This window comes from Arachis hypogaea, chromosome 19 (genome assembly GCF_003086295.3).
Source record: "Arachis hypogaea cultivar Tifrunner chromosome 19, arahy.Tifrunner.gnm2.J5K5, whole genome shotgun sequence".
Lineage (NCBI taxonomy): Eukaryota > Viridiplantae > Streptophyta > Magnoliopsida > Fabales > Fabaceae > Arachis > Arachis hypogaea.
The window spans coordinates 128,589,427-128,661,515 of record NC_092054.1 but is presented as its reverse complement, the minus strand read 5'-3'; the positions used below and the strand labels follow the sequence as shown (position 1 = coordinate 128,661,515).

Here is a 72,089-nt window from a genome sequence, read left to right as displayed (position 1 = left end):
TAGTATATTTTGTACCCTCGCCTTTATCTTGATATGTTCTGTAAGAGGGATAGGAATTGTTTTGGATAATGCTTGTAATATTATCTATGTATATAAGTGTATATATGTATGTACTCTTTATGAGTTTTTGTAAGTTGTATGGTATTTATGGATGTATGATATCGGATGAAAGTATCTTTTGGATTGGTATTGCGGTTTAAAGTTTTAAACAGGCTCATATTTTAGTATTAAATAGTATAAAAGTCGTCGTAATGTCCGAGCTATCAGAGTCGCGCAGCCGAAAGTGTGAACTTTGGTAGTTAGGGTGTTACAGCTCGCGTCGTCCTTTCTCCCACCGACGCTCAGTCTCAGCCTTCCTCTCCGACGCGACGCGGCGGCGACCGGCGCAGCTCGTGGCTCCACAGTGACTCCCTCTCTCTCCCAACATCGCTCACTCACGGCGAACCAGGGAAGCAGAAACGGTGCCCCATCGTGCTTCTCGTTCGGAGCTGGCACGGACGACTACGCGATGACCCCGACGGCGACAGATCGGCGAGGACGAGCTCCTCTGGCTCGCACGCGACAGCTGCTCCCTCTCAAACCCTCTTCTGCGCGAACAGTGGCGTCGCAGGAAACTTCGACAGTGGCAAATCGGTGGCAACGTGGTGGTGCGAAGGTGACCCTAGCAGCATGGACTGCTGCGGCAATAGCGGCTCCTCGCCGGCGCCGTTCCTCCCCTCTCCCCTCTCTTCTTTCCCATTTTCTTCCTACCCTTTTCTTTCATCTGCATCGTTTTGCAGCTGTTGCTGCTGTGTGTGTTGCGTTACTGAGAGAAGGAGGGGAAACAGATAGGATGCGGCGGCTGGGTTGGGGATTAGGGTTTTCATTATTTTGAAAATTAGGGTTAAAGACATTTTGGTAATTTCAAATAAAGTTGGGAATAATATGGTAATTAAAACCCAAATTAAATCCAACACTAGAGGTATATAGAAAATACTACTTGCTCATCAATTTTTTACAAATTACTTTTAATAAAATGTCCAAATCAAATAATTAGAAATAATATACTTAGTTTCTTCATTTTTCCAAAATAGCAATAGTAATATTTAAAATATTACTTATCTAATCCAAATCATATAAAATCCTTATTATTTCATAACTATCAACTTTATAATTCAAATATAGAAAATAATCCAATAATTATAAAATTGGATAATAATCATAACTTATCTCAAATTCAATAAATCGAAACTTGCCTTAATTACCTTTAATAAAATAATTTCTGAAATTAAGGCTATAAATAACCATATGATTTGAGACTTGATCATAAAAAGTCTTTTCAAAGGTTCTGGGTCTTACAAACTATATGTGGTAGATATTTGGTAATTTGTAACAGGCCTCTTCCCACATTGTTTTTGCTCTTTCCCCATGAGTATTTGGTTACTTGTGATATCTTCCTAAATGATTTGTGTAGGGATATCAATCTATATATGCCTATTAGTCTATCTCTGTCCCATATGTGAAGCTTTCATTGTAAGCTTTAGTGTTTGTTAACTTTGGGAGTTTATAACTCCAACTCATCTGTTTATCTTCTCATCTTAATTCTGAAATTTTCTCTATATATTTTCTCCTTTTGGTGTTCTTATCCTATATATGTTGGGAATGAATAACCGTGTTGATCTGGTGGAGAAAATCACTCCCTGGAGAGAATCATGAAAAGTGCATGTTAAAGTTGTGAAATTGTAGTACCACAAGAATCCTGCTTTGGATGCTTCTCAAAATCTGTTGCATATGGTATTAATGGATGAGAAGGTCAGTTTTATTTTATGTTAGTATTTCCTTAAGTTGTTGCCACTTTTCTTTTTTCTTTTTTTTTAAGTATGCAGAAGGGAATTTTTATTCTTGGTTGCAAAGTGATGTGTTTTTGTTGTTTTAATTTTTTAATCAATTATTTTTATGCTGTTTGGATACCTAAATTTCTTAATAAATTCAAAATATGAACCATTTTTTTTCAATTGCAGTTACACAAGATCCAAGCAACGATTGGAGTTTGATGTGTCTCTAAAGGAAGGGGATCTGTATTTGATGACCCATTTTACAGTTGTACCAAACACTGGTTTGAACAGAGTGACCAAACATTGGTTCGGACTTTTGTTCCAATACAAGACTTCTGTTGTTTCTATGATATCTCCAAGGATACCTCATTCCGGTTTGTGTTTTACATCAATAGATGAAATTGATCAAATGACAAAGGACCATAATTTTCTCATTGGTTTGTACAAGTTTCTTGTTGTACCCTTTTAGGATCATAATATTATGTTTTAACAAGTGTGGTTTCTAATTCAAATTTCTATATGTTTCAATCTAATTATTAGACTTTGTTGGGATCATTACTGGTGTTCGAAAAGAAAGAGATGTAGCATCATATGGGAAGCTGATCAAAGCAGTTGTACTAGAAGTTTTTACTCATGGGTAATATGTCTCTGACTTTCTCCCATATCAGTAGTTATCTTCTATTCATTCAATTTTTTTTGTTCCAGCCTTTTTGTTTATAACAATAAATATATAGTTAGATCCTTTTGATCTTTTGAAACTTATTTCTCCAGCAAAAAGGTCCAATGCAATGTGTTTGGAAATGCTTGTGATTTATTGGAATATGATAACTTACAAAAATATCCAAGATCTCCGCTGATTGTCCTCGAGTCTTTTAAAATCAAAGCAATTGAAGGTTAGTTTCAGTCATATTCAGTGAATTTTTACTCTAATATTTACTTTTCTGATTTTTGACCTTTTAATTTAAATATGGTTTGAGGCTAATAGAGTAGGATTCTTGCATGCAGGTGGAGTAATTCTACAGAATGTGATAAATGTCTCTAGGTTATTCATTAATCCCGACATTCCTGAGTCTGTTGAGTTCCTAAGTAGGTTAGTTGTGATAAGAATATTGTAGAGCTACAAGCTGCTTTGGTTATTCATGTATATGTTTTGTGTTATGAAGATTAGTTATTATGTCTTCTATGTAGATTTAGTGTAGCCAGTTATGGATTCTCAAGACTTGTGACCAATGACCTTGGATACTTAATTTCTAAAGTTGATGGTGATTATTTCAATCCCAAAGAGATCAGTAATATTCAAGATCTTGATGTAGATAACAGGGTACTATTTTAGATTGGAAAACTCTCCATTTAATACTTAAACTTCAATTTCTTAAACATGTTTGTTGGGTTTATATCATTATTTTTAAAATTTTATAGGATGCTCATTACTTTGTTATTGGGACAATTAAGGAAGTTATGGATGAACCAGATTGGTGGTACTACTCATGTGTATGTGGTCATGCCGTTGTTGACCATGAGGATCTCTACCTTTGTGATGCTTGTGGTTCATGTGTTGAACATGTTATGGTCAAGTAAGGCTCATATGTAACTCTACTATGTAATAGATTAATTCTCAATCTTTTGGATTTTTGGTTGGTTCTTTGTTATGCGTCACTCTATGTGTTGTTAAGCAGATTTGATTTCTTGGTTTTAGTTATCATTCTTGGTTGTTAATTGTGTTAGATATAGGATTCGGGTAAAGATTCACCATGCTGGGTGTGATGTTTTGTTTGTTCTGCTTGATAATGCGGCAACAAAACTATTTGGAAAAACCTGTTCTGAAGCATTTCTCAGGATAGACGAAGAATTCCCTGTTGATCCTAGTGTGCTTGCAGTATGAACTCTTTCATATTGAACCTCATTTAATCTTTATTTTTTTTTTGTGTTCAAGTTTATTGATTCTTTTATATTAAACTCCCAAGGTTTGTCGGTCATATTCTCCACAAATGTTTGGTGATGTTGTTGGAGAGGATAAAGTTTTCAAGGTTGAAATCCTTTCTGCAGTTGGTCCAGATTACTCCGGGTCCTTTAAAATTGTAAATGTCTTTAGTGATAATCCGGGACCAGCTACAACCGATGATTATATGAATGTATGATTTCTCACCCTATGTTACAACATGTTCATGCATTTTTCTTTTTTCTGAATCAATGCATTCAATACTTATTCTAATAAAATTATCCCAGGCAAGGCTTCACGATCCGATTTTTCCACTAATTTATGATGCCTATTTGCAGTATTCAAGTGGGGAAGATTACAAGACTCAAGTAGTGTGTGATAATTCTATTCAATCAGAAACTATTGAAGATATTATTACTGATCTTATTTCACCCAATCGCTGCTATTCTGATATTGAGAATGTATATTTTTTTTCTCATTTGTGATAAAATCTCTTAGTTCTTTCTTTTTTGTTATTCTTGTTATATGATATGCTGAAAAGTCAGTAATTAATAGTTTTGTAAATTATTTGAAATTTAAAATGCTGTATTAATTTTTTCTTTGCTGGCAGGGTGGTTTCGTTTTTATTTTGGGAACTATATCATCTGTTTTCAAGAATCATAAGTGGTAGTTCTCAACTTGTTTATGTGGTTCTCTTGTATCAGCTAATAAACAAATTTTATCATGTGATCTATGTCAGCTTCAATGCATTGATGCTGTCCCAAGGTGTTTTATTCTTTAGTTTTATTCTATTTTCGTAACTGATTATTATTTCATGTTAACTCAAAATTTCCTTGTTTTCTCCTGGTTTTCAAGATTCTGCTTGAAGATTGTAGTGTCTCATGCAAATGGCAACAATATATTTGTTCTGAAAGATCGTGAGGTTGTGCAACTAATAAAGACAAGATGCTCGAGCTTTTTAGATAATCACCCAGAGTTGAATCAGGTTGTCATCCAGCTGTGGTTTTAATTAGTATATAGATATAGATATAGTCAGTTTATATCTATTGACATTCCTAAGGATAACCTAAATTATTATTATGCTATTTTTTAACTATTTTTTTCGTTTTTAGGGATCTTATTGCAAAGTTGTTCCATTGAAACTCATTTCAAGTCTTTTGCACAAAAAAGTTGTATTGATGGTTGATGTTAGGCCTGTGGGTTATGAGATGAATCTATCTGTGTATATTGTTCAACAAATTTGGGATGATGCCTCCGTTATTAATGTTTTTGAGGCTGCTGCTGAGATGAATGAGCATAAGGTTTGGTTGCATAGTTTTTATAATTTGTTCAATTATTAGTATTTAAAAATATCAATAACTGAGAGGATTTCAATTTTCTTCAGATTCATGTTCTGGTTGATTCTATGCCTGAAGTTGAAGATATTTTTAGCCAATGTGAAAGTGATCATGAGGCTGTGGAAGATCTAGATGCTTTTTAGTTTAATATGTTAAGATACTACTTTAAGTTGTTGTTGTGGATGATCTTCATGCTTTTTAGTTTAATATGCTCAGATACTACTTTAAATTATTGTTTGATTTGTAATATAATGTTAGTCTCTTCTCAATTCTAATGTGGATATAACTATAATATTTATATATTTAATGAAATTCCTTTTTTAATTACAACAAATAAAATATGTGTTTATTTTACCAGTTTCAAATAAACTGGTGCAATAATTATTCAATTATTAATCAGTATTAAAAAAGAAATGATAATTGTGGAAAAAAATATAAATACTTTTTAATAAAATGGTTTTCATTACGATTTTTAAATGTATTCAAGCTAAGGTTAAATTTAATTGTTATTAAAAAATATATATCTCTTTATTTTTTTTATGTATTTAATCAAATCCCTTTTTAATTACAAAAAAAGAATATGCGTTTATTTTACCAGTTTCAAATAAACCCATGAAATAATTAATTTATTATTAATCAGTATTAAAAAAATGATAAATGAAAAAAAAATATAAATACTGGTTAATAAAATGGTTTTCATTACTATTTTTAAATATATTCAACCTAACATTAAATTTAATTGTTATTAAAAGATATATATCTTATTAGTTTTTTTAATTTTCTTTTTTGGAAAAAAATGTCAATTCAAGGGTGCCATACTCCCATTAACACATAAGTCATGTTGTTCCTTTTCTTCATTTTCTTCATTTACGGGTCCCTTCCTCTGTTTTTCTTTCTCACTTTGAAACCCGAATTCGTTTCCGTCAGCTCAACGATCACTCCCTCGCACTCGTCCTCTCCAGAATTAGAAGGCCAAGTACCCAGAGCTGGGAACCGTTCTCTTAAGGTCATCGATTTTGTTTGTTAGTTGTATGATTCAATGAGAGTCGCGATGGATGCTGTTCATCAATCAAGGGCCTTCTGTCTCTTCCAATTATCCCAAAAACAGGTTTTTATACTTGTCACAAGGCTTGAAGCACGTTACCTAACATTTATCATGGGTTATTATTTCCCAAACTGATTAATGGGTTTTCCGCAGAATCTAACGTTTATCATGGGTTCTCCAAAAATGAAAAAAATTTGCTCCTTTGCAAAGGTGAGGCTTCTTCTTCTGTTGCTGATGGGTTTGCCAAAGGCTTGATGAGTCTTATTGTATCTACTATTTGAAGACTGGATTCTGTGGCTATGGTTCTCGCTGCCGTTTCAATCATCCGCATGACCGTGCGGCGGTAAAAATTTTTGTTTGTTTCATTTTTAAGTTTGGAGAGGGTTTTTTGTTGTGTTATTTTTGTGCTTGATGTCATAAATTATTCATGGTTGTACTTTGGATCTGTTAGTTAGTTTTGTAGATCTTCTAATTCAGTGCTAATTTGGTTTCATTTTGTAGGTTTAATTGATTGGTTTGGATAAAATATTTTTGCTGTTCTTTATCTGAGTTAATCTTCTTGGTTTCTTATTGTCTTCTTCTTGATTTAATGATTGGGCTCAAGAGTTGATTATCAATTTTTAGTTTCAATAATGGAATCTATGTTTCTGATGGGCAATAAGTTGACATGTCTTCTATTTCACCAGTCATACTTATTGGGAATAGTATTATTATATAGTTAAAGATAGGATCAATCACTAGGTATGGTTTCTTTATAGATTTATAGATAGATAGATAGATGTATATAGATTCATAGATAGGTTGATATGACATATCTATATTATATAGAGGTATGAGTAAATCTAATTTAATTACCTATGGACACATTGAATGTCATATGTCAATCAATCAATCAATCAATCTAGCCAAGAAGTCTAAGAGAAACGTATTCTACAAGCTTTGCCTTACAAACTTGCTCATTCCTCTGGTATAAGTAGTAATGAGGTGATAGAGTATTGTGGAGATTTTTCAAGAGCTATCACTTGTTCCTTACTTGTCTTTTTTCCCTTGCATTCCTTTCTGTTGAGATAAATCTCGGATCCCACACAGTTTTCTGTTGCCGATATTTTGTTCTTTAATTTGTTTTTTTCATCTACATTCTTTGATCATTACCATTTATTTATTGATAAGATGAGTCTTACTATTGATCCTCTTCAGAAAATCTCTCCATGGAAGGAAACTTGGAGTATTGAGGCTAAGATCTTGACCATTTGGGAAGATGCTAGCATTGTTAATGAAAATATGCAAAAACTCTTACATGTGGTGTTGATGGATAAGCAGGTGAGTATGTGTATTTTAAAAACTCTCTGTGTGTGTGTGTGCGCGCGTGTGCTATCAAAAACTCAGTTTTTACTTAACTAAATTACGTATTTTAAAATTGTGTATGTGATCAGTTTTGGCATGTAATATGTCATGGTATGATATTTAGAAGTGGTCATATGATTTTTTTCCTCTTTTTTAATTTCCAGCACGACAAGGTCCAAGCAACTGTTGACGATGATTTGATCACAACTTTTATTCATCAGTTAAAAGAAGGACATGTATTCATTATTTCCGACTTCAAAGTGATACCTAATGGTGGATTGGTTAGGGTTACAAGACATCGATTCCGCATCCTTTTCAAGTGTAGTACCTCTGTTGTTGCAGCTGCAAATAGAGACATACCTAATCCTGGTTTAAGTTTAACCTCTATGGACGAGATTCTTCAAAAGCGCACTGATTATGAGTACTTAATAGGTAAGTTTCCCTTCTTCAAAATTGACCCGGAATAAAGGTGTTTTAAAGTGAGATTAATAACAGCTTAATGAAATGTCTTGTGGTATTGTATCCCGAGGTTTAATCTTTTCTGTTATAATATGACTAAACAGATTTTGTTGGGGTCCTGTGCGGATTAAAAAGGAAAGCTGATGTTGAGTGTAATGGAAAGATATTGAATGTAACAGCCCAGACCACCCGCTAGCACAATATTGTCCGCTTTGGCACACAAGGCCTCACGGTTTTGCCTTTGACAATAGGGATGCTAGCCGAAGCCCCCCACACTCATTCGTCAAAACGCGTCATGCTAGAGAGAGGTATCCACAACCCTTATAAGGCATGCTTCGTTCCCCTCCCCAACCGATGTGGGCCTTACAATCCACCCCCTAAGGGAGTCCAGCGTCCTCGCTGGCACATCGATCCGGGTTCTGGCTCTGATACCATCTGTAACAGCCCAGACCACCCGCTAGCACGATATTGTCCGCTTTGGCACACAAGGCCTCATGGTTTTGCCTTTGACGATAGGGATGATGGCCAAAACCCCTCACACTCACTCGTCAAAATGCGTCATGCTAGGGAGAGGTATCCACACCCTTATAAGGCATGCTTCGTTCCCCTCCCCAACCGATGTGGGCCTTACATTGAAAGTTATTGTCCTTGAAGTTTTTGCTGATGGGTATCTGTTGCCTTTCTATTTTTCATTCTATTTTTAAATTATGTTATGCCTATTTTTCATTTTTTTTATTATTGTTGAATTATTCTATTGTTGTCGCTCATTTATTATAATGATTACCCAAGAAGAAAATCCCCTGTAATCTTGTTGGTGACTGTTCTGCTCTTATGGACATCAATAGTTTGAAAAGGTATCAGAGACCACCAGTTCTTATTTTGCAATCTTTCAAGATCAAAGTCAATGGAGGTGAAAAGTTGTCCATGTTGCACACATGTCTGAGTTTGATTTGTTTATATATTTTTGTTTACCAATGAATTGTTTCTTTGTGACTTACTTTCTTCTTATTGTGTTTCGTGATTTGTAGATAAAGTTAGTCTCCAAAATGTGATCAATGTTTCTCGGGTTTCAATCAACCCTGATATGTAGGAAACCGTGAATTTTTTGAATGAGTTAGTTCGATTCAATTCTTCTCAAATTTTGTCCCACTGAACTGAAAATTTCTGCCTTTCTCTCCATCCCTCACTTGCTCACTCTCTCTCTATTGCTCAGTTTCTCACTCTCTCTCTCTCTCTCTATTGCTCACTCACTCACTCTCTTCCTCTCACTCTCTCTCTCTCTCTCTCTCTAGCTGTTTTCCTGAAATTGTTTTACTCTAATATTATTTTTTTTCATAGATACCATATCGCAAGCCACCATTTCAGTAGACTGCATAGTAATGAGATTGGGGATTTAGTATGTGTAATCGATGATGAATCTTTTGACTAGAAGCTAATACGGACTATTGCTAATCTTAAGGGAAACAATGAGGTGTGTACTATTAGGTTTTTTAACATGTTTTAGTGGTATGTAAGAAGTACTCATGTTAATTGATTTTTCCATATTTTAGACATGCTTTGTCCATTCAATTCATAAATTTTTTGTTTTAATAGGATGGACAATTCTTTGTGGTTGGAAAAATTAAAGAGATTGTTGAAGATCCAGAGTGGTGGTTATTTTCTTGTGTTTGTGGCCATCCAATTGTAGGTGATGATAATGTGTTTCATTGTCAGCTGTGCGGCAGAGAGGTCCAGCATTTTATGACCAGGTAAATCCAGGTTATGATTTAGAAAATTTCTTTCATCTATTCTGATTCAATAATATAAGTAAGCTTCACGTATCACCTTCTTGTGAGACTCACAAATAGATTAATCTTATGTTTACTTTCTTGGTTATAGTTACAGGATTAAGATACTTGTTGAAGATGGTACTTCTTGTGGAATGTTTGTCTTGTTAGACAGTGCAGTCACTAAGCTATTAGGGAGAACCTGCTCTGATGTGTTTTTGTTGTTAGAAGATGAAATGGAGGTATGGTTAATGTTCTTAAGTTTTATTTCTGTATACTGTATCAATAATTATTTCTTATTCTTAAATTTCCTCCATTAATTAGTGATTATTTTTCAATATTTATGACAGAAAATTGAGCACCCATACTGTCCACAGTTTTTTCATCAACTCATTGGGAAAGAGATTGTTTTCAAAGTTCAAGCAAAGCGGATTAATAGTCCCGGTTATTGCGGTACCTTTAAAATCATCAATGTCATTAGTGATGCACATTTTTTCAACAAACTTCAGTCTGATCAGTGCATCAAGGTTAGTACTCTCTCTTTATGTTAGATATTAATGAATTAGAGGAATCATTTTTAGATATAGTTTGTTGATCCCCAGTTTCTAATTCTTTGGCTGTTCTTTTGAATGGTATCCTTTACATGCCAACATGATTTTGTCTCATACTTTACAAAGTTGGCTTTGTTTTGTAATTCATGTTTTGCTTCCAAATTTTAAGGATGTTAGTTCTGATTCGGCCTTTAGCCCAATACTTGAAGACTTCTCTCAGTGTGGACAGCTTAGAAGTTATGACAACCAAGTCATATCTGGTGTTCCAATACAACTGCATAGCATTAAAGAGATGCTTGCTGACATTCTTTGTGCTAAAATATATTCTTCTGCATCAAGAAATGTTAGTATTTATGTTTATGTTCTCAACCGTCTGAACTGTGTTTCAGCATGTGTAGTATGATAAAACATGTATCATAATATACCAATTACTGTTCCTCTACAGGATCAGATTTGTTTCTTGATCAGTAAGATTATTGATGTGCTGAAACATCAGAAGTGGTGGTGCTACTACTGTTTGTGTAATGCACCTGTTTCTCATGTTGGGAATTTATTTTATTGTTATTTGTGTAGATTTGAGTGTGTTGATGCCATAAGAAGGTATCTATTTTATCTCTGAGTTTTTGGTACCAGTTTTCTTTTTGCTTTATTGCATCTTCCACATCTGTTTTTCAGTGTATATTTTGATTTTGTTTATATTATTTAGGTATCGCATCAAAATTATTGTTTCCCATTCAAATGGCAGCAATATTTTCATACTTGAGGATGATGAGGTGATGCAAATACTCAAAAAGAGTTGATCAGAATTTTTGATAGACAAAGGAAATTCCTCCTAAGTAATCATTTTGGTTTTAATTTAGTTTAATTGTCCTTATTTTCAGTTTAGTGTTTATGATTCAGGTATGTGAATTTTGCTAATGTACCTATTCTTTTTTTTCCCTTAGTCAAAGGATGATTTCACTGTTTCGAATAGCATGATTTCTCAGTTGATGAACAAGAAAATTGTCTTCATAGTGGATCCTAGACCCATTGGATATGAATTGAATACATCTCTTCATGTTGTTCGTGCAATATGTGATGATATTGATATTGTGAGGTTTTTGGAGGACTCCATCCATGATAATCAACAGCAGGTGATAACATTACTATGTAAATCTGATGTTGAGTTATCCCACTTTGTTTCTGATCAAGTTAACCTCAATTGGGTATATTGATTGTGTTTTTTCATGCATGGTGTGTTAAGTGTTACTGATGTTATTCCTCTCTTGTTCCATTTAGAAATTTCATCTGGATCCTTTTGTTCCTCATTTTCCTTTCGAATTTAAGAATCCAGTTGAGTTTCACTCCAATGCAAGCATTCAATGTTCGTCGAGCTCAAGTGCTCCAGTGCGTCAGGCTTCACCGATTTCTGTTCTGAACTGGAATTGTTGGGTATTTCTTGAGCTAATGAACTTTTATTCTTTATCTCTTAGTAAACTATGTTTGTAAGATCCAGAACCTTTGAAAAGTCTTATTATGATCAAGTCTCAAATCATATTGTTATTTATAGCCTTAATTTCAGAGATTATTTTATTAAGGATAATTAAGGCAAGTTTGGATTTATTGAACTTGAGATAAGTTATGATTATTATCTAATATGATAATTATTGGATTATTTTCTATAATTATATTATAAAGTTGGTAGTTATGAAATAATAAGGATTTTTATATGATTTGGATTAAATAAGTAATATTTTAAATATTAATATTGTTACTTTGGAAAATAAAGGGTTTAATTATATTATTTCTAATTATTTTGATTTGGGCATTTTATGGAAAATAATTTGTAGAATTGATGAGCAAATGGTATTTTCTATATACAATTAGTGTTGGATTTAATTGGGTTTCAATTACTATATTTTTCCCAATTTCATTTGAAATTACAAAAGCATCCCTAACCCTAAGTTTTAAAAATGAAACCCTAATCCTGAAACCCTAACCCATGACCCGGTTCCCTTCAGCCACACCCCCAAAACTTCCTTTGCTCTCAGCTGCGGCAACATACACAGAATTTCCTATGTTCCCTAAAAAAAAAAATGAAATGAAGCCGAAGGAGGAGTGGGGTGAGGAATCCATGGAGAAGGAAGGAGAGGGGGAGAAGAGGGAGGCGGCGCGGTGGGTGCCACTGCCACCGTCGTCGCCGTTGCTAGCCGAGGGGAAGGGAGATCTGGGCGAGCACGAAGAGAGAGAGAGAGCTCACGAAACAGGGAGAGGAAGGATCTGGTCGCGCCGTCACCACGCGGTTGCTGAGCCATGCCATCGCCGCCATCGCCGCCCTGTCCCTGAAGACCTGAGTCGCGCTTCTGTCACCGAGCCAGAGGAGCTCATCCTTGCTGAGTCGCCGCCACAACTGCTGGGGTTGTCGCCGCCATCTTGCCTCTGCCGGCGAGCACGAAGAGAGAGGGAGAGTGCGACAGGGGAGAGCATGGCCGCCTGGGTCACCGTTTCCAAATCCATCCTTCCCGTCGCCACTGTCGTCCAGGGAAGACCGCCGCTGCTTCTGTGTCCTCCAACGGCGCCGCTACACGAGTCGGAGGAACTCGTCCCTGTTGAGCCGCCGCCGCCACTGCTAGGGTTTGCCGCCTCCGTGCCGTTGGGAGGAAAGCCGTCCAGTCACACCGAGCAAGAGAGACAGAGAGAGCTGAGGCCGAGCTGGAGGTCCAACCACCGCAACCAGCCGTTGTTCACGTCGCCGGCGTCGCCTCCATCGGAACCGCCGCCGTCAGTACCAGCTTTACCTTTGACGTGGCTGATTATGGGTGAAAAAGGGGGCGGAGCTGCCTCTGCCGTCGGAGAACCTTGTTGCCATCGCCGGAGAACTCTGCCGGTAAGGGTTTTAATTTGCGGTTTTGGTCATTTTGGATCTTGAGAAGGTTTTAATGCTGCGCGATTTTTTATAGTTGATCCACCGGAGCTTCTGGCCACCGCTGGAGCTGTTGTCGGGGCCGGTTCGAAATCGCAACTGCTTCGTGTTGTTATTCCGGTAAGAAATCATGTTTCGAAAAGCCTCGCGTTAGTATTCTGTTGTGTTCGGTTAATGAATATGAGTTTTGGTAACGTGGGGTCGAGTCCTAATCATTATATGTTGCGATTAGTGTTGCTATGGTTATTGAGAACATGGTTGGGAGCTGAGGTTTTAGTTGCCGTCAGTTCGGGTTGAGGCGGAAAGGACTTGATGCAGCGTTTGGGTTATGGAATTGCGTTTTGAGGTAGGGGCGCTTTTCAAAAACTATGTTTTATGTATTGGAATTATTACATATGGATACTGATGTGAGATATTGAGTATTTGGTGATTGTATCTGCCTTATGTATTATTTGGTTGACTCGAAATGATTATGGATGTTGGTTTGGCTGAATTGTTGTGCGGCTTTGTGAATTGTAATGTTTGAAGTTGATTCTTTAAAGATTTGAAATCTAAGTTTAATCCGTTGAGGATTGATTTGATTTGAGTTAATTATTTTGATGATTGGAGAAGTTGAATGCACTTTTAAATTCAGCCTGGTTTACTTTAATCGACTCGGTTTTGGACAAATGATTTGTTAGTGAGCCGTTTCTTTAAAGCTTTGGAAATGAGTTAAATCAGTTGATATTGAGCTGATTTTTGAAATGGTTTCCTTGAGATATGCCACTGAGGCGACTGTTGGATTTAGCTTGCTTTGAATTGATTTCTGGTTTTGAGCTGTTGAAAAGAAATGAGAAACGGTTTAGTGGGGACCAGAACCGGGTGGCAAAAGTCCGAGTTTTAGGGGAGATGTTGTCGAAATTTGTATAAAATCTGAGTCTTTATTGAAATATTGTCTGAAATAATGATGAGTTAAAGACTTCTACTATTCTATTTGAATTATCAAGAAAAGGATGATTCATGCCTTTGAAATGAGTTATTAAAAAGGAAACTGTGATTTAGTCTTGTTTCTCAAGAAAGGTATTACATTTCCTTTGTGAACAATTTATTTAAATGAAACTTATGCCTTAAGGCCGTTGGAATGTGAAAAAGGTTTATGCCTTCGAATTTGACTTGGGGTTTTCAATTAAAGAAGTTTCAATGGTTTTGAAAGGACCCGAGTGTCTATTGACAAGTCTCATTTTAAAGTGTTTTCGGAAAGGTTTAAGTACTCCTCGAGTTCTGAATTTTAGCAAGACTAAAACAGTTTCTGAGCAGTTGAAATGCTTTAGAATCCCTCATGGGGTTGAAGCTGGTTTTTGTTTAAGTAAAAGGAAAAGCCTTTGAAAGAAGTAAATGATTATGTGACTCGGTTTGGCTTAGATTCTATTTTATTACTCAAATCAGGAAGCCAAGGTTTTTAATGAATTTAAATGAATTTGGCAAAATGAGTTATGTTATTCTCCCCTAAAGACTTGGGACTCTGCCGAGAAACTTTTGTTATGAAATCCCATTGTTGTATGGGTGATTTTGAATACTTTGAAATAAATCTTTAACTTTCCATGGTTTTGGAAGTTTTGGAAAGAGGAAGCCGAGAGTGGCTTATTTCAAAAAGGGAATTTTCCTTGAGTAAAATTGGCTTATGAGCCTGAGATAATTTGAGAAATGAGATCTTTAAAGCCAAGGCTGAAAAGAGTTGAAACTTGATTTCAAAGTGAAATGAATTGAGAAAATGATTTATGACTTAAATGCCGATTTCATGAATTTGATGATTTTAAATGTGGAAGTGCTGTTTTATTATGAGCCGGAATGGCTATGTATGATTATGAATATTGACTGGTTCTGGATTGAACCGTGAGCCGGAATGGCTGTGTGTGATTATCAATATTGGCTGGTTCTGGACTGAACCGTAAGCCGGATGGCTGAGATGGATGTTGATCCATGGATGAAAATGAATGCATGTATATGCTGAATTATTGATAATTGTGATTTTTGCACTTCTACTATTGGAGATGAGGGTTTCCCTGGGTAGTAGCAATGGCTAGCCACCATGTGCTCCAGGTTGAGACTCGAAGCTCTGTTAACCCAATGTCGTAAGTGTGGCCGGGCACTGTGAAAGGCCCGGATGAGCTCGCCCCCATAAATATTCACCAGTGATGGTGATGGATAAATATTCACCAGTGAGGGTGATGGATATGGATCATGATTATGATCAAGTTTATGATGAGTATAACTCGAGTTGGGGATGCACGACAGAGGGACAGTCCAATGGTTAGCTACCAGGACTTGTCGGGTTGGCTCTATAACCGACAGATGATATCATCAGCCACTAGGGACAGGCATGCATCATATGCATTTGTGTGACATTGGTTGGGTGTGCATATTGTACTTGGTCTGCCTATGTGATTAATTGCTAACTGTTCTACTTGTAATAACTGTTTGTTTGTGCTTGAACTTCCTTCCTGTGTTTGCATCTGGGACTCTGTTGGATTTGTGGTGACTGGTTGTTGGTTGGATTGTTTGGGCCTAGGGCCGTGGTTGGAAAGAGATGAACTGATGGTTGATTTCGGTTTTGTGTTTCTGGTTTGGAATAAAATTATGAAAGGCTATTTTGGTTCCGCATAGATAAACCGTTTTGAAAGGCTTTTGAGTTTTGAGAATTGAATGGTTCCTCTTTCAGTAAGGATTTTTTACTTTACTTTTATTGAAAACCGTGTTTTTGAAAAGAGGCATAAGAAGGTTATTAATCACTGGTACGGTTTATCTTCATGTATCCTATTACAGTAATTCCCAAAAACCCTCTACTGAGAACCCTTTCGAGGATGATGTTCTCACCCCCCTACACTTTTCCCCTTTCAGGATATGGGCGCAGAAGTTACGAAGAGTTCTTTTAGTTGTGGTTGAAATGCTTTGTATTGCTTTAGACTATTATTTGTACCCTCGCCTTTATCTTGAGATATTCTGTAAGAGGGATAGGAATCGTATTGGATTATGTTTGTAATATTACTTATATATATGTATGTATATATATGGATGTGCTCTTTATGAGTTTTGTAAGTTGTATGGTATTTATGGATGTACGTTATCGAACGAAAGTATCTTTGGGAGCGCTACTGCGGTTTAAAGTTTTAAACAGGCTCATATTTTAGTATAAAAATAATATAAGTGTCGTCATAATGTCCGAGCTATCAGAGTCGCGCAGCCGGAAGTGTGAGCTTTGGTAGTTAGGGTGTTACATTATGGTATCAGAGCAGTTCTTCCTGTAGAGCCTGAGGAATGGACTGACTATGCTTCAATTGCATGCTCTGAGCGTTTGTCATGGAATAGGTCTTGTCAAATGACGAGAATTAGAGCTTTATGCACATGACGATCTATTGATTAACGCTATTAGTCTTGCATTGCATAATTTCTGATATTAAGTTTGGCCGGCTTAATACCAGTGAATCTTGTATATAAAAGCACTAATGGGTTATCATAGATGATATTCGAGTTTTGAGTAAAGCGAATCGCGAATTTTGGGGACGTTAGAAACTATTTCTCGAGGCTATTCAGTTGTGTGTCTTGAAATTCTATTCGAGTCGACCTATTCTTTCATATCCTAACTTGAAGTTCTTGTTTGCTACTCCTTTCGAAAAGTAATCTGATGTTTTCACCCTATTTCTCTGTTCATATGCATTCTTGTTTGATCTTAATTGCATATGCTTATTTGCGGTCCTTGTACATCTATCTTCCTCTGTTTGAGTTCTTCTTGATCCCTGTATTCTTTGACATGGCTTTGAACTGGTCCTAATGCACTGTGCATTTTAACTCCTGATTTTGAGTACCTTCTTAGAGAAATTGTTGATTCAATTTTTCTTTTATTTGACAATAATTACAGTCAACTTTGAGATTTTTATAAAAAAATTGTTGTTGATTGGATATATACTTATATGTATATAAAACTGTGAAGATTACTTATACAGTTTAGCAACTATTTATTTCTAATACCTCACCTGTACTTTTACTGGTTTGCAGAATTGCATTTACTTTAAAAGTAAATTGACTTTCTAGTAATTTTACTATAGTTCCAATGTGCATCTTCAATTGATTATGTATTTGGGGTATTTTTTTAAAATTCTAGAAAAAAAGGGGATTCCTTGCTTTTATCCCGGTTGAGTTTCGTTTGGTAAACTTCACTTAATTTATTTTGATTTGAGTTTGATTTAGCATACTACATGGTTTATGCTATTGTTGTTCTTTTGAAAATGTTGGACTCATAGCTTTCTCCTTATGATCAGACTCGCTCCTTCTTAAGCTTTTCACCTCTATGAATGTCATACATGATTCTGTTTTTAACTAATCTGTTACATCTTGTGAACATTACCATTGATCTTGGTTTGTCCCCTCTTGTGAATCTCATCCTTATGTGGGTCAGTTTGATTCGTTTCAAGTTAGTGCATTGTTTATTCTCCCATTATCTCTACAAGAGTTTTTAGTCAAAGATTTATCATAGAGAAATTACAAATGATTGAGTTGTCTTTTTCTGTAACTTTTGTATTCTTTTGGATCAATTTAAAACTTGTTTGATGTTTCATGTCTAGTGAATCTTGTTTGAACTACTTTAAATTAAGATCCTTTCTTGCAAGGCTTGATTCCTTTTTAGTACATCTTGAACTTCTTGAATGTTCTTTTGAGATGGTGATTTTAAGGACGCTTTTGGAATCTTGTTTTGAATTTTATAAAGCAGGTTGAATTCTCTTTGAAGAAGTTCCAAATCGAACTTATTTTTCAGTTGCTTGGTTATAATTGAAACCATTGTTCAATTTTTGACAAAATTGTTTTAAAGTTGACATGCGCTATTTTAAATGAGGTTTTGGAAAGTTTCCTTGTTTAGTGGAAATTGGTTCGTTTGTAATGCACCACTTATTTCCTTTACCAAATTGTAAGCAAATTTTTGTCTCGGAGTTTCCTTTTCTGAAAAGAGTTTAGCTTCCTCTTTTGTACTTACTATAAATGTTATACACGCTTGTTTGAATACGAACTTTGGGAATTTCTGAACAAGCATTTGATCACTTCCGAGTTTTTATGAACTGCTTTTGGTTACGTTGTGCACCTAACTATCCTTCTAAAATATTTGAGGAAATACTTTAGCTTTTAGCCAAACTTGTGTGCATTTCGTTTTTAAAATTCTGCATGATCTGTTTCAACATGAAAGTGTATTACAGCAAAGCCACGTTTATGCTTTTGTTACTCTCTTGAAGAATGTTTATTACTTAACTTTCTTCTAAACTGCGAAGTGATATTTCCACGAGTTTTCGATTCTTTTAAGAACAAAGTATTCGTAAGTATTTTAATTATGCTCTTGAGTTCTATGAGCTTGACTTGGGTCTGAGATATTCTTTTCTGTAACCTCTTACTTCTTCGACTCATCTTGAAATTGTTTCAAACTAAGGCGCTGATTCTCCTTCCTATTGATCCTATTGAATTTCTTTGATCCAAGGGTTATCCTTGAAGTTGTCAATTGATTTATTTCTAGCAAACTTCATTGCTTGAACGTCCTTGTTTATCTGGAAATTGGATACATTCCCTTAAATCTATGAGTATTGTCCTTGACAATTGTCTCTCCGTTCTAAATCTTGTATCCCTCGGAGTAGACTCGAAAATGGTTTGATATCACGTGCGACCTGTAGACGTAGTAACGCGATGCATTAGTTCTTTAAGACGTGATACGTGTATACGGAAGTTGAAGCGGTAGGTGTGCAACATTATGAGTTGGGGGTGTTTTGTTCCTTGCGAATGAATTTGCGGTTGTCAGGCTTATGATCGAATATGAGGGTTGTAAAGTGCTTGATGGAGTTGGAAAGTTGAGGCTTTGAAGTTGATGAGTTTAGTGTGCGGATGTTGAGCACGTCGTTTTAACCCCATCATGTTTTATAGCCTTCAATACCTTGCCTTACCATCACATGTTTGACCCATTTCATCTTTTGCATTGAGCCTACCTTGTAACGTTTGCTTTGCAATCACACTCCTACCTTTGCACCCTTATGCATATGACAATCAAAGTATTTGAAAACCGTATATATGTTTATATTTTGAGACATTTTTGCTTCTTCCTTAAATGTGTTCAAGGGTGAACTGTTATGAAATTTCTTTCGTTTTGTATCAATTTTCGAGGGCGAAAATTTTTATAAGGTGGGTAGAATGTAAGACCCAGAATCTTTGAAAAGTCTTATTATGATCAAGTCTCAAATCATATTGTTATTTATAGCCTTAATTTCAGAGATTATTTTATTAAGGATAATTAAGGCAAGTTTGGATTTATTGAACTTGAGATAAGTTATGATTATTAGCTAATATGATAATTATTGGATTATTTTCTATAATTATATTATAAAGTTGGTAGTTATGAAATAATAAGGATTTTTATATGATTTGGATTAAATAAGTAATATTTTAAATATTAATATTGTTACTTTGGAAAATAAAGGGTTTAATTATATTATTTCTAATTATTTTGATTTGGGCATTTTATGGAAAATAATTTGTAGAATTGATGAGCAAATGGTATTTTCTATATACAATTAGTGTTGGATTTAATTGGGTTTCAATTACTATATTTTTCCCAATTTCATTTGAAATTACAAAAGCATCCCTAACCCTAAGTTTTAAAAATGAAACCCTAACCCTGAAACCCTAACCCATGACCCGGTTCCCTTCAGCCACACCCCCAAAACTTCCTTTGCTCTCAGCTACGGCAACATACACAGAATTTCCTATGTTCCCTAAAAAAAAAAAAAAGAAATGAAGCCGAAGGAGGAGTGGGGTGAGGAATCCACGGAGAAGGAAGGAGAGGGGGAGAAGAGGGAGGCGGCGCGGTGGGTGCCACTGCCACCGTCGTCGCTGTTGCTAGCCGAGGGGAAGGGAGATCTGGGCGAGCACGAAGAGAGAGAGAGAGAGAGCTCGCGAAACAGGGAGAGGAAGGATCTGGTCGCGCCGTCACCACGCGGTTGCTGAGCCATGCCATCGCCGCCATCGCCGCCCTGTCCCTGAAGCCCTGAGTCGCGCTTATGTCACCAAGCCAGAGGAGCTCATCCTTGCTGAGTCGCCGCCACAACTGCTGGGGTTGTCGCCGCCATCTTGCCTCTGCCGGCGAGCACGAAGAGAGAGGGAGAGTGCGACAAGGGAGAGCATGGCCGCCTGGGTCACCGTTTCCAAATCCATCCTTCCCGTCGCCACTGTCGTCCAGGGAAGACCGCCGCTGCTTCTGTGTCCTCCAACGGCGCCGCTACACGAGTCGGAGGAACTCGTCCCTGTTGAGCCGCCGCCGCCACTGCTAGGGTTTGCCGCCTCCGTGCAGTTGGGAGGAAGGCCGTCCAGTCACACCGAGCAAGAAAGACAGAGAGAGCTGAGGCCGAGCTGGAGGTCCAACCACCGCAACCAGCCGCCGTTCACGTCGCCAGCGTCGCCTCCATCGGAACCGCCGCCGTCAGTACTAGCTTTACCTCCGACGTGGCTGATTATGGGTGAAAAAGGGGGCGGAGCTGCCTCTGCCCTCGGAGAACCTTGTTGCCATCACCGGAGAACTCTGCCGGTAAGGGTTTTAATTTGCGGTTTTGGTCATTTTGGATCTTGAGAAGGTTTTAATGCTGCGCGATTTTTTATAGTTGATCCACCGGAGCTTCTGGCCACCGCTGGAGCTGTTGTCGGGGCCAGTTCGAAATCGCAACTGCTTCGTGTTGTTATTCCGGTAAGAAATCATGTTTCGAAAAGCCTCGCGTTAGTATTCTGTTGTGTTCGGTTAATGAGTATGAGTTTTGGTAACGTGGGGTCGAGTCCTAATCATTATATGTTGCGATTAGTGATGCTATGGTTATTGCGAACGTGGTTGGGAGCTGAGGTTTTAGTTGCCGTCAGTTCGGGTTGAGGCGGAAAGGACTTGATGCAGCGTTTGGGTTATGGAATTGCGTTTTGAGGTAGGGGCGCTTTTCGAAAACTATGTTTTATGTATTGGAATTATTACATATGGATACTGATGTGAGATATTGAGTATTTGGTGATTGTATCTGCCTTATGTATTATTTGGTTGACTCGAATGATTATGGATGTTGGTTTGGCTGAATTGTTGTGCGGCTTTGTGAATTGTAATGTTTGAAGTTGATTCTTTAAAGATTTGAAATCTAAGTTTAATCCGTTGAGGATTGATTTGATTTGAGTTAATTATTTTGATGATTGGAGAAGTCGAATGCACTTTTGAATTCAGCCTGGTTTACTTTAATCGACTCGGTTTTGGACAAATGATTTGTTAGTGAGCCGTTTCTTTAAAGCTTTGGAAATGAGTTAAATCAGTTGATATTGAGCTGATTTTTGAAATGGTTTCCTTGAGATATGCCACTGAGGCGACTGTTGGATTTAGCTTGCTTTGAATTGATTTCTGGTTTTGAGCTGTTGAAAAGAAATGAGAAACGGTTTAGTGGGGACCCGAACCGGGTGGCAAAAGTCCGAGTTTTAGGGGAGATGCTGTCGAAATTTTTATAAAATCTGAGTCTTTATTGAAATATTGTCTGAAATAATGATGAGTTAAAGACTTCTACTATTCTATTTGAATTATCAAGAAAAGGATGATTCATGCCTTTGAAATGAATTATTAAAAAGGAAACTGTGATTTAGTGTTGTTTCTCAAGAAAGGTATTACATTTCCTTTGTGAACAATTTATTTAAATGAAACTTATGCCTTAAGGCCGTTGGAATGTGAAAAAGGTTTATGCCTTCGAATTTGACTTGGGGTTTTCAATTAAAGAAGTTTCAATGGTTTTGAAAGGACCCGAGTGTCTATTGACAAGTCTCATTTTAAAGTGTTTTCGGAAAGGTTTAAGTACTCCTCGAGTTCTGAATTTTAGCAAGACTAAAATAGTTTCTGAGCAGTTGAAATGCTTTAGAATCCCTCATGGGGTTGAAGCTGGTTTTTGTTTAAGTAAAAGGAAAAGCCTTTGAAAGAAGTAAATGATTATGTGACTCGGTTTGGCTTAGATTCTATTTTATTACTCAAATCAGGAAGCCAAGGTTTTTAATGAATTTAAATGAATTTGGCAAAATGAGTTATGTTATTCTCCCCTAAAGACTTGGGACTCTGCCGAGAAACTTTTGTTATGAAATCCCATTGTTGTATGGGTGATTTTGAATACTTTGAAATAAATCTTTAACTTTCCATGGTTTTGGAAGTTTTGGAAAGAGGAAGCCGAGAGTGGCTTATTTCAAAAAGGGAATTTTCCTTGAGTAAAATTGGCTTATGAGCCTGAGATAATTTGAGAAATGAGATCTTTAAAGCCAAGGCTGAAAAGAGTTGAAACTTGATTTCAAAGTGAAATGAATTGAGAAAATGATTTATGACTTAAATGCCGATTTCATGAATTTGATGATTTTAAATGTGGAAGTGCTGTTTTATTATGAGCCGGAATGGCTATGTATGATTATGAATATTGACTGGTTCTGGATTGAACCGTGAGCCGGAATGGCTGTGTGTGATTATCAATATTGGCTGGTTCTGGACTGAACCGTAAGCCGGATGGCTGAGATGGATGTTGATCCATGGATGAAAATGAATGCATGTATATGCTGAATTATTGATAATTGTGATTTTTGTACTTCTACTATTGGAGATGAGGGTTTCCCTGGGTAGTAGCAATGGCTAGCCACCATGTGCTCCAGGTTGAGACTCGAAGCTCTGTTAACCCAATGTCGTAAGTGTGGCCGGGCACTGTGAAAGGCCCGGATGAGCTCGCCCCCATAAATATTCACCAGTGATGGTGATGGATAAATATTCACCAGTGAGGGTGATGGATATGGATCATGATTATGATCAAGTTTATGATGAGTATAACTCGAGTTGGGGATGCACGACAGAGGGACAGTCCAATGGTTAGCTACCAGGACTTGTCGGGTTGGCTCTATAACCGACAGATGATTTCATCAGCCACTAGGGACAGGCATGCATCATATGCATTTGTGTGACATTGGTTGGGTGTGCATATTGTACTTGGTCTGCCTATGTGATTAATTGCTAACTGTTCTACTTGTAATAACTGTTTGTTTGTGCTTGAACTTCCTTCCTGTGTTTGCATCTGGGACTCTGTTGGATTTGTGGTGACTGGTTGTTGGTTGGATTGTTTGGGCCTAGGGCCGTGGTTGGAAAGAGATGAACTGATGGTTGATTTCGGTTTTGTGTTTCTGGTTTGGAATAAAATTATGAAAGGCTATTTTGGTTCCGCATAGATAAACCGTTTTGAAAGGCTTTTGAGTTTTGAGAATTGAATGGTTCCTCTTTCAGTAAGGATTTTTGACTTTACTTTTATTGAAAACCGTGTTTTTGAAAAGAGGCATAAGAAGGTTATTAATCACTGGTACGGTTTATCTTCATGTATCCTATTACAGTAATTCCCAAAAATCCTCTACTGAGAACCCTTTCGAGGATGATGTTCTCACCCCCTACACTTTTCCCCTTTCAGGATATGGGCGCAGAAGTTACGAAGAGTTCTTTTAGTTGTGGTTGAAATGCTTTGTATTGCTTTAGACTATTATTTGTACCCTCGCCTTTATCTTGAGATATTCTGTAAGAGGGATAGTAATTGTATTGGATTATGTTTGTAATATTACTTATATATATGTATGTATATATATGGATGTGCTCTTTATGAGTTTTGTAAGTTGTATGGTATTTATGGATGTACGTTATCGAACGAAAGTATCTTTGGGAGCGCTACTGTGGTTTAAAGTTTTAAAAAGGCTCATATTTTAGTATAAAAATAATATAAGTGTCGTCGTAATGTCTGTGCTATCAGAGTCGCGCAGCCGGAAGTGTGAGCTTTGGTAGTTAGGGTGTTACAATGTTTACAGTAATATGTATATGCATACATGTATATCGCTTAAATTTTGTTTCTTTATTCGTTTAATATTTCTTTTATTAGTCTTCGAATTTTTATCACAACTGATTTCTTTCTCATCTGAATTTGTTTTTTTTTTTTTATTTTGCATTCCTCCTTCTTATATTTTGCTGTGTTCTTTGTAGACTGTTAACCATGATTTTCATGCAAGAATCTTGTCCTCACAAGGTTCCAATTTAGTTGGGAATCATCAGCCTCTCACTATTAGGGAAGAGCTTCGGAGTGCCTTTGGACAATGTGAAAATACTGGCGACACTGTTGAAAGGATGGATGAGTGTAGTGGCTAATCATTTGTTACATTACAATATATATATATATATATATATATATATATATATATATATATATATATATATATATAATATAATTCCAAGCCTCTAAAGAATTGTTAGAATTTTGCTTACTTGTGTTAAGTAGTTGGAAAATTGGTAAAGTATGTTGTCAACAGATCTATTTTGGTATGTAGTTATCAACTCATTTTTTGGAGTTGTGATCTTTGTGAAACTTATTGTTCTCTTTCTTATGCTTAAGTTTGTATGTGTGAGTATGTTTCTCTGTGTTTTTGAATAAAGCATGGTTATTATATATAGAACTGGGCTTTGTTTGGTATATATATATATATATATATTTGTTTTCTTATAAGTTATTAAAATGTATGGAATAATTTAAATAATGAACCCCAAAATCATTTAAAAAAATGTCTTTTTTTTCAATCGTGTTATGATTTTATATTTAGATATCTCATATAAAAAGATATTTTTAAGTAAAATTGGTTAACGGTATTTTTTTTTATCATGTGAAAATATATATTTAAAAAAAATAAAAAATATAAATTTGAACTTCTCTTATACATCTTCATCTACGAACACATTACAGTATAAAAATTAGTAAATTAGCATTTATTTGAAACAAAATTAAGTAAATCATAGAAAACACGATGATGATACCAATACTGTTCTGACGGGTCGTTCGAGACAGAAAACGTCGATCGAAGTTGGACACCTTGATTCACAATGTACCCAGATGGAGAAAACTGGGATAATCCAAGAAAGGATCTAGAAACACGAACTGGATGGGGATAAAGAAAAATGGGTTGAAGATCAGGATTTCAGAGTGACACCAACACCGTGCAGAGAGAAACCGAGAAAAAGGACAGAAAGACAAGTCACACGGTGGAGATGGAAGAATCGGGATCACAACACCCACAGAGAAGATCGAGGCAGGAAGGCGAGAGTGGCAACAGCTAGCAAAAAGAGAAACCATAATCAAATTAACAGGAAATTCCAAAGAATGAAGTGAAAACCCCAAAATTTTATAAAATGCACAAACCACATGCAACAAACAATTTAATAGGTAGCAAAAAGGAGAAACCATAATCAAATTAACAGAGGGAAGCACATGCACGTTGAGGTGGGGTTGCCACGCTAGAGGAGAGGTGCCACCTGGGATAGGAGCCGGCCTGGAATGCGGGGAGGTCTCCAGCTCGGAGATGAAACCACGGCTATCTAGTGTATAATGATATTTGTTTTCCTATGAGTTATTAAAATGTATCGAATAATTTAAATAATGAATCCCAAAATCATTTAAAAAATGTATTTTTTTTCAATCGTGTTATAATTTTATATTTAGATATCTCATATAAAAAGATATTTTAAAGTAAATTGGTTAAAGGTATTTTTTTATTTATTTATCACGTGAAAATGTATATTTCAAAAAAAAATAAAAAATATAAATTTGAACTTCTCAAAAAAATTATAATAAATTTTTTAGTAATTTTACTTTTATTATTAGAAATTTATCAATTGCACTAAAACGTAAGTAAAAATATATTTTTCATCCATTTTTTTTCGATTTAGTCATCCCTAATCAAATACTTAGTTGCTTCTATTAGTTTATTGATATATTTAACATATTTATCTATCTTACTATTTTAATAGTGTAGAGATAGATAATTTTTCATAAAAAAAGGTTAAAAATTTCTATGATACTGGATGGATTAGATCAATAGATGTGGACCGCACGATGGAGTTAGATTGAATCTGATTGGGGAACAGGGGTGTTCCATTGGGAAGACATTATCTCTTGCTCACTATCTGTTTTCTTCGTCAAGCCGATTTTGATTCAGAGCCTTCTCAGTCACATATCTCTTCTCACTCTCTCTGGAATTCGGGCGAAGATAGAGTCCGATCGGAAGAGGAAGAAGTCTGCGGTGGTGCCGACGGAGCAGAAGGAGAAGCATAAGCCGCATTTGAACAAGAGGAAGAAGATGTCGTACTGTGGCAATAGCGACGGTGGTGATGGAGCTGAGGTTAGGGCATCCCACATACTGGTGAAGCACCAAGGTTCCTCACTACTTTCCTTTTTGTGAAGCTGACTCTGATTTGAAGCCCTGTCAGTGACACATCTCTTCTCACTTTCTCTGCAATTCCGGCAAAGAAAGAGTCGGATCGGAAGAGGAAGAAGTCTCCGGTGGTGCTGGCGGAGTAGAAGGAGAAGCATAAGCAGCATTTGAACAAGACGAACAAGATGTGATACTGTGGCAGTAGTGACGATCGTGATGGAGGTGAGGTTAGGTATCACAAAAACATCTATTTACTTAGTAGAGGAAGTGAAAAAGTGTTGTTAACATTTCCTATTATGTTTAGATCTTGCTTGAGCAATTAGATATCATTATGAATTGTCGTTGTTCAGTCTGCAATTTCTTATTTGTTAGGAACTTATCACGGTAAATAGGTCACTCCCAATTTGTTTTGCAGAATACTTCAAATACTGCTAGAGGATAGGAACCATCTTGATAAATTTGGTTGTTAAAGGGGTGTTTTCATTTGCACTGGTATGTGATCAATTGAGATTTGTGTTGGAACTATTCTAAAATTCCAAAGGGCATTGTGTTTGAATTTGGATGGCTTCGTTTGTTACTTTCTTACCTTTTGGACTGATGCTTTTTTTTTCCTTCTGGTTGTGAGTTAGTCGTGTGTTTTGAGAATCGGTTTTATGCTTATTAATTATTGAGATGAAATACTGGTTTATGAATTCTGGGAGTCAAGTAGAGGATATGGGAACTGCAGCTGCTAGATATAACAGAGTAGTAGAAGAGAATGGGAAATTATTTATCATGGTTTAAGATCTGAAAGGTTGAATTTTTAATTGTTTATTTAATTAATGGCCGTTTTCTCTTTATACATTATTGAGCAAAGTTAATTTTGTCCAACTTTTCAGATCCAAATTATAGGTAATATTCGAGTTTACTGCAGAATCAGACCCACATTCTAGGCTGAATCCAAGAATTTTATTGATTTCATTGGGGAGGATGGTTCTGCATTCAGTTTAGATCCATCCAAAACATTGAAAGATGGAAGGAAAGTTTTTCACTTCAATCGGGTTTTTGGTGCAAAGGCTGGCTAAGGTAGAGTTCCACATACTGATTATAGAAATTTTCCCTCCCCTTCCCTCTCTTTTACATCATCTTATTGAAATTTATTCTAACTTTGTACACAGATGAGATTTTTAAGGACACAGACCTGTTAATTAGATCCCTGATGGATGGATATAATGTTTGTATTTTCGCATATGGTAAAACTAGATCTGGGAAGACATACACCATGGTAAGATAAAAGAAGTATGATACACATTCCATTATTTATTCCATACATTAATTAACACGGACACAGACCAATAAAATAAGAAGCAATCTCTGCTTACTATATATGCAAACTCGGTGAGGTCAAGTGTGCTGTCAGTTCCACTGCACTGAACAATAGGAGTAGTCGTTCCCACGGGTAATTTTTTAAATTTGTTCAGGTTTGTTCTGTTCCATGATGCTCTCTATTTAATTTTCTGGCTAGATGAGGTTGCTTTCATGTGGTTAGACAGCAAAAGAAGAAAATGAAATAAATGAGTCTGTGGCTCTATGTGAATTTGCTTATGAATATAACTATTTCATATCAAACTAATTCTGCCTATTAGAATTGATTAAGCTTTATTCATTGTATAATTCAGTGGTATGTCTGTCTTCGCATAAAATCATCAACAGCAGCCAGAGCAACAAATAGGCTTTCCATATAAAAATGGTGTTGTTTCTAAGCCAGAACAATTAATATACTTTTTCCCCTTTCATGACCAGAACTGTTTTACTTTTTTTGTGAACTGTTTCAGTTATAAATTCTAATTTAGGATACAAAAAGATTGGACTAACTTTACTCTGACCCATTCTTCGGGTTAGTTTAAGATTGTGTTGTTATGGATGCTGAAATGGGTATTGGCTATCGTTTCTCATATTAAAGGAAGCATTCCTATTTTACGTTCAGATAATTTTGAAAGTTAGCCTTCTTTTAAACCAGCTTCTACTTAATGATTTTGTATCACATGCTTTGATGGAGTTTGTTTTTTTTTTATTCCTAATTCCTATACCATTATTATAACTATATATTTTCTTTAGACTAGATTATAATTTTACTTCTCACAGGATTCAATTTATTTATATAATTATTTTTGGAAAAATGGCTATTTTAAGTTTTCAAATGTCATCTTAATTTCATAGAAGTTTTAGATTTCATTTTGTACTTGAAGATAATTGATAAATTTAATATTTAATTTTCTTCTTCTTTTTTCTTGGTTTGTGGGTTAATTAGAAACTTTATTCTACAATAAATATAAACAATTAATATCTACATTCTTACTTATTTTTTCACTTATATTTGTTAATTTGTATGTTAATCTGTTTTATATTGCCTACAATTTTCGTTAAGTAATTATTTCTTTCATTTTTTTCTGTGATTTTTCATCATTTTTTTCTCTAATTATCAATAGAAAATAAAAATGAAAAAAATTGTGAAAATTAGTTAAACTTTGGGACACATAAAATTTATTGATATCAAAAGTTCTGAAATGAATAGAAAAAATTATATTTACGATACATTTTTGTCAATATTTAGTTATTTTTAGCTATCATAAGTATTAAAAAAATTTCTGATTAATAATTCTGAAATTAATTGTATTGTCTAATGATTCATTTCTCATAACCGTTCTTTTAGTGTCATTTATTTTTAATGAATTATCTACATTATTTTAATTGTAATCTTATATCTTCTATTAGTATTTTTACTTCTTTAAGACTTTAACGTTATCAAGGAAAGATGAAAAGACCAAAGGTGCCTCTCTTTTCTCCCACCCCCTCCCTACCCCCACACACACACAATAAAAAAAAAAACAAAGTTCACAAACAAGACACACACACGGGAAGAAAAAAAGAAGGTCAGAAAAAAGACCTAACGTCGTCACCGTGCATCCTCTCCCTCTGGGTCTCAGCTCACTCAACCCAGAAAGACGCCGTCCTACTTTTTGCATGGTTAAACCTCAAATAATCCTACAAGATACAAGCTTGTCGTCATTTTCAGTGGTGCCGGCGTCTCCATTTCTTTGAACAGATAAATTTTCTGACAATCGAATAACAAGTTAAGCTTTTGCCCTAACTGTTGTAGTCCCAACATAATCTTCTCTTCACTTTTTTTTTCTTCTGATTTTGGCATGCATGTATCATTCAAGGAGACGTTCTTCTCCGATTTAAAAAGAAAGAAAGAAATTTTTTATTTCCAAAACTACTGATCTCTGATACTTGGATATTTCCAACATCTGATTCTTATTAAGTTCATTTTTTTTAGCTTCTTTTTAGCAGGTTGTCACACGTGGGTAGCAGCTACTTTTGTTAATCAAGTTGATTAGGAAGCTACATTTAAGGTAACATACTATAATGTAAGTTATTAACATGAGAGAAGTTCAAAGGATAATAACAGGAAGCTATTTTTTTTGGTTAATTTCTTATTAGCAAGTTAATTAATTCAGTTTCAGTGAGGTTGTATTGGCCGTGTGAAATTCAGTAATTTTGGTATTACTATATTGTATGTAATAAGAAAAAATATTAAGCAGATAATTTAAAACATTTTTAAGAGTAAAAAAAGAAAATCTTATTTATAATTTTTTAATATTGATTCTGGTCTTTTATATTTTAATATTGATCTAATTTTTGTATATTTTCTGTTTTTCATATCGTTTGTAACGCATATTCTAACTAACAAATTCATAATTCATGATTGTTTCATTAAATTATTATTAGTAGTAGTGGTTAGCTTTCTGAAAGTTCTCATCATTATAATTAGGATTAGTAGAAATTTAATTTACTAGAATTAATAACAATATTTTTGTTCATCTATTTCTTCTTTTGTTTATGAATGGTTGCTGTTCCTTCTTTATGTTTGTTCTTTATGTTTCTTGATTCAATTTTATCAGCTGTTTTTGTTGAATTTTTTGAAATCTCCTATTAGGGTTTACTTTATTATAATGCTCTCTTTTGCAGTAAAAGACAAGATTTTTTCTTTCTTCTTGAATCTTTATACCAAGCCTCTCTATTTGATAAGTCTGAATGGCCATGGATGCCAATAGAGAAGATCCAAACAGGTATGGTGCTGAGCATTAGAGAAGATGTTTTCTTTGCTTTATTTTCAATTCAATTGAAGTATCATTTACTTTTCCATTCAATATATTTCAGATTAACTTTTGAAAATTTTAATGTCAATTAAATATCGATATTATGCCATCTATAGTTTTTTTTAAATTCTTACTCAGATATTTTTCATGTTGTAATTTAATTTTATTGGCTTCTCATTTATATGTAGGCCAGATTTCAGAAGTTGTTGTAATTTATAAAATATGTTGTGTAGTAGTTTTCTAACGTGGTCTCTTGGGTATTTTTCATTAATGTGCTTTTAGTTTGTTACTATTTTTTTTTGTATACTTAGTTAGTTGTTTTCTTGGTTAAAAGTCTCAGTCTTAAATTCTAATCGTGCCATTATGTGCTAATAGGAGGTTTTTAGCAACCCAGCTATACTGGCCCAGCGGAAAAGAACTAGTTTTTAGATTTCGCGTTTTCAGTAACCAGGTAACGAAATATAATGGCCAATGTGCAGTTTTGGCCAGTAGTATCAATCTCAATTAATTAGATTCCTGATTTGACTTGATGTTCTTTAATTTGTTATTTTCTACTATTTTCTGCATGTGTGAGAGTGATTGCTTTGCCCCTTTGTCCCTTTTCTATGGATATTTTGTTTAAATTTATTGAGCTGTTTACTGAACTAGAATCTTCTCAATTATTTATTCTAAAGCTTTCTTTTCATTATAATGTTAGTTCATTTACGTGATTATTTTTCTCTTGTGTTGCTCAGTTGGTAATAATTGTAGATTTAAAATACCTCTATTTGCTAAATAATTAGGTAAAATTATGTGAAGCTTTTTTAGCATGTTTTGTTGCACATGAAATAACTTTGGGAAGAAATTTGAATATAGGGTGACAGAGCTCTTCCCCCAAATTTTGTTTCAACTCATGGGGAACGATTAGGGCCAATATTCTATGTCATTGACAAGTTAGATAATTGTTTATCGTTGGAGGTGATCAGAAAGAATGATCAGTTGCTCATAACTGAGTCCTCATTTGAACATATTAGAACTTTCTATCTTATCGATAGAGGGGCATCTGTTCAATTTAGGTATGTTGGTTTTGGAATTTTTTTATTTCATTGTGGGATAAGGACAACCAACCCATCCAAGTTCACCTTGATCCTGACTGCTATGTTCCTGAGCTAATGGACCCAGAGACACTTGATAATGTATCAAGAGTCTTCCAAATAAAGTATACCAGGATGGATGAGGACTCATCAGCTGATGCGATTGTTCTATCTGGGTCTGAACCATCGGATGATCAGTTTTCATCAGATGGTGATGAAGACAATGATCAAGCTGGGGCACTGGTAGGGGATAATCCACATAATCCGATAGATTTGTCTAGTGGCAGCAGTTTATCATTGGAAGTCGATGAACACATTAACGCGTCAAATGAATTGGCTGATCCTAGGTAATGCTAAATGTAACTTTTTTTCTTGTGTTTTGGATTTTAATATCATGGGATAGCTTGCTATTTTTTACTGTGCTGACTAAGATTCATATTATCCTAAATTAGATATGCTCCAGAGGTTTCTTATGAAAAGAAGATCACAGCTTCGGATCTCGAACAATCTAGATTGGTAACTTGATCTCAAAAGAGTGTTTTGTTTTTTGTTTTTTTTTCCTGCAAGCTTATTGGATGTTCTTCCTAAATTTGTTATTCATTGTGTATGAAAATATTATGTTTATGTTAACTATGAATTATTCGTTGCAGTATTTGGCTTCAAAATTTGCTGTGTATCTTAAACCATCTGGAGATGGTTCGATTTGGACGATCACCGGTCCAGATTCCAATGTAGAGAAGAATGTGTTCTTCTTTCACTTACTGAATAGTGGAGGAAGATGTGGAGAATGGAAATTTGGGGTCGGGTGGAGTGAATGTTGTAGAATATACAATTTAAAGGAGGGTGATAGCATTACTTTCAAACTCAGCTCGATAGCTAACCGCCAGATAGAGTTATCGATTCAGCGACGTTAGGCCTCCTATGTATAACTCTATTTGATGGATATTTTGAATTATATGTTAACTTGTCTTGGACATATTTTATTTTTTGTTTAATGAACAAATTTATATATGTTGTATATATTTTGTTTTGCTATCAGTAAGTATCTTGACGTTATGTGTTCTTAAGATAATACGTAATAATAAACTACATCTCTGTTGGACTTATTTTTTCTGTTTTTTTTTTAGTGTCTACCAATTGTTTGAATATTTTATTATCTTTTATTATCTTACAAAATATGTTATACTATTTATTGACATATTGAATAATTATTGTAATCTATTTTTTTATTTTAGTGTAATGATAATTTTGTAATTATCCAAAATTAATACAACATATCTATTTTTATAGAATACATTTTAGTTATATTCTTAGTATTTTTCTTTTAAAAAGGTTTAAATTTTGTGAATCCCGTGCATTGCACGGGTTATCACGCTAGTTATACACTAGATAGGCGTGGTTTCATCTCCGAGCTGGAGAGCTCCCCGCATCCCACGGTGGCACCTCCTCCACCTGGCTTCTCGCGTTCAGGAATGCATGTGCTCCTCTGACAGTAGTCGTCAGCCATCCCTTTCACCTTCTCTCTCACACAACCTGGCATCCTTTTGAAAGGAAGTGGGTGAGTTACTTGCTGCCCACTCTCCTCCTTTCTCTCTTCCTATTCCCTTCTTACCCTTCAACCCAAGAGTGATCTTCTTCATTCCAATTTAGTGTTGGCCAAGCTGGATAGGTACAGAGGATACTACTACAGAAACAACAATAACAACGATGTTTCTCATGGCCACCGTCACTCTTCGAGGCCTCACTCTCGCTTCTTTGATTCTCCGATGACGTACCACAACCCTTGTCTGAGCCTCGTGCACTTCCGCTCTGGTGGCCGGGGCTTCCAAAGGCTGCCACGTTGCTCTCCCAATAGGACTGTAGGTTTCCACCCAATCGGCCCCGGCGACGGGTTCGGACCAATGAATGGTGACGGTTTCGAGGAGTTTCGCTAGGTGAGGTGCTATACTTTTCACTGTGATTTGGATCTTGGTTGCCCTTCTCCTATTTTAATTTTTTACCTTTTTTACATTTTTTTGGTTCTTTTGAGCATAAGCGGTCGTGCTGAACATGATAATGGAGAACAATGGGTTGAAGTCATTTCTTGGGGGTCTCGAGCTTATGATTATCATAATTTTCTGGTCATTTGAAATTTTCCAGATTTGAGATCTGAAAATTACAAAGATAACGTTTGATCTAAATTTTAGACTGTTGGGTATAGTTAATTGGGCGCTATGGACTGAATTTTACAAGACAGGATATATCATCTCTTTGGTTTTTGTGTAAATAGGTAACATTCTCTTCTGCTGTTGGTTTTCAAAATGTTTTTCTTTCTGAGTTTATATATAATCTTTGATGTTTTAATCAGAAGAAAAAGAAAATCTTAGTGATGCTATAGAGTTTGATTCTCTTATTACCAATCAAGCATGTAATCTTTTTCGCCCTTCTGAGGTACATTTGTAGTGATGCTGTGAGTCTATTTTGTGACCTAATGATCTACTTTTTCTTTATTTATATGTAAATTAAGATAGATTAGAACTAACTAACAAAAATCATACAAACAACAATACACCAAAAGAAAAATCAAAACTAAAGATAATAAAATGAAACTTTGATATATTGATATGGTTTTTCCGCTTTTTTTATCTTGAAATGAAACTGCAGATTCCATAAAGGTGGCTTGCTGTTAAACTGAAGTTTGAATGCTTAAAAAGTTGCTATTGTTGAATGGGTATGAAAAAATTAGCTTATTATTCCTGTTTCTGCAACAACCATGTTAACATGTCGTTGCACCTTTTTCCTTGCTGTTTGCATCCATGAATTCTTAAAATGCTCATTCTTGTGTAAATAGATTATGTTGCTGGAGTGGACAGATGACTTGGGGGCTTATATTCTTAAGGGTTATGGTAACTCCCTCAACTATATAATGGGATTGCCATTACTTGAATATGTTGTGTAGTCTATGGAACAAGCTATTCAAGCTGAAAAAGGTACTTCAGATGCTGTAATGTTAAGTGTGTATTATATCTTCTTGTGCATGGCATATTCATTAAATGAAACTTTTGAGGCTATGAGATTTATGTATGGATTAGTCTCTTTTAGTTAATGATATTTCATCTATTAAAGATTTTTAAAAATAGCTTTTGATGGTACTAGGGAATTTAAGAAAGGTTAATCAAGTCCTAGGAAATTTAAAAACTTTTCGTGCACTAAAAAAATTCTGCTAGAGTAGCTCAGTCACAATTTAGAACAATCCTCCTAAATTTTGTACTCAAAATACAAGAACGTGAAAAACTGAAAAGCATTTGATATTCATATACGGGTGAATATATTCATATATTTCATTATTCTATTAGTTCTTCATTTAATTAAATTTTCTTTATTTTTGGCAGCCTAGCTACTTACTCTTTCTCAAATATATAACAATATAATTTAGGTTTTAATCTTGATTTCCAAACTATTAATGATCGTATTTCGATTCCCTTGCGAACCTATCTTAATTTGTCTTCAAATTTTGATTTCCCCCCTTTTTGACATTTTTTTCGATTCTTTTGAGGATAAGCGGTACACAAATTGAACAATTCAGAAGAAGAGTCGGCCATTTGGTTTTTATTCTTCCACATTTGCTTAACATCAAGCAAGAGATGTAAGAAGTGTAACATATGAAACCATTTGTTTTTTATACAATATCAAGTGATGCATGATGAATACTGGTTTTAGGTAACTATTAGTATATCTACTACCATTTCATGATCACATTCTATATTTTAACTTCTTCCTTAATTTTGAAGATTTTATGTTCCTTGAAAATTGGAATATATTCTGTCGTTTAATTCTTTCAACTTAAATTATGTATATTTATGGTTGTTGATTGTTCCTTTTAGGGTCAAAAGTTTTCAGTTCAAGGACTTTTGGAGAAAGAAATGTGTTCTAATGCTTTTGTTAATGGAACTTTGGTAATATTCCATTTGGCACCATAGGTATTTGTTGCTTTCTTTGTGTCTTATTTCTTTCAAATTCACTTTCATTTTAAAAGTAATTTGATTGCAAATTTTTATTTGAATGCTTCTTTATTGCAGGATTATCACCGTTTCCATGTTCCAGTATCAGGAACTATTGAGCAATTTGTTGACATCCCTGGATGCTTATATACGGTATGAGATAATGACCTAAGGAGAATCATTTTACATTTATGTTTTCTACTTTTCTTGGTGTTGATTGTCATTAGTATTTTTTTAAGGTCAATCCAATTGCTGTAAATAGCAAGTACTGTATTGTATTCCGGAGAATAAGCAAGTTGTTTCAATAATTTCTACTGTAGATTTTGGAAAGGTTTGTCATCCCTATCAATTTTAATTTACAAATTCCCGAGTTCATAACTAGGTCCTGCTCAAAATTCTGCCACGTGAATTTATTGGAGAATATTACTTTGTGGATAACAATTCCAATTTGTTATTTCACCATTGGCTGGGTTGCGAAAAATGTAAAAGCTTACATTTCTTACCTTGAATAATTTATAAATAGCCATCATCCTAGAATTGAAACTACACGTTTTTGTGTTCACAACAAAGTTATCCCTTAGCTGCGCGCCTGATATTTAGTGTTTTTTTTAACCTGTATCTGGGAGTAATATATGATTTGGATTCAGGTGGTATTTGTTGCAATAGGAGCTACTATGGTCGGCAGCATTACTTTTACAAGGAAAAAGGGTGATTATGTCAAAAAGGGAGATGAGGTTTGCAAGTTACAGTTTTACTGATGTCTCATTTTTCTGTTGCTTGAGAAATGATAAATTAGATTTTTGACTGTAGTGTCTAAAAACTTTTTTTATTTGAAATTTCACTAATATCTATTAAACGGTCGTTGAATATTGTGGATATTACATATAACATGATGAGTGGGATTTTGAATTAATAGGATTGTTACACTTAACATTTAGAAGCTATATCAACACTATGTTGTTTTTGCTTCTAATCAACATTTATTTACTTAATATATAGTTTGAAGATTTTAATTATATGAATTACATTTTTTTGGGGTTTGATAATTGGTTCAACTCTTTGAATACATGCAAATTATGCAAGGGTTGAAGTCCATTTTGTTTTGATTTGTTCTCTGCAGAATTCAATAGCAATTGATGAAGATCTTCTAGCAAATAGTAGGAGATTAGTATAGACCTTAGTTTGTGTGGGGATGAGATTGGGCATTTCTATGAAACTGTCTTGAAATCTGGTTGACCAACTTGGAATTGTTCAATTTGTGTACCATTCTCTTCTAAATCTAACCAATAACCATGACATTGCTAATTTGACATTTTTTTCGGTTCTTCAGCTGCAGTTCTTCTTGCAGAAGGGAAAAAGAGTCGGCGAAGGCCGAAGAAGCATGGGCCCTTGGTAAGTATACCTTTTCTTTGAGAAATCATTTTTGGCAAAAAAATGTATTGTTTCTTTCAGAAATGGTATCAGTACAGTTTGTAAATCAAATATAATATTTCTTTCTATTTGATGAATAGCTTTCTGTCTTCATATTTCTATATCTGCACAGGTGTTTTCAATTTTGAATACTTTGGCATATCTGCTGAGGCGTAGCTAGAATCAAGTCCATTGAACATTAAGACTTTGAAGAGAGGTCTAATCCTGTGTATGCGAGGGTCCCTGTTCTAATCCGCCATGGCAAACCCATCTCTAAGTCTCTCATCATAGTCGAATACATTGATCAGAGTTGGTACAATAATAATGCCCCTTCAATCCTTCCTTCTGATCCTTATGACAGAGCAATTGCTCGCTTTTGAGCCACTTACATATATGAAAAGGTGATTCCTTTTTGTTTTTTCTTATCTGATTTTTTGCTATTTTCGCTGTTTTTTTTCTCATTGTTTCATTAAAGTTGGATTATTTCTAATTATTGAGTAAAAGATCTTAAAAGTTTATGTTGGTGAGTTTTCAGAGACTTTGAATTGTTTAAAGACCATCGGTAACTCCATTCTTTATTAACAACTTTATAACTAGCTCATTATGATTAGATTATTTCTATTAATTATATTGATTATACTATTATTTCAATAAAATAAACTTCCATGGAGTTCACATGGAAGTTTGTTACATGTTGTCAGTTAATAACTTAAGATTAGTTGGTAGGTTATAGTGGTTACTCTAATTAGTTAGCTTTCTCTTAACATTTTTTTCCTTTCTATGCAAATGGGGGTAGTGGTTTCCTTCTATGAAGAGCATTATAACTATTGAAACAGAAGAAGAGAGGGAGCCATATTATAAGGTGATGGAAGAAGTGATTGAGAGGGTGGAAGAAGCTTTTGGGAAGTGCAGCAAAAGGAAGCCCTTCTTTGGTGGGGACAGTGTTGGATTCCTTGACATTACTTTTTATTTTGCTTAACTTTCAATTTTATGATGTCTTGCATATTTTTTGAAAAGTTTGTTTCATGGAAGAAAGACTAAGATTTTAATGTTGCTCAACAGGTAATTGCTGAAATGACCAATAGAGGCGTGGATCGTTCTGTTGAATGTACTAGCAGCATCCAAGCTATGATCTCAGCCTTTGAATATGTCCATGATGTAATTGAATCAGAACTTGTTCTTTTTTTAATTTGTTGCTATAATGTTGTTATGATAAGTTATTTACTAATACTGAAACTTAAATATTCTATTCCCTTTTCAGGGTTGGGGTGTTGCTATTCTTGTTGGTGTTCCAAGCAAAGATGATGTTTTCAAAACTCATCCTATGAACTTATTGAATGAGAGAACTCTCAAGGGTACCTTCTATGGTAACTACAAACCCCGAACCGATCTTCCTAATGTTGTGGAGAAGTACATGAAAGGGGTAAGCTTTTTATACTAAACTCTTCATTGTAGTCTTAACAAGTTGATATGTTTTTATTTATGTTGCTAATGGATCTCTTCATTGGTTATAATTCAGGAGTTGGAACTTGAGAAATTTATCACTCACACCGTTCCGTTCCCAGAGATTAACAAGCCTTTTGATTTGATACTGAAAGGAGAGTCCATCAGGTGCATCATTCGGATGGACGAATAAACTTAACAGTGAGGAAATTGTCCCTGATAGGGGACAATTCTCTTTCAGAGAAAAAGAAAAAAAATACAAAAATAAACATCATTTGTAATCCCTTTTAAAAGTTATCAAGTTTGTAGAGTTTGATTTTGAATGTAGAGAATGGATGATAGGCCTTTTCCTACTACTATTGTGTAGTTTTTGTTTCTGATAAAAAAAATATTGTTGTTAAATTCTTGTTCTTGTCACATATTTAGTATCTCTTATATCTCATTGGTAGAGCTGCATGTCTGAATTCTTAGTTCCCAAATTGGCATATTAATGTTGATGTGTGATAAAATGCAACCGTTTATGATCTTATCAACGTAGAAGTATATACATACTACATCATCATCGTGTTAAGAATTCATCAATTTTTACAAGGACGATATCATCGAAAGAAGAAAAAAGAAAACACAGCTTCAGTATGAAAGATTAAGATCAAATATTTAATTGTGTTTTTTTATGTATGATATATGTCCTCTGGAGCTGCAGATTCTTGGGATAGTTTGGCTTGAAATGCACAACTGATTTTTTTGAGCTATTTTACACGTTATGATCATTTCTATCTACTCTCTTTGAAATATAAAATGTGAATTTTAGTTTTCATCTCTTTTATTTTCTCATAACTATGTGTTCATGGATTAGTTATATATGTGTCTTCAAATTTTTTTTAAGGTTTGTTTTGGTAAGAAACATGCAATCATAGGAAGATAAAAGAAAACATTAAAACTTGTGTGTTAGTTGGTTATGCAAAGAAATATAAAATCTTTTTTGATTCAATAGTCAAATTTGCGCGAAAGTAGGCAAAAGTTAAATATGAATGAATACTTGATTTTTTAATGATAAAATGAAAACTTGATTTTCCCATGTTCTAATAGTGGTTTTATCATTACTACGAAACTTATTATATGTTCCTCTTTTTTTTTTTTGGCTTAGAACGAGCGTATTCAAATTATATTATTAGTTTTTTAAGTTTCTTTATTTTGGATGAAATAGTTACAACTTCGTTGGTTGGTGGTAACAAAGTGCAAGCAAGAAGACACTGTTAAAGTAAAATTGAAGTGGCTCAGCAGGGGCGGAGCTACATACATAGAAAGGGGGGCGATAGCCCCCTAATTTTAACTTTTTACATGTAAATTATATGTAAATTTCAGTTTAGCCCCTCCCTTAAAATTTTATTTTAGTCTTATTTTATTGTGTAAATATTTTGGCCCCCCTCTAATATTTTATCTGACTCCGTCCCAAGCTCAGAATGCAAAGAATTTTAAAATTGTACATATGCTTCTAATTCCTATTTAAATCCCTAAATCTTGATTTAGATTATTGGTTGTCATTTGTTGATATTGGAAGTGTTTATAACTTTTGCGATTAGTACTTTTTTTTATGAAGTGATTGATTAATTGATTGATAAAATATGAAAAAATTTTAGTCAAATAGAATAAAGTGAGTCAATTTATACATGAGTCAAAGAGAGTAGTTATGATGTACTTAGGTAACTTGTGACTTATTCTTATCTCTTTTGATTTTTTAATTTTTTTAAATTAAAACCTCATAAGATTTCTTTTTTCTCTAAAGAAATTTATTTCTTTTCACCAACATTTGGTTTGCTTATTGAAAAGTGTAGTATGTCATGCTTTTTAATAATCTGAAGGTTTTATAGCAACATACAGTTCAAATAAAAGTGTCTCAATTTGCAAAAGAAACATTGCACATCATGCTTCAAAAATAAAGCACACAAATGATTTCTCTCTTCTTTCTTTCTTTCTTTCTTTCTTTCTTTTGTTATATATATATTTTTTAAATTTTTACTATTGAAAGAGAGAACTAAAATTCTAGAAAAAAAAAAGATACATCAAATGAAAAAAAATATATAAATGAGAATATGTTAGGAGAAAGGAAAGTTTTTTATTTGAGTTTGTATATTGTAGTGTTTGCTACTTATTATTCTGTTAATATTTCAAAGTTACTCACCATGTGTTTGATATAAGCTCCCAATCATACCACTCTCTTGTTTTCTTATTTATAATTACTATCTTAAGAAGATATATTGACTTACAAATATTTTATCTTCATCTTCTGCTTTGATTGTTAACAATATAGTTTTTCTTGACCATATCAATTAGTTGTTCACTGGAGTCCTTTTTTTCTTCTTCTTCATATTGGTTTATAGCTTTATTAGATCAGTAACTGAAATTGATCAAATTTATAACGTATATTATTATATGATTTTTTAATATAATGTGAATTCACCAATTTAGTTAGCGTTTGGTTCTGAGTTTAGTCCAAATTAGAATTTTCAATACATAATTATTTTGCGCACCCCTAATTTCAAGTTTCAAAACTTTCCTACACCCAACCATTGAGGATTCTATTCCTCTTTCTTTCCTTCTTCAATCAAATTATCTATTTCATGTTTAAATCTTTGTGATTGTTTTAGTGACTGAAAGAGAATCAGAAGCAAAAGAAGAAGAAGAAATAGTCTTGTAGAGAATGAAAAATTATTGTTGCACTTCTTATTCAATGCTATTTTACAAGTTTGGGAGTGCCATATTTGTGATTTTAATTCAGTTGACAAGTTATATTACATCTATTATGTCATTGTGGTTACTCGTCCAGAAACACTTATCAAGTATGTTATCTTATCCATAGACCCTTTTTTATAAAATCAATCTTCATTTTTTTTTTGTTTTGGTATTTTTTTTAAAGATCAACTCAAATGATTTTCATTAATTATTTATCTTTTGTGTCAAATAGATATGTTTCAATCAAAGAGATTTCAATTTAATATGGTGGTCTCAAGAGGGAAGATAACACAAAGTTCTCTTTTGAAGATGATACTGTTTCAAAACACACTCTCAAGGCTGCATCAACTCCAACTTTTGAGATTTTTACATTTGAGGTACCTATTACTATTATTACGTTTAAAAAATTATTACATTGGAAAATTAATTTATTACATGAAATTTTTTAATTTGTTTCCAATGGTTTTGAAGGTGTGTTTTATGAAAAAAGAATTTAAAATGACTTATAAGAACTCTTTCATTTGTTGTGTAGTTATTTAACTTTTGAGTTCTTTTAATAGTGTAAGTTGTCAAAGAAACTTGTTCTATAGTAGAATTTTTATTATAGTGACTACTAATTTTATTATTGTTGTCATTTTCCTTTGTTGGATGGTTTCCTTCAAAGTCAAAGCTCCATGCCTCCTTGCATTCTTTCTTTTTCCAGGGATGATGACAAGATTAAGCCTACATATAAACACATAAATATAGTAGTGTTTCTAGAGTTTGTTTAAGGATTCTGTGGACAAATTTAAAAATATTAAAACTCAAAGCTCATTTAAAAGGGTTGTTTTCTTGCTATATTTTCGAATCAACTATATCATTGATTTTTTCATGGGATTGAATTTATTTTTACTTTTCAAAAATTTAGTTGTACACGTATATTTTTTTAATAAATTTACATAAATTGATTGCAATAATGCAAATCACAAATCCTTCGAATATGTATGAGTTTTATAAGTGATAAGGACGATTATAATTAGAAAATACGAAACTAAATATTTAATTCCATTTTATTGTTTGAAAAATTATTGAATTATTACATGGCATTGGGGATTTTAATTTTCTATCTTTCGATCTTTACTTAAATTATTAATTTCAAGTTTGAATGTCTGTGGTTGTTTCCGTGATTGAAACATAATCAAGCACAAAAGAGAGAAGATGGGAGAGGTGAAGGTGTTGAACAAGTACTACCCACCTCTGTCGTAATGTTTGACCTGAGGCATACACTGGGTAAGATAAAATTTTGTTTTTTGCTACATGTTTTGCCTTGAAAGCCATATTTAAGTGAATATCGATGCTTATTTGAAACTGTGAAGTCATTGCTGAAATTTCTCTTTTTCCCTTTTAGAGGGTAGCAATATATGTGTGCAACAATCTCATAACTGTATGTGATTAATTAATCCATTTGCTCATAAGATGTTTGTGTATTTGTCTATGTGAACTTTGGAGAACAATTAATGCCAATATTTTATTTTGAATCATCAATTTTCTTTCTTTCTTAGATGCCGAAACAGTGGTGCATACTGGGGGTTGCCATCGCAAGAGTGTGAGGTGAAAAGTGGTCTCTCTTTTAGGTGTTGTTGCTTAGGAATGTAATTACTCTGACTCTTTCATGAGAGCTAATACTCATTCTGTTGTGTTTGCGACCCAGTAATAGAGAGGCTTAGCGGCGTTGGTGTTGCTACTGTAGTGTTAAGGCAACAGTTCTGTAGCAAGATGGAGATGCTGAAAATCTAATATTGGATAAGTACTCCCACTACATTTTTGCAAACCAAGCATTTTTATTTTCATGCAATTTCATATTTTTTGTAATTGTTTACTGGAAGTTTTAATTTGATTTGAGTTGGTTCAATATTTGTTGCAATCTGTTGAAACCATTAGAAAAGATTATCTCAATAAGATTGGTTACATTTTACTGCACTCATCCATGGTACATTAACTTGGATATTCTTTTTAAATATTTTTTTTGTATAAACTTTGCTAAAAGAGCAATTAAGAGTCTTCATCATAAGCATATGGGAAAGTATGAGGAAAAAATACACTTATTGTACAATCCATACAATGGGGGTGTAATTGAAATTAAAAATAAATAATGGGTTATTAATTAATTTCATATTATTAATAATTTGAAATTTGAAACTATTTAGAATTAATCTTAATTATAGATTCAAATCAAATATTTAGGTTAAAAATAGAATCTCCCTGACGGCATCTCCTCCTGGAGTACACTGCTACCCCATGCGCTGATTTCCACCTTCCACAGCAGTCAATTGCCCATGTCTGTGTCCTGTTGATCGGCTTCAGCCTTCAACTCCGATCGAACATTGCACCGCCAACAACGACTAACCAACCAGTGCCGCACTCTCCTCCGCACACAGCGCAGCCGGTTTTGAATACTTCAGAATGGCAGAATCGCAAGAAAAACGTGTTTCAAGTGAGGATCCTCCTTTATGCACATCACCTAGCCGAAATTCATTAATGGAGGTCGATATAGTGGAACCTCTAGAGTGTGTAGCCTCTGACGATTCAGAAAATTTATCATACGAACAAGAAAACTTAGCCGGCGATGTCGCAGGCCATGCTCACGAGCCGAGCAAGGTGAGCAATTTGGATCCTCAAATTCTGCCATGGATGTTTATCGTGCGTTTAGTTTTTAGGTTTAGTCACAATGTAAAGGAGTATTTTAATTGTATGGTTATTGAAACATGCAATTGTAATAGTCAGTTGAGATGCAAATAAATTTATGGGTGTTTTATATTTAATGGTATCATTACATGCATTGAGGATTAGATGAAATTATTGCATGCTTATATGATTACATCCAGGAAGCATAATTTCGTACGTGTATTGAAGTGAATGCTAGTTGTATTTGCACCATGCTAACCATGGAATGTTTAGCTTAGTGTTTTAATCATGTAATAGTATGTTTAAAAGCTAGCTCACTGCATATTTTTTTAGTTACATGCTGATATGCTTCCTGTCTTTTATTTTAATATTTTTCATGCTTATATTAGTGCTTTAATCATGTAATGGTATGTTTAAAAGCTATCTCACTGCATATTTTTTTAGTTACATGCTGATATGCTTCCTGCCTTTTATTTTTATATTTTTCATGCTTATATTAGTGCTTTATTCATGTAATGGTATGTTTAAAAGCTAGCTCACTGCATATTTTTTTTAGTTACATGCTGATATGCTTCCTGCCTTTTATTTTAATATTTTTCATGCTTATATTAGTGCTTTAATCATGTAATGGTACGTTTATATGCTCACTGCATATTTTTTAGTTATATGCTCATATGCTTCCTGCCTTTTATTTTAATATTTTTCATGCTTATGGGATTATATAGTTAATCAAAGATGTGCTTATGTTCTTATTGCATCTAAAGAAACGAGTGTGTATATGTAAATATATAGGAAAAAAATTTTGTGGTTGGAGTGAAAAGAGAAGCCACTAAAGGGTGAGTAAGGCCCATAACTATTAGCCAAAATGGAACAAATAATTCCACAAGATTTTCATTGAATGAGAAAAAAAACAAATAAATGGTGAAAACTAATTAAATAATACATGAAATGAAAAAAAAAAAACTATTTGCTTGATTTGTAGCAGTTGATGTGTTTTTGGTGATTGTTTTAGAGATTGTATTGAAATGAGTTTTGATCAGGATCTTCCTCCTTTTGGTTACTTTGTTTGTTTTGGAATTTTAGGCCGCACAGTTGTCGGATGTTACAGATGTTGGAAGTGATGAGATGGAGCTTGGTGATGAGGTATTGGAGTCTAGCTTACTTTTTTGTACTCATAATGTTCATGTTTGATTTGATAACTAATGGTAATTAATTTTTCGTTCGAATTAATATAAAATACAGTTACCAGATCATGGTTGCTTACAAGAAGATGAGATACCAAGAGTTGGAATGCGGTTTGCTCAGTTAAAGATGGCTCATGACTTTTATGTGACATATGCAAAGAAAGCTGGATTTGCAACTAAGATAAGGACGACAACATTTGATAAGATCACAAAGGCTCCCATTAACCAAGCTATACACTGTAATCGTGATGGGATCCGCGAGTCTCGTGTTAAAGCACCAACACGGAAGAATACGATTTCAGCTGCTGGGTGCAAGGCAAGGATATATGTAAAGTTTGATAAAGATGTGCAAGACTGGGTTTTGCTCAAGGTTGACTTGATGCACTCTCACCCCTGTTCACCGAAAAAGGCAGTGTACTACCATGAGTATAGGCAGTTGACCATGCATGCGAAGTGCGTGATCGAGGATAATGATGAGGCTGGGATTCGACCAAACAAGACATTCCTTGCTTTGTCAAATGAAGCTGGTGGCCCCTCTAACTTGGGATTCTCAGAGAAGGATTTAAGAAATTATATAACAGTAAGGCTCCGAACTAGCAACGTGAATGCGGATGTCAGGGAGATGATGAGGTACTTTAGGAGAATGAAGGACATCAATCCGAACTTCTTTTACGCGGTGAAGTTGGACGATGAGTGTAAATTTAAGAGTGCAGTATGGGTTGATGCAAGGTGTAGGGCGTCGTATGAATACTATGGAGACGTCGTGTCAGTTGATAGCACGTACAGTACAAATAGGTACGTAGTAGTTAAGTTGGTGTTTTTACCTTTGCTTGATAATGCGCTTTTTGATCGTGATTGGCATTTCTTACATCTGGTTGGTTTTTCTGGTAGGCATGGATTACCGTTTGTGTCGTTCGTTGGGGTCAACCACCATGGTAGGTCGACCCTCCTCGGTTGTGTTTTGTTGGGGAATGAAGAAATCAGAAGTTATGAATGGGTTTTTAGCCAATGGGTGAAGTGCATGGGAACTGCTCCAAAGTGTATCATAACCGATCAATGTCGATCCCTTTATCGTGCAATCAAAAATACTTTACCCGACACACGCCACCGGTGGTGCATTTGGCATATTATGAATAAGCTACCTTCGAAGCTTGGGGGTTACCGCCGGTACGGAGCTTTGTATGGTGACCTAAACGACATTGTGTGGAACTCTCGGACGGAGGAGTCATTTGAAGATGATTGGGCTGATTTTATAGATGAGTACAACTTACATAACAACACATGGCTGTCAGGTTTGTTTATGTGAGATTACTTCTCACGCTTTAATTGGAATTATTCGGCATCTGAATGTTTAGTTTATCAGTAATTTTGGATGACAATTAGCTGGATGATCATTATAGTAAACATTTGGATGTTTAATATATCAGTGATTTTGGATGTTCATTTCTCAGGTGTAGTAATATGTTTGGGGTAAGCTTTATTTGCTTAATTCGGTATTATTTATTTCTTGTAGATCTGTATGATGAACGATGCATGTGGGTCCCAATATACTTCAAGGGTGAATTTTGGGCAGGAATGCGGAGTACGCAGAGGAGTGAGAGCATGCACGCATTCTACGGTGGATACTTACACAGTAAAACTAGCTTGGTCCAATTTGTTCATGAATATGACAATGTGCTTGGAGTCAAGGAGCAGAGGGAACTGGAGGATGATGCTGCAGACTCGAGGGGGGTTATCCCTTGTGCAACTACCTCGCCTATAGAGAAACAGTTTCAGCAAGAGTATACCACGAGCATTTTTAGGGATGTTCAAATTGAGTTTGTGAGGAAGGCTAACTGCAGAGTTTCTGCAGTTGATGAACAGGGTCCATTGGTCTGCGTGAAGGTGGAAGAGGAGAAACTACTCAACGATACTATTCTATGCGTTCCGTACGATGTTCACTTTGACCGTTCCACACAAGAGCTTCGTTGTGAGTGCAATCTTTTTGAGAGTTCAGGTGTGTTGTGCTGTCACTGCCTTGAAGTTTTCCATTCGTATAAAGTGTACAAAGTACCTTCCTGTTATATTCTTCCTCGATGGAGCAAGAAGATAAAGCGCAAGCATACGTATGTCAAAAGTAGCCATGATGTCAGTCGGTCAGATGAGAGTCATGTTGCATTCAGGGGACTGTGTGCACACTTCTATAATGTTGCTCAAGAGTTCCTCGATGATGATGAAGAAACAGCATTGCTGCATGTTGCTTTGGAAGAAACAAGGGCCAAGTTGGCTACGCACCGTGCCAAAAAGAGGTCCGAGAACGTGGCAGAGACTCAGACCAACATTGGCTCTCAGAGTTCGAACGATGTCGGTGTTGATGACATCCAAGGCCCATCGAAGGTCACCACAAAGGGCAGGCCAAAGAGTAAGAGGCTCAGCTATGCCCTTGAAAAGTCCATCAAGAATTCAAGACGGAGAAAACAAAAGAATTCACCCCCGGTATATGTTTGGCTTAATCCCAACTTTGTATGCTTATTTGGTATAGTACTATCCTAGAACATAACTATTGGACTTTTTCTTTTTAATTTTTGGCAGGTGGTTCGTCTGCAAACATTTCAAGATATAAACCATTGTGCTGTTTCTGGCTTGAATGTTCCCGAACAAGCCGGTGGTTTCATGTCTTTGTTAAGCTCCTTCAACAAAAAATGGGATTAGTTGTACGAGGTTGTGATAGTGTATATTTTCTCATTTATGTGTTTATAGGATTCATGTTAGTTTCAAGGTTCTAAGGCAGCTGTTGCAAAGGTCCACATGTTATTGATTGCAAGAACCATTTTTCCATTTGTTAAAACGAAGCATTTTACTATTTTTATTTCGTGTAGACTTAATGCATAACATGTATATTTGATGGTTATTCTGTAACTTAGTATATAGTTTAATAAAGTTGTTTCTGATTTCTACATGCTTGACTATATAGTTTTTCGGTACGTAGCTGTTCCTCATAGACATTGTTTTCACGTATTTTTAATGAACTAAAGTGGATGTTCATTTCTATAGGCTTTCAGATGTTCATTTTTACTATAAACAAAGATGGTTATCCGTTAGCATTAGTGACCACTAGGTTATGTTTTGATTTCTACACGCTTGACTATATAGTTTTTCGGTACGTAGCTGTTCCTTATAGACATTGTTTTCACGTATTTTTAAAGAACTAAAGTGGATGTTCATTTCTATAGGTTTTCAGATGTTCATTTTTACTATAAACAAAGATGGTTATCCGTTAGCATTAGTGACCACTAGGTTATGTTTTGATTTTGACCTTATTAGACTGGATGTTCATCATAGTAAGGTATAGGATGTTCAGATTAGCTATATTGGCGGATGGTTAGTGGTCACCAGTTTCGATAAGCACAAATATGGCAGCTTTACCAAACAACTTTGATAAATCTGGGAGTCTAAAATCTAAAAGACATGGGTAAATTTTAGGTAACATAACCAACATATCATTGTACTGTAGAAAAAAAAATGTCATGGAATCAGGTCTTTCTAATGTGAAAAATAACAAATCATTAAGCATGTCAGCAGTAAGTAAACTCAGTATAATCTGGTAGTTCAATTCATTGTAACTAATACTAAGTAAGCAACTTCTTCCTCCCTCTGCGCATTGCCCCCTTCGGTAATCCCTCCGCACGTTCAATCAATGACCGTGTACTAGGTGCAGTGTATGGTGAACGAACGTCCTTCTTCTTGTTCCGTGGTTCATTGCGACGAACAAGTATAACCTTTTGTTCCAATAACGAAATGAGCTGGTGGACCAATGTATTGTGCAGGCCACAAATAATATCTAGCATCAACTCCATCCTATCTGATTGGAGTGAATCCTGTGGGTAGATTTATCAGTTGGTTTAGTATTTTGAACCGTTACAGTAATAATTTTACAAGATCAATCATGACACCTGCGCAAATGTGAAATTTACAAACCTCATCCCATTCACAAAGTTGACGTTCTTCGGTCCAGCTCTCCATCAACTTAATGACACACATGCCACAGTCAAAGCTACAGGACAATAAAATGCTATTGCAATTAACTTGAGAAAAACCAAGTTACATGGTACGACACATTTTCAAATGAAATCTAACAAAGCCTCAAATTTGGGTTATAATTTCATCTCACTTGTTCGGTTGCTTTGGAACCCTCACGTACGAACGAGCTGGGCCATGCGTAGTCCGAACAAATGCAGGAATAGAAATGCTTGCCATATCCTCACATAGTCTCCCCTGAAAATCATGCAACGAACATACGCAAGCAAAATTATTTCCACTTGAACTGTGCGGATGTATATTGATTAAAAGAATTATGGTATCTTACCACATATGCATCGAGCTTTATTCGTTTATCATCTTCTGGACCATAATGCAAACTCTCGAGAATAAGTAAACGCTTCGCAACCACATCAAATGCATATACCCAACAATGGCCCCTCCAACAATAAGGAATTAACCACTGCAGCAAGCAATACATATGAAGAAATTATCCATGTGAGGAGAAAAAAAAAAGAAGAACACAGAAACTATTGATCTCATTCGACCATTCAAGAACCTTAACATTCTCAAATCATGTGACAAGCTATTTCCAACAGGTATTTAAATATAAAACAGCACTCACCCATTTTCTCTTTGCAGCTTCTACTTTGTCAAAGAACCTAGTATCATCACCAAAGCTTGGACTAAGACCATCATAAATTGGTTCCACACCATCCATAAATGCTTCCAGGCTATCTTTTTTTATCACTGATTCCTGCAGACCCACACATAGTAAGAATCCCAAGAAAAAGCTTTCTCCACATTGTAATAAGAATGTAATACCAATATGCCTGGACACACGCAATAGAACTCTCGCTTAAACCTAGATGATTGAGTGTCGTTGAAAGAATAACACATCTATTGAATTACCTACACAGAGTATTCAGCAAGTGTAATTCAAACACCGATATAAGTATAGAGAATTAAAACCCATACTTAAGTTCATATACTTACATAGCTGTTTACCCAACTGCGGGGTTTCAAGGTCCAGAAATCCTTCCTTTGTAGTACCATGTAGCCCCGCCCTTCATAGGAAGCTAAATCTTGATTTTTATCCAATGACGAGTTAACTATCCAAGTTCTGATTTGTTCCTCCTTAGTCTCCCCCAACTTTATTTCTCTTAGTCTTGGATGAATTGAATGTATTGGGGACGGGGTTGGAGTCTTTTCAAGCTGAGTTAAACCCAGTGAAAAGCTCGGTCTACCTGGACTCGGTGTATGATAGGGTGATCCTTTTGGAAACACCGTTTGTAGGGGTTGCATGATTATGGCTTTGGTTTGGTGCTCCTGTTCAACATTATTGAGAACTTGCTCAAATTCAGGACACTGAACGATAGAGATGTCAAATTCGCTGCAAACCAATGGAACAAGAAATTAGCTAAGAGAACAAGTCATGCCTAGCTAGATGGCTAATCACATGACATGGGTGTGAAAAAAAAAAGAAGAAAACATGCAGCAATGTAATTAATAACTCACTAACCGGTCAAAATCATAGTCACTGAGCTGTACAGGTGCTGCTGGCGGTGTGTGTGGAGATCCATTTTTGAGGTCAGTTTTTCCAGTTTGATGACTTTCATGAGTGTCGTGGAACACTGGATCTTCTTGTCTTGATTCATGTGGCGGAGGGTGCTGTCGGAATAACCGTATCCTTCTAGCAAGCGGGACATGGTCATCATCATCAGATTCCGAGACTACCAATGGCGCAGCAGTGCTTCCTGAGACACTTTCTTTTGGAATTTCTTTTCTGGTGATTCGTCTAGATCGGCTCCTACTGGGAATCACCTTTCTCCTCGTACCAGTCTTGGATTGCTGTGATGTAAATTCATGCATATCATCATTTAAATTAACAAACAAAGAAAACCCTACTAAAGTGAACAACCAAATCATACTAAGGTGTAAACCCAAAAATATAACAAAGTGAACATCCAATTCAAATTATCATATAAGCTATGATACAGAAAGCAGACCACCTTATCCGTCTCCTTGTATCTTGGCTGAGATGTAGTCTTGCCTTTGGTAGACGGAAATTGGTCAGTGTCCTTGCATGGCCTTCTGCACCCTCCTTTCTTGTTAACTGCCTTACTCGAAGGCTGCTTCTTGTGTCTTTTCATTGAATTGTTGACTAGGCAACCCTGTGTTCAATATGGGACAACAAATACATGAAAAAAATCTAATGTGAACTTCTGGCATTTGGGAAACATAACAACCTCACAATCGTTCATAAAAACTAACCATCTATTGCCACACTATATTTTACATCCAAAACCCAACTATAGTGAACATCCTTCAGCAAGGTAATTAATCAACTAGGCAGCACCATCAAGCAATTCTTTCATACATAAAAATCCATCCAAATAAATTAATCATAATTTATCTATCCAATTCAGGTTAGAACCTAATTTGAGCATCCTAAATCCTCCTGTTTAAGTAACAAACTCAACTAAAATAAAACCTTAATAAAATTAAGACACAACTATATTCAAACAAGCTTTCAACATAGAAACATGTAAATATCATACACGGTCATTGAATCTAGCCCTCGTAACCGTTCTTTTATGAACTTCATATATCAAAACAAGCCATACAGCCACATAATGAAGCCTCAATTACAATTTTGTTATCGCAAAATCTATGATAACGATCAACCATCACAACACATAAATAAGGATCCAATTAATTGAGCTAACGATCTTGCATAAGGAAAGCAAATCACCTTTTCTGCGTTCCTATAGGTTGGATGAGGTGAAGTCTTCCCTTTGGTAGACGGTGATTCGTCAGTGTCGTTGCGGGTCCTTTTACACCTCTCCCCCTCGTTAACAACTTTACTCGAACATTGTTTCTTCTGCTTTCTCTTGGTCCTTACAGTTGTTACTATGCAACCCTGTATGTTCATCATTTGGTCAAAAACAAGATTCCAATCACTCAACGTGGACCGCCCATTGCATTTTTTTGTTCAACTAGATTTTATAAAATGCATTAGTAGAGATTGAACCTGTGAGATGACGTAGTCGGCCTTCTTATCAAGCTCATTCGTGGTCCACTCAACAATCCAGGGTTCGGGAACTCGACATGCATGCAATGGACCATGTTTTAAGCGCTGAAAGTACAAAACCTATAGAGAAATAACTTAAATTTTAGGAATTACACATACGGTCGTACATTGGCTTCAAATTAAATTAATTTATTGCATTACCAGCAGCACAAACATGCACCCGCCGCATGTTTCCCTGTTCTCATCTTGGAATTTCCTTATCGCATCCCGCAGCCACTTTAATATGTGATAAGGCCAATGAAACCTTCTAGGGTTTGACACATCTAATATTGGAGGGAGGTGCCACGGAGAAATAGTTTGCTGGCTTGTGGGGTTCAGAAACATCTTCAAAACAACCATGATAAAGTATCTTCTAAACCTCATCCTCTGTTGCTCAGTCTCCATTGGACAAGCAAAGACAAACTCACGGAGTTGGCTTGTTGTTTTCTTCTGAAACTCCGCCTTAATTGCCAGATGCGATGGATTTTTCTTCTGCAATTCTGGGATTGGTTCGCCTGCAAGGAACGGAACAGTTTGCCACAATCACTAAGTGTCAAAAATAGAGAAAGTAAACCACTAAGAGAAATTTTTACAACCTAAATAACTAACACTAACCATGAGAAGGTATGCCAAATACACTGCCAATAAGTTCGGCACTAATGCGAATGTTCCCTGCGTCCACCATGAGCGTGCTTGTGTCAACGTCATAAGCCCTGGCTAGTTGGAGAATGATGCTCTGTTTCACATGCCATTGTGGTACGCGATGGAGGAAACCGAATCCATGGCATCAATCTCGTCCAACTTAGCTCGCTCATGATGTCGTTCCAGGTGGGTAAATAAGTTATTGATGTAGCAAGGTGAGCACCGGGTCTCTACTAGTTTCTGTTGAGCAAAACCAAAAAAGATCAGAATAACATTTTTAAAAAAAAATATGTTGATTTAGTGATGTAATTTGTTCGATACCTTTTTACCCATCTGAGTTTCAGGTCAGCCGGTATACAGATTGATTCCTTCCAGCAGCGTGGTAATCTGCTCACGCAATAGTCCCCCTGAAACCTTTCAGTGTATCTTCTATGCTATGGAAGATAAACAAATATCAAAGCTCAAAACTTCCCATTAGTAACCATCTATAACTAGGATGAAAAACTAATTCATGAACACATAAATCAGTAATTTCACACTATAACTGACCATCCACACACTTAACTAACAATCAAAATAACTATGAGTCATGTCTATCAATCACACCAACTATCGAATTCCCTATCACAAGGGGTACCCAAACAGCTTTGAAATATCATTAACAAACAAAGACCAGCCGCACACCCGTCAACTACAAGCATAACAATCATCAAGGAAAACTACTTTCATACAATTCATCAACTAGATAGCTCCAGATATTGTTTTATTCCTTCACCAGAGGGCATGGCAATAAATGATTCACAAAAAAGATATTCACTTCAGGCGACTCCCACATGAGCATATAGAATTGGAATTTTTTTTTAAAACCAGCAAAAATCATACAAAAACCAAAAGACAAAATAAGCGTGTACATTATAAACTGTTGTATGACATAATAAACAAGACCGTTTAGAAATTATAAGATGCACCAAGGACACATTTATGGTTTCAGTCCTCTTCCTAGCACATGATTCAGCGACATCAATTAACTGTTGATCAATAAGATGGAACAAAGATGATAGATACTTGTTTCAGGTGGAATCTAAAAAAGCTATCAAACAACGCAACGAATACAAAACACATAGAAAACGGACACCGTGATATCAGGTTGTATAAACCAACATGCATGTTGTGAAAATTAGTATATAAGGAAAACTAAACAAAGGTGATTCACCTAATAGTAGGTTAGCACGCTTGAATTGTTGAGAGCCTGAATTTGAGACAGTGTGGTTGTTTTCTGGTTCCTGAGGCACCAAAAAAAATTAATATAGTGTATTTATCCGGCTCCTGTACCCGGAAGCAGGATATAAATATATTACAAGAAAAAAAGTCAAGCTTGTTTTCCACAAAACAGCATGATACAAAGAAGCATCGCAAAGCCACCAACACATTCCTTTGTCCATATAGCAGGTATTACCTTGTTAGAGCGTACTAAATGCAATTTAGTCTCTCATGTTTAAAAATCAGGGGATCCAGGCTAGAGAATAAGGGATGTTTACCAGATTCCAAGCAGAAGAGTGCATATGAATGAAGGGAAAGAGAGGCTTGCAAGAAGGGGAAAGGCATGCCGTGAATATGCAAATTCTATGTTCACAGCTAGAAAGATGGCATTAGCATATGAGAGGCTATTCCTATGCATTAAAAAGGATACATTTTGTTCCTATCCTTGACCAACTTAGATTAGATAGATACTATTCTTTTTTCTTTACTTTTGTTTTTTTTTTCTTAATGCTTCTTTCATTCAGTATTACATGATCACAGTACAAATTCAAAAATGTATCAATTCATATATAGTTCTCATAACTGTAACATCTTGTATCACACTATGGCTTCCATCTTGGAATACATAACTTCTGTATGATGATTATTTTGCAGCCAATAAAAAAGAAGCAAAAATAGTTTCAGCAATCAAAAAGAGAACTGGCAGTTCATACACATTAACAGTTGCACCTTCACTTATACATAAAACTCAATGAAACTTTTATTTTCTTTCTTTTTTCACATTTTGCTGCGAAAGCCGCATGCCAGGGGTACTTCTTCATTAGGCATCTAAGGATTCTAAGACAGTCATGATGATTTTGGTTTCTGCTGCGACCTTAGCAACTAACAACAGGTGATTAACCAGAATTTGAGGTAATAGCAAAAGGACTTGAAATAGTAAAAGCCAAAAGGTCTTGCTGAAAGTCATAAAATCAATGAAGCTTATCTTTTTGCTCTTACCAAGAAACAATAGGCCCTAAAAATTACAAAATTGGTTTAGTTACAAATTTATTTTATTATTATTACAAAGCAATATCATAAAGAGCTGGTAATTATTTAGTTACAATGTCAAGAGAAAGATTTTTTGTTTCAATAAAAATTCAACTATATAGCAAAATTTCAAGACTAACCATCCAATATCATACTAAACTAACCATCCGAGATAATATCAACGCAGAGTCAACCATGGTCAAGCAACAAAACGTCAAATTAGATGCACATGGTCCACACAGATACAGTCAAAAAAAGGAAAAAAATTAATTTAAAATGATATGAAATCAAAACGAACCAACTTTTTCGGTTCTTTCCCGCGCTAGAGTTAAATCATCATGAATTACAACAACGTAAATGAACTGCCTACCCCACAGTCTCCGCGATGCTACCATCGCACCCATAGCTTTCCCACCATGGTTAATCACTCATATATTCAACAATATCTATCTCTAACACTACATGCAACAGCTATAACCGTTTGAAAGATGAACAACTACAGATACTTACACTATAACCGTTCGGATCGGATGCTCAGTTGACCGACGGGGGTGCCCACACGAGTGCAACGGCTCGAATGCTTCTTTCGGGGGTGAGCGCTCCTCTGCCTTCAGCTCTGACTGGAGGCACACCGCGGACGGAATCCGGGTCGGCGACGGCGGGATGTTCAGCCGCCTCACTCCCTTCGGATATGATCAGAGGCGGAGCACGGACCTTCTCGGGCGATCACGGGGTGGTGTACACGACGTTCTTGGGCAGTCACGGCTGAGTAGTCTCGACGGCAACGTTGGGTGCGGTTCACCTACCAGTTCGCCTACCGTGGTTTCCGTTTCCGGAGTTGAGGGGTCTTCCTTGACAAACGGCGCTGAGGGGTCTTCCTTTCATCAACAATTGAAAGAGTTTTGGAATAGGGGGTAAAAGGGCCTCAATTTACTGTATTAGGATTTGGGGGAAAAAATGTAATTTCCTAAAATTTTGTGGTATGGTTAACTAAACATCTAAAAAAGATTAGGGTTATTAATAGGTTAATTTACTTTGTTAAACTAAATTGGGCCTTTTAAACGATCCATTGTAGCCATTGTATACATATTTCATTGTTTCCCTAGCATTATCCTAAGCATATATAAGCTTTGCTAAAAGAGCAATTAAGAGTCTTCATCATAAGCATATATATTTTTATGTCTTCTAATATGTTGAACTCCGTTTGCTTGAATATTTTGGGTTTCACTATACATGAAAACTAAGCTTCTCCTGTTTACTAAGAGAAACATCCCATTTTAAACTTGTAGAATGTAAGATCCCAAGTTTTCGAAAATTAATTTAATAAAATAAAATTTAATTTAGTTATTATTATTATTATTATTATTATTATTATTATTATTATAGAAGAAAAAAAAAGAGTTGGCCGAAGGCCCTTATATATCCATAATATATATATCTATATACATATAGCTAGTAAAGAAATTAAAGAAAGCAACGTGTCAATTCATATATGCATATATATACATATATATGACACATTCCCCTTTATATTCCTTAATCATCATCATATACGAAGGGTACCATTCATTCTTTGAAGGAGAAAAAGAAAGAGAATGGCCGTGAGAGAGAGAACGTGAAACCATGGCCAACCTTCTTCTTGAGTTCGATTTCTTGAAATCCGTAACTCCAATAGAAAATCTAATCCGGTAAAAGTGTTCGTATCTTCCTCCTCTACGCGTTGACGTTATTTTTGTCCGGTGGAAGTCGACGGTGACGTAGCTCCCCTACCCCTTGAGTTCGGTTAATTGGAGTTCTAGGAAGCACAGACGATTTCTGACGCTTTCTCCTTCAGCAGCTCGGTCAGAAAGCTTCTCCGGAGCTTTCGATAATTTTGATTTCATACGAAAGTAGGGGATTTTGTTTTGAAATTAACTGTTTTTAAACTATGAATGCCATGGAAGTCTAGTGGGTATTTGTAAATAATTTATGATTGTTTGCAATGACTAAATGATGAGTTTGAGTTGTGTTTGTGACTGAATTTGATGAATATGTATTTGATTTCTTGATTGAAAAGATGTTGAAAATGGTTCAGTTAGGACCCGAAAAAGGGTGGCTAACCCCGAGTTTTAGGAGAAGTGTTGTCGAAATTTTATTAAATCTGAGGTTTTATTTGAAAAGTTATTTTAAAAGATTTGGTTTTAGAAAATTAAATTATTTAAAATATATTTAGTTAAGAAAAGATTTATTCTATTTTAAAGTTTGATTTATTAAGAAAAATATAATATTTTAAACCCAATCTTTTAAAGAGAGATTTTGTTTTAAGTAAAGATTTGAGCTCGGTTTATTAAGAAAAGGAATCTCTGCCACAGGAGAGCAGAGAACAAGGATTTAAAGAATATATTAATTAATGAAATATCTGCCACAGGAGAGCAGATGTGACATTGTTTGGGCCTTAGTGCCAAATGTAAAGTGGGGACGCCCACACACTGAGAACTGTTTTCCAGATGTACGCTTATTGATTTGGAAAGTCACACTGTATGCGGCCTGGCCGTACGACTTAAGGTCACACTGTATGCGGCCTGGCCGTACGACTTATAAGCACACTGTATGCATCTGGAAAGCCATACCTGGGACTTGTGCCTGGGTAATGTCGGGAGCGGGTAGGCAACCGACACATGAGCTCATGGCCTGCGTTAGGGATAGACATGCATCATATTGATTGCGCATTTGCATTTGATTGCGCTTGCCTGTTTTATTACTTTGTGATTGTATTGTTTGTCTTGTTGTGACTTGCTTGTACATTGAATTGAATCTCTTGCTTGCACTATTTGTTTGTGAGTGTATTAAAGTGATTACGAGTTGACATTTGACTGAGGATTAACTATGTGGCTGAGAGACAGAAAATGTGATTAGTTTTATATTTAAAATTTGTTTTGAGTTTAGAAATTTAAAGAAAAGTAATTATTTATCTAAAGTAGAAATAAAAGTATTTCCAAAGGGTTAACAAAATAGTTTTATTGAGTAAAGTTAATTATTTGCATTAAATTCATTACTTTTACGGCATTCCCATTCCCTACTGAGAACGTGTGGTTTGTTCTCACCCCAAAATCTTCCACCCTTTCAGTGACACAGGTTCGAAGATTCAGTTAGAAGATGCAGATGACTAGTAGATTTACTTGTGATTCCTGTTATTTTTATAGAGTTCCCTCGCCCTTGTTGCTTTAAGTTTTATTTTATCCAGAGGGATAGGTATTGTATTTGAGTTTTATATTGGATTTATTTGTATAGCATTTATTATTATTAATAATTGTGTGATTTGAATTACTACAAAATAATTTTCTGGTATTTTCTTATAAACTGAAACGCGATATCGACCTAAAGGCTCAATATTAAATAGTAAATAAGGAGAACAGGTTAGTAACTCCTTACTTTTGGTACGATCATGACATGCTAAAGGTTAGGGTGTTACATAGAAATTTACAAATGATAGTTAATTTATTTCAGATTTTGGAAGATTTGAAGCATTTTGGTTATTGATATATTTCCTATGAAAAATGTGAATCAAATATGTGAATATCTTTTAGATATTTAGTTTGTTTTTGTCATTAATTTTTAAATATTGAATGGTATCTAAAAACTTGATGTTTGGCACCTATATTATTTTTGTCACCACCTTAACATTTAATATAGACAAAAAAATTGTGGGATGAAAATCGATCTTCTTGAATTGTGTTTGTATCAATACATATATATATATATTTATATATATATATATATATAAGGTATAAATGAATTTTATGATAGCCAAAAAGTTAGTTAACATTTTTTGCATTTTGCTTAACTTAAATAAGCATGTTAAACCATAGACTTTGAAACTTCTTGAGTTTGAAGTTTGATATTAGCAAGCTTAAACTCTAAAATATTATGACTGCAGTTGCTCTACTAGCACCAGAAATTTTTCATGCCTTCAAACAAAAGTTTTTCTGGTGGTGTTGTTGAATAGGTAAATACATTATCTTTTTCTACAATATTGCTATTTTATTATGGTGGTTATTATTTTGACAATCTAAAAGTTCTCCAATTTTTATTGGAACTAATAAAAGTATTTCTTTTAATATTCTTTCTTACAAGAAATTAATTAATGGCTAATTAACCCATAAATAAGAATTTATTCTAGAAAGTCAAAAATGTTATTTTTATGGCTAAATGTGATAGAGGAGATTGAGACGAGAATTTCGGTACCAATTTTATAGAAAACGGACCAAGATTGGACCAAACGGGCCAAACCGGTCCAACCGGACCCAAAATGGGCCCTTGGCCCAACTAAACTAAACCAAAACCCTAGTTTTCAGCACTCTCTCTCCTCACTTAGCACTCAAACACGCTGAAATGGAGTAAGGGAGGGGAAGAACACTCTCTCAAGTTCTATCTCTCACTTGATCTTCAAACCACCATAACTTTTGATCTAGAGCTCCGATTGCCGCTCCGTTTGCGGCCACGCGTTCACCGCGGAGAGCTCTACAAAACCCATACAATCAATCTTGAGGTAAGCCACGTTTTACTGTTCGAAATTCCAGCCCTTGATTTCGAGTTTCATGAGCAAAAATGTTGAGATTTTGGGTTCTTTGATGTTATAGGACCCAACTCTCTTGAAGAAGAAGGTTAATCTTGTCTCCTTGGACCTTGGGTGTGGTAAGATTCTCAACCCTAGTGTAATTTGTTGTTTGTAACACCCTAACTACCAAAGCTCACACTTCCAACTGCGCGACTCTGATAGTTCGGACATTACGACGACTTTTATATTATTTAATACTAAAATATGAGCCTGTTTAAAACTTTAAGTCGCAATACCGATCCAAAAATACTTTCGTTCGATAACGTACATCCACAAATACCATACAACTTACAAAAGCTCATAAAGAGTACATCCATATATATATACACACATATATATAAATAATATTACAAGCATAATCCAATACAATTCCTATCCCTCTTACAGATTATATCAGGATAAAGGCGAGGGTACAATAAACCATAGCTAAAACAATACAGAGCATCACAACAACAATTAAATAAGCTCTTCGTAACTTCTGCGCCCATATCCTGAAAGGGGAAAAATATAGGGGGGGTGAGAACATCATCCTCGAAAGGGTTCTCAGTAGAAGGTTTTTAGGAATTACTGTAATAGGATACGTGAGTATAAACCGTACCAGTGATTAATAACCGTCTTATGCCTCCTTTTCAAAAACAATGGTTTACAATAAAAGTAAAGTCGGAAATCTTTTCTGAAAGAGGAACCATTCAATTCTCAAAAACTCAAAAGCCTTTCAAAACGGTTTATCTATGCGGAACCAAAATAGCCTTTCATAATTTTATTCCAAACCAAAAACACAAAACCGAAATCAACCATCAGTTCATCTCTTTCCAACCACGGCCCTAGGCCCAAACAATCCAACCAACAACCAATCACCACCATCCAACAGAGTCCCAGATGCAAACACAGATAGGAAGTTCAAGCACAAACAAACAGTTATTACAAGTAGAACAGTTAGCAATTAATCACATAGGCAAACCAAGTATAATATGCACACCCAACCAATGTCACACAAATGCATATGATGCATGCCTGTCCCTAGTGGCTGATGATATCATCTGTCGGTTATAGAGCCAACCCGACAAGTCTTGGTAGCTAACCATTGGACTGTCCCTCTGTCGTGCATCCCCAACTCGAGTTATACTCATCATAAGCTTGATCATAATCATGATCCATATCCATCACCCTCACTGGTGAATATTTATCCATCACCATCACTGGTGAATATTTATGGGGGCGAGCTCATCCGGGCCTTTCACAGTGCCCGGCCACACTTACGACATTGGGTTAACAGAGCTTCGAGTCTCAACCTGGAGCACATGGTGGCTAGCCATTGCTACTACCCAGGGAAACCCTCATCTCCAATAGTGGAAGTGCAACATCACAACTTATCAATATCTCAGCATAAATGCTTTCATTCTCAATCATGGATCAACATCCATCTCAGCCATTCGGCTCACGGTTCAATCCAGAACCAGCCAATATTCATATCATTCAAGGCCATTCCGGCTCACGGTTCAATCCAGAACCAATCAATATGTATAATCATACACAGCCATTCCGGCTCACAACAAAACAACACTTCCACATTCAAAATCATCAAATTCATGAAACCGGCATTTAAGCCATAAATTATTTTCTCAATTCATTTCACTTCGAAATCAAGTTTCAACTCTTTTCAGCCTTTGCTTTAAAGATCTCATTTCTCAAATCATTTCGGCTCATAAGCCACTTTTTCTCAAGGTAAATTCCCCTTTTAAAAACAATGCCACTCTCGGCATCCTCTTTCCAAAACTTCCATAATCATGGCAAGTTAAAAGCCTCTTTGAGATATTCAAAATCACCCATCCAACAATGGGATTTTATAACAAAAGTTTCTCGGCAGAGTCCAAAGTCTTTAGGGGAGAATAACATAACTCATTTCGCCAAATTCATTTAAAATCATTAAAACATTGGCTTTCTGATTTGAGTAAGCAAATAGGATCTAAGCCAAACCGAGTCATGTAATCATTTACTTCTTTCAAAGCCGTTTCCTTTACTTAGGCAAAACCAACTTCAACCCCCATGATAATATTCTAGAACGTTTCAACTGTTCAAAATTGTTTTAGTCTTGCAAGAATTCAGAATTCAAAGAGTACTTAAAACCTTTCTCAAAACATTTCAAAATGAAACTTGTCAATAGACCTTCAGGTTCTTTCAAAGTCATTGAAACTTCTTTAATTGAAACCCCCAAGTCAAATTCAAAGGCATAAACGCTTTTCACATCCAAACAGCTTTAAAGCACAAGTTTCATCTAAATAACCTTCTCCTGAAAGAGATACAATGCCTTTCTTAAGAAGCAAGACTAAATCACAATTTCCCCTTTATTAATTCATTTCGAAAGCATGAATCATCCTTTTCTCGATAATTCAAATAAAATAGTAGAAGTCTTTAACTCATCATTTTCCAGATAACATTTCAATAAAGACCCGGATTTTATAGAAATTTCGGCAGCACCTCCCCTAAAACTTGGACTTTTGCCACCCGGTTCGGGTCCCAACTAATCCGTTTCTCATTCCTTTTCAACAGTTCAAAACCATAAATCAATTCAAAAGCAAGCTAAATCCAACAGTCGCCTCAGTGGCATATCTCAAGGAAACCATTTCAGAAATCAACTCAATATCAACCGATTTAACTCATTTCTAAAGCTTTAAAGAATCGGTTCAGCAATAAATCATTTATCAAAACCAAATCAGTTAAAGCAACACAGGCTGAATCTCAAGAGTATTCTATTCTTTCACATCATCAAAATAATTGACTCAATTCAAACCAATCCTCGACGGATTAAACTCATTTTAAATCTTTAAAGAATCAACTTTAAACATTACATTTCATAAGCCACACAACAATTCAGCCAAACCAACATCCATAGTCATTTGAGTCAATCAAATAATACATAAGGCAGATATAATCACCAAATACACAATATCTCACATCAGTACCCATATGTAATAATTCCAATAATAAACTATAGTTTTCGGAAAGCGCCCCTACCTCAAAACGCAATTCCATAATCCAAACGCCTCATCAAGCCCATTTCCGCCTCAACTCGAAATCACCGGCAACCAAAACCTCGGCTCTACTTGTTACAAAATCAGAAACAGCTACAAGCGGCATAAGCAAACCGGATTCTAACTCCTAACACAATAATACCGCAAGACCTTAATATACATAACAAGACATTAACGCGGAGGTTTCGAAACGTAAAATACTCACTGAATTAACAAAACAGCCGCAGCTCCATATCAACCTGGTAGCGGCTGCGTCAGCCGCCTCAAGCGGCAGCGGCAATATAAGACTCCGACAACCGCGACTGCACAACAACGTCATGACGATAAAGACCCATGAATAGAAAGGAATGAAGACCAAATGCAAGGACCCTTACCGGCAGTGGTTTTCCGGTGGCTAAGCTGCATTCTCCGGCAGCAGAAACGGCAAAAGCCTCGGCGGTGGTTTTAGCAGCAGTGGTAAGAACAGCAACCCAGGGGTGACGGCGACGCGGCTCCACCACCAGTGACCGAGGAGCGTGACAGAGGCGTTTCCCCCACTCAATGGCGCTCTCTCCTTCGAACTGGATCGGAGCAGACCTCCAGCAGTGGCGAGGTGGCACCTTCGAACAGTAAGCCATGGCGGTGGGGGACTTCAGTGATGGTGGAAGGACAGCGGAGGACCCGCGATGGCGGAGGCACGGCCGCAGAACAGGGACCCCCTTTTCTGCCGTTCTCTCTCTCTCTTCTGCTCGGGCTTCTCTCTTCGGCCCTCCATGGATGGCGAGGACTCAGACTTCGCGGTGAGGAGGACGACGACCGAGCATCACGGTGGCGGCGGCGAGCTAGTCGGCGACGAGGAGAACAGCGAAAGCCCCCCACTTGGTCTCTCCCTCATTCCAGCGCTACTCGCTATGAACCTCCTCTCGTCGTGGAGTGGCGGCAGCGGCGCGGATGGCAACTCGCAGGCCTGGCGACGACAACGCGACGGCGGTGGTGAAGTCCGACGCGCCGGCATGGCCTCCTCTCTCCTCTCCTCTTCTCCTCAGCCACAACCCAGCCTCTCACTCTCTGTTCAGTTTCCGATGAAAGGGTTTGAGTGTGTTTGCTGCTGCTTTGGAGGGAAAGAAAAGGATTTCGGCTGCAGCTGGGTATAGGGGAAAAGAGAACCGGGTCGGGTAACGGGTCGCTGGGTTAGGGTTTCATTTTCAAAAATTAGGGTTAGGGACCTTATGGTAATTTCACATAATTTTGAGAATAATATAATAATTGAAACCCACATTAAATCCAATACTAATTGTATATAGAAAATACCATTTGCTCATCCATTTTACAAATTATTTTCAATAAAATGCCCAAATCTAAAAATTAGGAATAATATAATTAATTTCTTCATTTTCCAAAATAGCAGTGATAATATTTAAAATATTACTTATCTAATCTAAATCATGTAAAACCCCTCTTATTTCATAACTGCCAAATTCATAATCTGAATATAGAAAATAACCCAATAATTATAAAATTGGATAAAAATCATAACTCGTCTCAAATTCAATAAATCAAAACTTGCCTTAATTATCTTTAATAAAATAATCTCTGAAATTAAGGCTATAAATAACTATATGATTTGAGACTTGATCATAATAAGACTTTTCAAAAGTTCTGGGTCTTACATCCTACCCACCTTACAAAAATTTTCGCCCTCGAAAATTGATACAAAACGAAAGAAATTTCATAACAGTTCATCCTTGAACATTTTTAAGGAAGAAGCAAAAATATCTCAAAATATAATCATATATACGACTTTCAAATACTTTGATTGTCATAAGCATAAGGATGTAAAGGTAGGAGTGTGATTGCAAAGCAAACGTTACAAGGTAGGCTCAATGCAAAAGATAACATGGTTCAATCATGTGATAGAAGGGCAAGGCATCAAAGGCTATCGAACAGGATGGAGTTAAAACGACGTGCTCAACCTCCGCACACTAATCTCATATCAACCTTAAAGTTTCAACTTTCCCACTCCATCAAGCACTTTACAAACCCCAAATTTGACCACAAGCCTGACAACCACAACCCGTTCGCAAGGAACAAAACACCCACAACTCATAACGTTGCACCCCTACCGCTTCAACTTCCGTATACACATATCACGTCTTAAAGAACTAACGCATCGCGCTACTACGTCTACAAGTCGCACGTGATATCAAAACAATTCTCGAGTCTACTCAGGAGGATACAAGATTTAAAAAGGAGAGTCAAATGTCAAGGATAGTACTCAAAGATTTGAGAGAATGTATCCAATCCTAGATAACCAAGGATACTCAAGCAATGAAGTTTACTAGACACAATTCAATTGACAACCTCAAAGATAACCCTTGAATCAAAGAAATCCAATAGGATCAACAAGGAGAAGGATCAGCGCATTAGTTTGAAACAAATTCAAGGTGAGTCGAAGAAGTATGAAGTTTATAGAGGAGAATCTCTCAAACCCAAGACAAAGCTCACAGAACTCAAGAGCATAATTGAAATACTTCCGAATACATTGTTCTTAAAAGAATCAAAAACTTGTAAAAATATCACTTCGCAGTCTGAAAGAGAAGTTAAACAACAAACATCCTTCAAGGGAGTAACAAAAGCATAAACGTGGCTTTACTTCAATATAATTTCATGTTGAAGTAGATTTTTTTTTTTTTAGAGTTCCAAAAATAAATGCACACAACTTTGGCTAAGAGCTAAAATATTTCCTCAAATATTTTAGAAAAATAATTAGATGCACAACTTAACCAAAAGCAGTTCATAAAAACTTGAAAGTAATCAAATGCTTGTTCAAAATTCTCAAAATTTCATATTCAAACAAGCATGTATAATATTTATAGCAAGTACGAAAGAGGAAGTTAAACTCTTTTTAGAAAAGAAACTCCAAAGTAAAAATTTGCTTACAATTTGGTAAAGGAAATAAGTGGTGTGTTACAAACGAATCGGTTTCCACTAAACAAGGAAGTTCTCCAAAACCTCATTTAAAATAGCGCATGCCGATTTTTAAATTCACTTCATCAAAATTGAATAATGGTTTCGATCTCAATCAAGCAACAGAAGGTAAATTCCGTTTAATGTTTCTTCAAAGAGAATTCAAAACTTCTTTAAAAATTCAAAACAAGACTCCAAAAGTGTTCTTGAAATCGCCATCTCAGAAGAACATTCAAGAAGTTTAAGACGTACTAAAAAGGAGTCAAGCCATGCAAGAAAGGATCTTAAATCAAAGTAGTTCAAACAAGAGCCACTAGACATAAAACATCAAACAAGTTTTAAATTGATCCAAAAGAATACAAATGTCATAGAAAAAGACAACTCAATCATTTGTAATTTCTCAATGATAAATTTTTGACTAAACTCTTGTAGAGATAATGAGGGAATAAACAATGCACAAATTTTTGAAACGAATCAAACTGACTCACATAAGGATGAGATTCACAAGAGAGGACGAACCAAGATCAGTGGTAATGTTCACAAGACGTAAAAGATTAGTTAATAATAGAATCACGTATGACATTCATAGAGGTGAAAAGCTTATGAAGGAAAGAGTCCGTTCATAAGAAGAAAGTTATGAGTCCAACATTTCCAAAAGAACCACAATGGCATAAACCATGTAGTATGCTAGATCAGGCTCAAATCAAAATAAATTAAGTAAAGTTTATCAAATGAAACTCAACCGAGACAAAAGTGATAAATCCTTTCTTTTCAAAATTTTGAAAAATATCCAAATACATAATCAAATAAAGATGTGCATTGGAACCGTAGTAAAATTACTAGAAAGTCAATTTGTATTTAAAGTAAATGCCGTTCCGCAAACCAGTAAAAATACAGGCGAGATATTAAAAATAGATAGTTGCTAAGCGGTATGAGAAATCTTCAAAATTTCATGTATAGATAAGTATATATCTATTCAACAGCAATCTTCATAAAATCTCAAAATTAGCTGTGCTCACTGTCAAATAAGAGAAAAACTGAATCAACAATTTCTCAAAGAATGGACTCAAAATCAGGAGATAAAATGCACAGTGCATTAGGACCAGTTCAAAGCCATATCAAAGAATACAGGAATCAGGAAGAACTCGAACAGAGGAAGATAGATGCAACAAGGATTTTCAAACAAGCATATGCACTCAATATCAATCAAGAAGGCATATGAATAGAGGTATACAGTTGAAAATATCAAACTAGTTTTCAAGAGGATTAGCAAACAAGAACTTCAAGTTAGGACATGAAAGAACAGGTCGACTCGAATAGAATTTCAAGACACACAACTGAATAGCCTCGAGAAATAGTTTTTAACGTCCCCCAAAACCCGCGATTCGCTTTACTCAAAACTCGCATATCATCTATGATAACCCATTAGTACTTTCATTTACATAATTCACTAGTATTAAGCCGGCCAAACTTAATATCAGGAATTATGCAACGCAAGACTAACAGCGTTAATCAATAGATCGTCATGTGCATAAAGCTCTAATTCTCATCATTCGACAAGACCTAATACATGACAAACACTCAGAGTATGCAACTGAAGCATAGTCAGTCCATTCCTCAGGCTCTACAGGAAGAACTGCTCTGATACCATAATGTAACACCCTAACTACCTGATGAGCGGATAATTTATACGCTTTTTGACATTGTTTTTAGTATGTTTTTAGTAGGATCTAGTTACTTTTAGGGATGTTTTCATTAGTTTTTATGTTAATTTCACATTTCTGGACTTTACTATGAGTTTGTGTGTTTTTCTGTAATTTCAGGTATTTTCTGGCTGAAATTGAGGGACTTGAGCAGAAATCAGATTCAGAGGTTGAAAAAGGACTGCTGATGCTGTTGGATTCTGACCTCCCTGCACTCAAAGTTAGGGGTGTTCATAAAAAAACCAAAATGTGGTTAACCGGTTAAAAAACCATAACCACATTTTGGTTAACCAGTTTAATGAAACAATTTAAAAACCATATCCAAATTTTTTAGAATTGGTTAACCAAAACCAAATTAAAAAAAACCGGTTTTTAACCGGTTAACCAAAACCAAAACCAAATTAAAATCAAAACTTAATTTTAAAACCAAATTACATACTCTTTCTCTCTCTCTCTCACTCACTCTCTCTCTCTCTCTATCTTCCACTTCCTCTCCCTTTCTCTCTCCCTCCCTCTCCCCCTTACTCTCTCTTTCTCTCTCTCTCTCTCCCTTCTTTTTCTCTCTTTCTTTCTCTCTCTCCCTCCTCTCTCTCTCTCTCTCTCATTTTCCTCTTTCTCCTCCTCTCCTTTTCTCTCTCCCTATCCTCTCTCTCTCTCTCTCTCTCTCTCTATTCTCTATCCCCTTTTCTCTCTCTTCTTTTCCCCCTATTTCTCTCCCTTTTCCCTCTCTCTCCCCTTTCCTTCCCCCATCTCTCTCTCTCCCTTCTCTCTCTAACTCATTTTTCTCTTTATCTCCTCTCTCCTTTCCTTCTCTCTCCGCTTCTCTCTCTCTCTCTCACTCTCTCTCTCTCTCTCTCTCTCTCTCTCTCTCTCTCTTTTTTCCCTCTTTCTCTCCTCCTCTCTCTCCCCTATCTCTCTCTTTCCCTATCTTCCTCTTTTTCTCTCTCCCTCTCTCCCCTCTTCCTCCTCTCTCTCTCCCCTCCCTCTCTCTCTCTCTCTCGTCTTTCTTTCTCTCTCCCTTGTCTCTCTATCCTTCTCTCCCTCTCTCTCCCCTTCCCTCTTTCTCTCTCTCCCTCTCTCTTTCTCTCCTTCTCTCTCTCTCCTTCTCTCCGCTCTCTCACTTCTCCCCCCTCTCTCTCTCTTTCCTTGCCCTCTTTCTCTCCCTCTGTTCTCTCTCTTCCTCTCTCTCCTCCCCTTTCTCTCTCTAATCATCTCTCCCCTTTTTCTATCTTTCCCCTCCTCTCTCTCTCTCCCCTCTCCTCTCTTTCTCTCTCTCCCATATCTCTCTACTTTCTCCTCTCTTTTCCATTCTCTCTCTCTTTCTCTTTCTCTTTCTCTCTTTCTCCCCTCTCCTTCCTCTCTCTCTCTCTCCTTTACCTCCCCTCTCTTTCTCTCTCTCTCTTTTTTCTTTTCTCTCTTTCTCTCTCTCGCTCATCTCTCTTTCCTTTTCTTCTTTCTCTCTCTCTCTCCTCCTCTTCCTCTCTTCATTTTCTCTCCTTCTCCTCTTTCTTTTCTTACTCTCTCTTTTCTCTTTCTCTCTCAACCTTCTCTCAATCTCTATCCCTCTTCTATCTCTTTTCTCCTCTTCTCTCTAAAGCGAGAGAGAAGAGAGAGGAGGCGAAGATAGAGAGGAGAAAGAAAAAAGAAGAGAGATAAGAAGAGAGAAGAAGGATAAGAGAGAGAGAAGTAGAGAGAGAAAGAGGACAAAGAGAGAGAAAGAGAGAGGAGAGAGAGAGGATGGGGAGAGAGAAGGAGAGAGAGACAGAAAAAAAAAGAAGGAGAGAGAGAAAAGAGAAGAGGGGAGAGAGGAGAGAGGAGAGAGGGAGATGAGGGGAGAGAGAAAGAGGGAGGGGGAGAGAGAGAGCATGGGGAGAGAGAGGGAGAGAAGGATAGAGAGAACGAAAGCGGAGGGGAAGAAAGAGGGGGAAGGGGAAGGGGAGAGAGAGAGAGAGAGATAGATAGAGAGGAGGGGGAGAGAGAGAAGAGAAAGAGAGGAGGAGAGAGAAAAATGGGAGAGAGAGAGAGAGAGAGAGAGAGAGAGAAAAGAAAGAGAAGAGGAGAGAGAGAGAAAGAGAAAGAGAAAAAATTATTTATAGAAAATATTGAAAAGAGATAAGAAAGAAAATGGAACGAAAGCAATGGAAGGGACTTCATTATTTACAAATGTTACTCGTATCATTTAGAAAGAAAAAAATTAGATTAAAAAAATTCAATTAAAAAAGATTTAAAATTTTGGGTTTTTGTATGTAAAAATATTAATTTTTGTGCAAAAATCTATTTTTACATGTAAAAACCAATTTTATGGTATAAAAACCAATTTTTTAGTATAAAAACCGGTTTTTGGACAAAAACCGGTTTTTTGTGTAAAAATTTGGGTTTTATATGTAAAAATATTAATTTTTGTGTAAAAATATATTTTTACATGTAAAAACCAATTTTATGGTATAAAAACCAATTTTTTAGTACAAAAACCAGTTTTTAGTACAAAAATCGGTTTTTTGGTACAAAAACCGGTTTTTTAGTATAAAAACCAGTTTTTTGGTATAAAAACCGGTTTTTTATATAAAAATCGGTTATTTTTTTAAAAACCGGTTTTTATTTTAATAACCGGTTAAAAACCGATTTTAAAATTCACTAACCGGTTAATAACCGGTTTCATCATGTAAAACCAATTTGGTTAATTAACCAATACTATATTTTTGGTTAACAAAAAAACTGGTTTGGTTTTTGGATTAACCAAACCATGAACACCCCTACTCAAAGTGGATTTTCTGGAGCTACAGAACTCAAAATGGCGCGCTTCCAATTGCGTTAGAAAGTAGACATCCAGGGCTTTCCAGCAATATATAATAGTCCATACTTTGGCCAAGAATAGATGACGTAAACTGGCGTTCAACGCCAGCCTTCTGCCCAAATCTGGCGTCCAGCGCCAGAAAAGGATCCAAAACCAGAGTTGAACGCCCAAACTGGCACAAATACTGGCGTTCAACTCCACAAATGGCCTCTGCACGTGCAACACTTAAGCTCAGCCCAAATACACACCAAGTGGGCCCAGGAAGTGGATTTATGCATCAATTACTTACTCATGTAAACCCTAGTGACTAGTTTATTATAAATAGGACCTTTTACTAGTCTTTTTGACCATCTTTGAACGCATTGTTCTTAGACCATAGGGGCTGGCCATCTCGGCCATGCCTAGACCTCCACTTATGTATTTTCATACGGTAGAGTTTCTACACTCCATAGATTAAGGTGTGGAGCTCTGCTGTTCCTCAAAGATTAATGCAAAGTACTACTGTTTTCTATTCAATTCTTCTTATTTCGCTTCTAAGATATCCATTCGCACCCAAGAACGTGATGAAGGTGATGATTATGTGTGACGCTCATCACCATCTCCCCTATGAACGCGTGTCTGACAAACACTTCTGTTCTACATGAATTAAGCTAGAAGGAATATCTCTTAGATCTCCTAACAGGAATCTTCGTGGCGTAAGCTAGAATGATGGCGGCATTCAAGAGAATCCGGAAGGTCTAAACCTTGTCTGTGGTATTCTGAGTAGGATTCAATGATTGAATGACTGTGACGAGCTTCAAACTCGCGAGTGCTGGGCGTTAGTGACAGACGCAAAAGGAGGGTGAATCATATTCCAGCATGATCGAGAACCGACAGATGAATAGCCGTGCCGTGACAGGGTGCGTGAGCATATTATTCACTGAGAGGAGGGGATGTAGCCACTGACAACGGTGATGCCCTTGCATACAGCCAGCCATGGAAAGGAGTAAGACTGATTGGATGAAGATAGCAGGAAAGCAGAGGTTCAGAGGAACGAAAAGCATCTCCATTCGCTTATCTGAAATTCCTACCAATGATTTACATAAGTATCTCTATCCCTATTTTATTAATTAATATTCGAAAACCACATAACTGTTTTATATCTGCCTAACTGAGATTTACAAGGTGACCATAGCTTGCTTCATACCAACAATCTCCGTGGGATTCGACCCTTACTCACGTAAGGTATTACTTGGACGACCCAGTGCACTTGCTGGTTAGTTGTATCGAAGTTGTGACAATTATGAATTAAGATCAGAGCACCAAGCTTTGGAGCCATTACCAGGATTTGTTCGAGCCTGGAGATCACAATTTCGTGCACCAAGTTTTTGGCGCCGTTGCCGGGGATTGTTTGAGTCTTCGGCAAGCTTTTGGTCCGATAACATCAGTGCCAGATTCCCTTTTGATCCGGCAACAACACCAAGTTTTTGGCGCCGTTGCCGGGGATTGTTTGTGTTTGGACAACTGACGGTTCATCTTGTTGCTCAGATTAGGTAATTTTCTTTTTATTTTCTTTTCAAAAATTTTTCAAAAAAATTTTTTCATCTGTTTTCGAAAAAAATTAAAAATGTTTTCAAAAATTTTGATTCAAGATTTTTAAGAATGAATTCTAGTGTTTCATGAAGCATGTGAAGCCTGGCTGGCTGTAAAGCCATGTCTAAATTCATTTGGACTGAGGCTTCCAAACCATCAGAGCTAAGTTACATACTTGATAAATGATGAGCAGCAATTTGTTATCAAGATCAATATACTCTGGTGTTAAATGTTGAAGCTTGGCTGGCCATTGGCCATGTCTAGTGTTTTGGACTGGAGCTTTCATTGAAAGCTTGGCTGGCTAGTGAGCCATGTCTAATTCCTGGACTGAAGCTTTAGACTAACAATGCAAGATTCCTGGAA

General features: G+C 35.8%; 2 protein-coding genes and 1 pseudogene across 2 annotated transcripts; all 3 read left to right on the top strand.

Moving 5' to 3' along the window:
• Positions 1-35,549: 35,549 nt before the first annotated feature.
• Positions 35,550-37,214, top strand: LOC112778728 (phosphatidylserine decarboxylase proenzyme 2-like; annotated as a pseudogene).
• Positions 37,215-37,845: 631 nt separating this feature from the next.
• Positions 37,846-38,673, top strand: LOC112778727 (alcohol dehydrogenase 1-like). The gene is made up of 4 exons (XM_025823020.2): positions 37,846-37,980; positions 38,100-38,195; positions 38,299-38,460; positions 38,557-38,673. Exons 1-4 carry the CDS (start codon positions 37,846-37,848, stop codon positions 38,671-38,673), a joined length of 510 nt encoding a protein of 169 aa, XP_025678805.1.
• A 4,982-nt stretch (positions 38,674-43,655) lies between these two features.
• Positions 43,656-47,752, top strand: LOC112778726 (protein FAR1-RELATED SEQUENCE 6-like). Its single transcript, XM_025823019.1, has 5 exons — positions 43,656-43,850; positions 44,961-45,020; positions 45,120-46,353; positions 46,575-47,536; positions 47,633-47,752. Exons 1-5 carry the CDS (start codon positions 43,656-43,658, stop codon positions 47,750-47,752), a joined length of 2,571 nt encoding a protein of 856 aa, XP_025678804.1.
• The last annotated feature ends 24,337 nt before the right edge of the window (positions 47,753-72,089 follow it).

What these genes read in the sequence shown, in the direction of transcription:
- LOC112778727 (XM_025823020.2), top strand. Translation starts at nt 37,846, where the DNA reads ATGAAGAGCATTATAACTATTGAAACAGAAGAAGAGAGGGAGCCATAT. An exon ending in CCTTCTTTGGTGGGGACAGT is followed by an intron (nt 37,981 to 38,099) that starts GTTGGATTCCTT and finishes GTTGCTCAACAG; the next exon opens with GTAATTGCTGAAATGACCAA. An exon ending in TGGAGAAGTACATGAAAGGG is followed by an intron (nt 38,461 to 38,556) that starts GTAAGCTTTTTA and finishes GTTATAATTCAG; the next exon opens with GAGTTGGAACTTGAGAAATT.
- LOC112778726 (XM_025823019.1), top strand. Translation starts at nt 43,656, where the DNA reads ATGGCAGAATCGCAAGAAAAACGTGTTTCAAGTGAGGATCCTCCTTTA. An exon ending in ATGCTCACGAGCCGAGCAAG is followed by an intron (nt 43,851 to 44,960) that starts GTGAGCAATTTG and finishes TTGGAATTTTAG; the next exon opens with GCCGCACAGTTGTCGGATGT. An exon ending in AGATGGAGCTTGGTGATGAG is followed by an intron (nt 45,021 to 45,119) that starts GTATTGGAGTCT and finishes TATAAAATACAG; the next exon opens with TTACCAGATCATGGTTGCTT.